General features: G+C 39.9%; 2 protein-coding genes and 1 pseudogene across 3 annotated transcripts; 1 reads left to right on the top strand and 2 right to left on the bottom strand.

The window, feature by feature from the left end:
• Window positions 1–12344: 12344 nt before the first annotated feature.
• Idi2 (isopentenyl-diphosphate delta isomerase 2) lies at window positions 12345–16659 on the top strand. The gene is made up of 4 exons (XM_076873052.1): window positions 12345–12486; window positions 13300–13392; window positions 14833–14963; window positions 16342–16659. Exons 1-4 carry the CDS (start codon window positions 12345–12347, stop codon window positions 16657–16659), a joined length of 684 nt encoding a protein of 227 aa, XP_076729167.1.
• A 5812-nt stretch (window positions 16660–22471) lies between these two features.
• LOC143379430 (ankyrin repeat domain-containing protein 34A-like) lies at window positions 22472–23999 on the bottom strand (annotated as a pseudogene).
• A 4612-nt stretch (window positions 24000–28611) lies between these two features.
• Window positions 28612–55441, bottom strand: Gtpbp4 (GTP binding protein 4). 2 transcript variants are annotated; one of them, XM_076831537.1, is made up of 17 exons: window positions 55344–55441; window positions 52820–52990; window positions 49409–49512; window positions 49188–49324; window positions 47759–47859; window positions 46346–46438; window positions 45225–45416; window positions 44742–44807; window positions 41984–42073; window positions 40700–40810; window positions 38903–38980; window positions 38459–38510; window positions 37395–37495; window positions 35676–35873; window positions 33073–33138; window positions 30484–30627; window positions 28612–29441 (listed from the first exon to the last, which is right to left on the bottom strand). In XM_076831537.1, the coding sequence occupies exons 1-17, from the start codon at window positions 55389–55391 to the stop codon at window positions 29289–29291; spliced, it is 1905 nt and encodes a 634-aa protein (XP_076687652.1). In that variant the 5' UTR covers window positions 55392–55441; the 3' UTR covers window positions 28612–29288. The 2 variants fall into 2 exon arrangements, with proteins under 2 accessions (XP_076687652.1, XP_076687653.1); XM_076831538.1 differs by lacking the exons at window positions 49409–49512; window positions 55344–55441 and having other exon boundaries at window positions 52820–52896.
• Window positions 55442–72089: the final 16648 nt, after the last annotated feature.

Here is a 72089-nt window from a genome sequence, read left to right as displayed (position 1 = left end):
ATTCATGTGATTTTAATGGTTTAATTTAGATTGGGTAAACAGCTGTTGAAAATTGTTTTAATATGTGAACAAATAAGGAGGTTAACAGATCTGTTTGTTTACTTTCACCTTTCCTTTTCATTATATTTAATAATTCTGTTCAGGATAATGTAAATTGTTCAAAAAATTGTTTTCTTAGTGCCTGTTGGAATGTTACATAATTTTTTTCTTAGCATCATTGCCAGAATTCCTATCTTCATTCAAGTGCTGGTGAAGACAAAGATAAAACCAAACTACAACTTCTTCGATAGTTATCACAACAAACTGTATAAACTGATGCATCAATGAATAATAACTCAACAAGTAATACTCAATCAAGGAGTCGATTTACTTTGGGAGGAAATGGACATATTGACAGATTCCTCTGCTTTGAACTGCTTGCAGAACTTGCCTGGACTATGTATCACTTGTATGCATTGTGAACTATCTGTTGGTGCAGTGAATTGTGGTAGTGCTGGGGTATTTTTGCTGATGGTCACCGGTGGTACAATTTTTCAAAGGAGCCCTCAATTGGCTTAGTGTCATGGCATTTTGCATCCTCCTCCCTTCTACTAGTGATGGTCTAAAATTTGGGGGCCAACAGAGGTGAGGCAAAATACCTCACCCCCCCACTGGTGCAAAGGCCTATCCACAAGTATGGCTGTATGCTGGACCAGTAGTCAGTGACAGGTATGATCCAATTGCAGTGGTACCAACCTAAGACAGGAGGCTGACGCCTAGAGGTCACTTCATCCGATGACGGGTAAGGACCATATATTGAATTGGACTACCTAACAGGCACGGTCCCTAAGCCACATTGCTTGTTGTTTAATTAAACAGAAGGGGGGAGATGCTGAGAGCCACTGCCAAGTCTGTATGGGCCCTGGCATTTTGCCAACAGTATTGATTGACAGGCGAGGCATTACTATCCGCCTCTATCACTACTTTTGAGTTCTCGCATTATTTTGGAGTTCTCATGGGGATTTCCGGGATTCCCCAAGAGTTCCCATTGGTTGGGGAAGTGCAGGAGGAGGGATTTCCGGGAGAGATATATCCGGCTGGGGGTTCCTGGATGAGCCTCGTGGCATTCAGGAGAATTCCCCAGGAGCGTGTGTGAAGTTTTTTCTTGCAGTTCAAAAATAAAGTTTGTTCCTGCTTCAGTGGCTCGTGATTTGTGCCCAGCCAGACTGCGGCACCTTCCTTCATCATCTTTTTTTGTATTGCCCATCTCCCAATAGTATATGCAAAAAGAAGAAAACTGGATATAAAGAAAATTATAGCCGGACACAGTGTAATAATAATTATATATAGGAATCCCAGTGAGTGGGGAAACTGAGGCAAGAGGTTTGCAGGTTCAAAGCCAAACTTCAAAATTTAGTAAGACCCTGTCTCAAAATAAAAATTAGAAAGGCTGGGGATGTAGCTCAGTGGGAAAGCACCCCTGGGTTCCAACCCTTGTACCAATAGATAAATAAATATTACGAAAATTGCACTTAATAGCTTTGGAATAAAAAAAAGAGAAAACTATAGTGACAACAAATTTCAAGACACCAAAAACAAAGTGACAGTCTTTTAACAACTGCAGCTCTGTCACTAAATCAGATTTCCTCAAAGCAAGTGGTCCAGAGCCTTGGGAGCCATTTCTATCACATAACCAGTCCCAACAGCTCAACTCTTCCGAGTCCCACTGGGACCATATACAAATGATCTATCTCGCTGTTATCAGTAAGCAATGCCGACAAACTGGGAGAAACCACCCCAAGATTTCTTGGATCCATGGACACAAACCAAGACTGTCAATTCACGTTATGCCTTTTACAAAGGGTCAATGACAAGTTAGAACTACAGCCAATCAGCTCAGGTGAATTCTAGGTCCGCTGGAATAAACTCTCACAGAACACATTAAAAGTAATTTTAGTGGAATGGCTGATTGAAGTGGATTTAAGAGAATATTACAGTGTTGTACTGCTGAGTTTAGTACATATACAGGCCTAATAGCAGCACAACAGAGGGGAGAGTGGGGCTGTGTTGTAGCTTAGGTCTGTATTTTGCTGGAATTAAACTAGTTTTACTCTAAAGTAGAATGTGAAAAGTTCAGATTCATGTTGTAATGCCTAAAGCACCACTAAGAAAATGTCTCATAAAATATAAACAGACGCCCGGCTCTTAGCCACGCAGCCACAGCTGCCAGGCTCTACAAGCAGCCCCCGGCGGCCCAACTCGGCGAGAAGGGTCCCTGCCCGGCCAGCAGACAGCCCCCGCCATCCCGGCTCTCCTGGCAGCCCTGCTCTCGCTCTGCGAAAGGCCACCCCGCCCGCCCGGCTCTTAGCCACGCGGGCGCTGCCTACCCGGCTTTGCAGGCGGCCCCCGGCGGCCCGGTGCAGCGAGAAGTGTCCCTGCCTGGCCCGGCAGACGGCCCGTGCCCTCCCGGCTCTGCTAACGACCCTGCCCACCCAGCAAAGGGCTCCCCCCCCCCCCCCCCCCCCGCAGACGACGTGAAGGGAATCTAACCAAGCCTTTATGAAATAGTGAACTGGGAACTAAAACCAGAGATTGTGTCAGACCAGAGACAAGCCAGTTCCACCCCTCACTTCGGACACTCCGGCAAGGAGCCAGGGGCCCGCCATAGCAGAGAGGGGAAGTCACCAAAGTTCGGCCAAAGAGATTCCTTCCCAGCGGAATCTACTTTAGCAGGTGTGTGACTCCCAACCACATCAGATACAAACAACCGGGAAACTTCAAAATCTCTCCGTGGGCGTGACCGTAAGGGCCAAAGGACTCTCGACCCCCAACTCCCCCTACTGCCAGTGACGTGGGCGTGACTGTAGGGGCAGAGGGAAGCAGAGAAGACTCCCCACCCCCAACTCCCGCAACCGCCACTGAGAGGGCTTGACCGTAGGGGCGGAGGGAAACAGAGGACACTCCAGACCCCCAACTCCTCCTACCGCCAGCGGAGTGGTCGTGATTGTAGGGGCTGAGGGAAGCAGAGGGGATCCTGGACCCCCAACTCCCATTACCACCAGCGGCGACACCAATGGTCTTAGCCGCCAGATTCCGAAGGTGTGCCCACCAAAGGGGTCCGGAAAAATTAAACTATTGATTCGCAGACCACAGCTCCACAGCACTGGGGCTTAGATGCATGACAGAGAGAGTGCTCAGTCGTTAGGGAAGTAGAGCACTCGGTGGGCTGAAAGTGTAACCAAATCCTTGGAGAACTGCCTCCAGTGAGCAGGACCTGGCTGGCTGGCAGGAGGAAGGGGAGGAGGGGCCGTAGAAGTGAAACGGCTCTGGACCAACAGGATTGAGAGACTCCCAGGAGCCGCCTTACAGGGATTGCTGTTGACACATTGAGGGCAAATCTCAGCTGGGAGGGCACAGCTTTGCCTACGGGAAGAGAAGAAAATGGATCTCTAAGACCTAATTTCATTTCTTCTCTCATTTTATTTTTTCTCTCCATTTTTCCTCTTTCTCTCCCCTTCCAAGTTTTATTGTTCCTTCCATTCTCCTCTATGCTAACTATCTCCCTCTCCTTCTTTCTTTACAAGAGCACCTTCCTTCCCCTTCCCCCCAACTTTCATCCCAAGCATTACGTCCTCCATTTCGTGTAACTGTCTAAATGCAAATAGGTGAATGTTTCGAGGACGTCTATAGTGCTCCTAAATACCTAGCTACTACCAACACCCTGATCCAATCGACGGTTAGTATCCCCCTTCAGTAGAGCAATCTTCTAAAGTAGCCTAGACATACTAATCCTTATACCTGCATAGCACCTAACCTAAAGTCCTAAGAACAAAAAACAAACCACTATATGCATACAAAATCCGGAAGCCCTTTATAAATTGAATGAATCAGCTCTAAAGAACAATAAAGCCCAACATCTATAGGCATAATCTCCCACCACAAAGGACAGACAACAGAGATAAACAAAGCCAAAACAAATGTATAGGAGAAAGCAGTTACAAAGCAGTCAAACAGAGCTGTAAACTAACGTGAACAACATGAAAAAACAAGGGAAAAAAGGATTACAGATAATGCAGGACACTTTAAATCTACAGGAGGACCTAGAAGCATCAGAAACATGAACAGGGAAAGAAATCAAGGCATACCTAACTCAGATGGAACGGAATTTTAGAGAAGACATGAGACAGCAAGTCCAAGAATTGAAAGTATATTTCGAAAACGAACTAAACAAACAAATTCAAACTGCAAAGGATGAGCTTTACCAGGAGATAGAGATCTTAAAAAAAAACAAACAGTAATTTTAGAAATGCAAGAAACCATAAACCAGATTAAAAATGCTAACGAGAATATTACAAATAGACTAGATCAAGTAGAAGTCAGAACATCAGATAATGAAGACAAAGTCTATCAACTTGAAAAGAGTATAGTCAACACTGAAAAGATGCTTAAATCTCATGAGCAATCTATCCAAGAGATATGGGATCTCATCAAAAAACCAAATTTGAGAGTCATTGGGATAGAAGAAGGCACAGAGGTTCAAACAAAAGGAATGGACAATCTATTAAATGAAATAATCCTAGAAAACTTCCCAGAGATGAAAGATGGAATGGATTGCCAAATCCTGGAAGCCTATAGGACCCCATATATCCAAAACTGTAATAGACCAACTCCAAGACATATAATTATGAAGATAGCTAACATACAGAACAAGGAGAGAATATTAAAAGCTACGAGGGAAAGGAAGTAGATTACATTCAGGGGTAAACCATTTAGGTTAGCGGCTGATTTTTCATCACAGACTTTGAAAGCAAGAAGATCCTGGAACGATGTATTTCAAACACTGAAAAATAATGGTCTACAACCAAGAATACTGTATCCAGCAAAATTAAGCTTCAGATTTGACAATGAAATTAAAATCTTTCACGATAAACAAAAGCTAAAAGAATTCGCTGTCAGAAAACCAGAACTGCAAAGCATTTTGGGCAAAATTCTACAAGAAGAGGAATGGAAAAATAGTGCCCAAAACCAACAGCGGGAGGTATCTCAGTAAAGGGGGAGGAAAACAACCAAAAAGTAAAAACTAGCCAAACTAAAATAAATAAATAAATAAATAAACATGACTGGAAGTACAAATCATATTTCAATTGTAACCTTAAATGTTAATGAACTAAACTCACCAATCAAGAGACACAGGCTAGTAACCTGGATCAAAAAAACAAACCCAACAATATGCTGCCTTCAGGAGACTCATATGATAGGAAAAGACATACACAGGCTGAAGGTGAAAGGTTGGGAGAAATCATACCACTCACATGGCCTTCGGAAGCAAGCAGGAGTGGCCTTACTCATATCAAATAAAATCAACTTCAAACCTAAGTTAATCAAAAGGGATAAAGAAGGACATTATGTCCTGTTAAAAGGAACTATCTACCAACAAGACATAACAATTATCAACTTATCAGCAACGTTCATAAAACAAACTCTCCTCAAGTTCAAGAGTCAAATTGACCACAACACAATAATTATGGGTGACTTCAACACACCACTCTCACCATTAGACAGATCCTCCAGACAAAAGCTGAATAAAGAAATTATAGAACTCAATGACACAATCAATAACCTAGACTTAACTGACATATATAGAATATATCAACCATCATCAAGTGGATACACGTTCTTCTCAGCAGCACATGGATCTTACTCAAAGATAGATCATATATTATGCCATAGGGCAACTCTTAGTAAATATAAAGGTGTGGAGATAATACCATGCACCATATCTGATCATAATGGAATGAAACTGGAAATAATTGATAAAAGAAGGAAGGAAAAATCCTGCATCACATGGAAAATAAACAATATGCTACTGAATGATCAATGGGTTACAGAAGACATAAAGGAGGAAATCAAAAAATTCTTAGAGATAAACGACAATACAGACACAACATACTGGAATCTATGGGACACAATGAAAGCAGTTTTAAGAGGGAAATTCATTTCCTGGAGTTCATTCCTCAAAAAAAGAAAAAACCAACAAATAAACGAACTCACACTACATCTCAAAACCCTAGAAAAGGAAGAGCAAAACAACAGCAAATATAGCAGAAGACAAGAAATAATTAAAATCAGAGCGGAAATCAACGAAATTGAAACAAAAAAAAACCATTGAAAAAATTGATAAAACTAAAAGTTGGTTCTTTGAAAGAATAAATAAGATCGACAGACCCTTAGCCATGCTAACAAAGAGAAGAAGAGAGAAAACTCAAATTACTAACATACGGGATGAAAAAGGCAATATCACAACAGACACTACAGAAATACAGAAGATAATTAGAAAGTATTTTGAAACCCTATATTCTAATAAAATAGAAGACAGTGAAGACATCGATAAATTTCTTAAGTCAGATGAGCTGCCCAGATTAAGTCAGGAAGACACACACAATCTAAACAGACCAATAACAAAGGAAGAAATAGAAGAAGCCATCAAAAGACTACCAACCAAGAAAAGCCCTGGACTGGATGGGTATACAGTGGAGTTTTACAAAACCTTCAAAGAAGAAAATACCAATACTTTTCAAGCTATTTCAAGAAATAGAAAAAGAAGGAGCTCTTCCAAATTCATTCTATGAGGCCAACATCACCCTGATCCCAAAACCAGACAAAGACACTTCAAAGAAAGAAAACTACAGACCAATATCTCTAATGAACATAGATACAAAAATCCTCAATAAAATCCTGGTGAATCGAATACAAAAGCATATCAAAAAAAATTGTGCACCATGATCAAGTAGGATTCATCCCTGGGATGCAAGGTTGGTTCAATATACGGAAATCAATAAATATTATTCACCACATCAATAGACTTAAAGTTAAGAACCATATGATCGTCTCGATAGATGCAGAAAAAGCATTTGACAAAGTACAGCATCCTTTTATGTTCAAAAAACTAGAAAAACTGGGGATAACAGGAACTTACCTCAGCATTGTAAAAGCTATATATGCTAAGCCTCAGGCTAGCATCATTCTAAATGGAGAAAAACTGAAGGCATTCTCGCTAAAATCTGGAACAAGACAGGGACGCCCTCTCTCACCACTTCTATTTAATTTAGTCCTTGAAATACTAGCCAGAGCAATTAGACAGACAAAAGAAATTAAATGCATAAAAATAGGAAAAGAAGAACTTAAAATATCACTATTTGTGGACGATATGATCCTATACCTAGAAGACCCAAAAGGGTCTACAAAGAAACTACTAGAACTAATAAATGAATTCAGCAAAGTGGCAGGATATAAAATCAACATGCATAAATCAAAGGCATTCCTGTATATCAACAACAAAACTTCTGAAATGGAAATGAGGAAAACCACCCCATTCACAATATCCTCAAAAAAAATAAAATACTTGGGAATCAACCTAACAAAAGAGGTAAAATATTTATACAATGAAAACTACAGAACCCTAAAGAGAGAGATAGAAGAAGATCTTAGAAGATGGAAAAATGTACCCTGTTCATGGATAGGCAGAACCAACATCATCAAAATGGCAATATTACCCAAAGTTTTCTACAGGTTCAATGCAATGCCAATCAAAATCCCAACGGCATTTCTTGTCGAAATAGATAAAGCTATCATGAAATTCATATGGAAAAACAAAAGACCCAGAATAGCAAAAGCAATTCTCAGCAGGAAGTGTGAACCAGGCGGTATAGCGATACCATATTTCAAACTATATTACAGAGCAATAGTAACAAAAACAGCATGGTACTGGTACCAAAACAGGCAGGTGGATCAATGGTACAGAATAAAGGACACAGAGACCAATCCACAAAATTACAACTTTCTTATATTTGATAAAGGCGCTAAAAGCATGCAATGGAGAAAGGATAGCATCTTCAACAAATGGTGCTGGGAAAACTGGAAATCCATATGCAACAAAATGAAGCTGAACCCCTTTCTCCCGCCATGCACAAAAGTTAATTCAAAATGGATCAGGGAGCTAGATATCAAATCAGAGACTCTGCGCCTGATAGAAGAAAAAGTTGGCTCCGATCTACATATTGTGGGGTCAGGCTCCAAATTCCTTAATAGGACGCCCATAGCCCAAGAGTTAAATACAAGAATAAACAAATGGGACTTACTTAAACTAAAAAGTTTTTTCTCAGCAAGAGAAACAATAAGAGAGGTAAACAGGGAACCTACATCCTGGGAACAAATTTTTACTCCTCACACTTCAGATAGAGCCCTAATATCCAGAATATACAAAGAACTCAAAAAATTAAACAATAAGATAACAAACAACCCTATCAACAAATGGGCCAAGGACCTGAACAGACACTTCTCAGAGGAGGACATACAATCAATCAATAAGTATATGAAAAAATGCTCACCATCTCTAGCAGTCAGAGAAATGCAAATCAAAACCACCCTAAGATACCATCTCACTCCAGTAAGATTGGCAGCCATTAAGAAGTCAAGTAACAATAAGTGCTGGCGAGGATGTGGGGAAAAGGGTATACTTGTACATTGCTGGTGGGACTGCAAATTGGTGCGGCCAATATGGAAAGCAGTATGGAGATTCCTAGGAAAGCTGGGAATGGAACCACCATTTGACCCATCTATCGCCCTTCTTGGTCTATTCCCTGAGGACCTTAAAAGAGCATACTATAGGGATACCGCCACATCAATGATCATAGCAGCACAATTCACAATAGCTAGACTTTGGAATCAACCTAGATGCCCTTCAATAGATGAATGGATTAAAAAACTGTGGCATTTATACACAATGGAGTATTACACAGCACTAAAAAACGACAAAATCATGGATTTTGCAGGGAAATGGATGGCATTAGAGCAGATAATGCTAAGTGAAGCTAGCCAATCCTTAAAAAAAATGCCAAATGTCTTCTTTGATATAAAGAGAGCAACTAAGATCAGAAGGAAGAAGAGCATGAGGAAAAGATTAACATTAAACAGAGACAAGTGGGGTGGGAGAGAGGGAGAGAGAAGGGAAACTGTATGGAAATGAAAGGAGATCCTCATTGTTACACAAAATTACATATAAGAGTTTGTGAGGGGAAAGGGGAAAAAAACAAAGGAGAGAATTAAACAACAGCAGATGGGTTAGAGAGGGAAGATGAGAGGGAAGGGGAGGGGGGACAGTAGGGGATAGGAAAGGTAGCAGAATACAACAGTCATTAATATGGTATTATGTAAAAATGTGGATGTGTAACCGATGTGATTCTGCAACTTGTATTTGTGTATTTGGGGTAAAAATGGGAGTTCATAACCCACTTGAATCAAATGTATGAAAGATGATATGTCATGAGCTTTGTAATGTTTTGAACAACCAATATATATATATATATATACAGAAGAAGAAAATGATACAGCAGAAAATACATACTTACTATAAAGGAGGCAGTAAAGGGAGATAAATGGATCAAAAATAAAACTTACAGACAAAAAAAACACAAATTAAAAAATTGCAGGTGTGGGCTAGGATTGTGGCTCAGTGGCATAGCACTTGCCTCGCGTATATGAGGCCCTGGGTTCAATCCTCAGCACCACATAAAACTAAATAAATAAAATAAAGGTATTGTGTCCATCTACAAATAAAGAAAAAAAATTTTAAAGGCAGGTATAAATTCATCTAGTTCAATAATGACATTATGGTGAATTAGTAAAACATGCTAATATGAAAAAAGAATAATGATATTCAGTATGAATGGATTAAATATTCAAATCAAGTCAGAAATTGTCATTAGAAACTGGATTAAAAATACAATTATATTCTCTCTACAAGAAACACACCATAGTTTCAAAAACACAAATAGATTGAAAATAAAAGATTGGAAAAAGATACACCATGAGACCAGTACCCAGAAGAAAAGTAAGAGTCATATATTAATAATGAATAAAACAGACTTGGGACAAAATACATTACTAGAAGCAAAGAAAGAAATTTTATATTGAGAGAAGGGCTAATTGATCAGGAAGAATTAAGAATTCCAAGCATATACTTATGTATGAAAGAGCTCCCAAATTGTGTATAGCAAAAACTGACAGAATTGAAGGGAAAAAATATACAATTCATCAATAATAGAGACTTCAGTATCTATGATCAATAATGGGCACAATAACTAAACTGAAAATCATCAAGAATGTAGACTATGATCCACCCAGTTGGCCTGATTGACATCTATGAAGCACTCCAACCAGAGACAACAAAATACATATTCCTCTCAATCACAGATAATATACTCTCTAGGGTATAGTTGGCCATGTACAAATCTCAATAAATTTAAAAGGATCTAAGCCATACAAAATATATTCTCTACCTGCAGTGAAATTAAATTAGAAATCAACAAAAGAAGGACATTTGGAAAACCCAGGAATATTTGAAAATTAAATGCACACTACCAAATAATTCACAATTCAAAGAAAATCACAAAGTAAATCAACCAAATATTTATTTGTTCATTTATTTAGTGCTGGGGATCTAACCTAGGACCTCACACATGCTATGCAAGCACTTTGTCACTGACCTGTATCCCCAGCCCTTAACCAAGCAGGAAGAAAAATGTCCACAACATATATCTGGTACATGGTGTTTAGGAGAAAGTTATAGCTACAAATGCCTATATCAAAAAAAGAAAGAAAGGAAGGAAGGAAGAAGTCAAATCAATAACAAAAAAATGTACACATTAAGAAACTAGAAAAAGAAGAGCAAACTAAGCACACATTTTAAATTCATATGGATATATCTAATATGACATTAGAATAAGAATGTAACTTTATTCCTTTAAGAAAGAAAGCCAGATATCCCATCAATACTCAAATAATTACCTTTTCCATATCTATTTGAAATGCCATCTTACACAAACATCAACATACCATGCAACAGAACATAATTTCTCCTAAATTTAAAAACCAAATGCAATGGGCTAGAGTTGTGGTTCAGTGGCAGAGCGCTTGCCTAGCATGTGTGAGGCACTGGGTTTGATTCTCAGGACCACATACAAATCAGTAAAATAAAGGTCTATCGACAACTAAAAAGATTTTTTTAAAAAAATTTTAAAAAGGTGAAGTTGAATCAAAATGATTTTCTATGATCATCCAATTCACAAAGCAAGTCATTGAACAATGGAAATGGTTTGTTCATTCCAAGGCACTGGAGATGGTGTGATCTGGTCTGTTAGACAAATGAGTGACACCTGGAACATTGGTTTACAGGTTGAATAAAAATTTTCAAAAGAAGGTGTGTACCATGCAGAAGCAGAGGTCTGATGGACAGACAGAAGCAGAGAAAGGTCAGGGTGTGGTTTCATGTTTAGAACACAAATCTTTGAGAACATCTTCATGGCATCTTTCCACACACCTCAAAGGTATAAAAGACCCTGGTTCAACCTGAGTGCTCAGCTCCACACCTGACACCCAGGAGTCTCAAACTTCCACGAAGGGTTAGTGCGTATTCTTTTTCTCGTGGGGATTCTTTTGCCTATTGATCAAATTTTGTACCTATTCAGCACTTGTTCTCTCTGTATTTGTGTTCTGTCCCCAGTCCACACATCTAGTCAAGCGGCCTCTTTACTGAGAGGATGAACGGATTGCTGAAAATAATAATAGAATAATGACAAGGGACAGAGGCAAATGCAATTCACTAAAAAGTAGGAAGGGATAATGAAAAGATTTTGGTGAAAATAAATGGTACTGAAAATATGATCTGGGGAAGTTGTTATGTGGGGATCTATCTGACTCTGAAGAGGATGCATGAGACTCAGGTCAATGCAGCTTTTCTAAAAGGTGGCGAAATCGCCACATCTGTTCCAATCCTGATTCCTTTTCTCCAAAACACTACAAATAATGTTATCTGAACTTGCACTTGTTTCTTTTGTGGGGGTTTGTTTGTTGTTTGAATCTTCATTGAGGGACCCCTAGGGAATATTATATATATATATATATATATATACACACACACACACACACACACACACATATCATACATATATATATTATATATACATAATAATCGCACATATATTATATATGCATGATATATATCATTTATATATCATATATGATATGTATACATGACAAATATATATAATGTATATCATATATAACATGTTACAGATCTATACGTACGATATTTGTATATATCTCTCTCTCCAAGATTTCCTATTCAGAAAGACACTAAATTATAAACACCATACCCCTCTTATATCTACTTCTACTTCAATACTTCTACTTCAATACTATATGATAAATCCTGAGGTGCTTGGTAACAAATAGCAAAAATTAGATATGATCCTCTGCACAAGAGGAAATTTCATGCACCCATTTCAGACTGGCTCCAGCGCGCAGCTATGTCTGAAGTCCATCCCGACTGGCTCAGTGAACACCAACTACGACGCCTAAAGGAAATGCTCGTTGTGGTTGATGAAGATGACACGGTCCTTGGGGAGGACACCAAGGGGAACTGCCATCTGAACGAGAACATCGAGAAAGGTGGCACCGCATGTTTCTTTGTTAATTTTGCAAGATTTTCTCATTTTTCCCACCTGAGGGAGATGGAGACGCAGGAGAGTCTGGGCTTTTTGCATAAGGAGGCCATACGGGCACCTTGTCCTTTCACCGCTTCTCTCTGTGGGAGAAGATTCTGAGGCACCCCCCTTGACAAAGAGTCTCTGCTCAGCCTAAGTGTCAGCAGAGTCCTGAGCCTCCCAGACAACTGTGCGCTCCCTGTAAAACCCAGCTCAGGCAAGAATCCTGCTAACTTGGTTCAGAGAGACTCCCGCCCTCCGTATCTGCTCAGGTCCTCATGCCACACCATCCTCAGGTGATGTCCGATCACCCAAGCCCGTCTGGAGAAAGAACCATATTAATCCTGTAGACCTAATTGGAATGCCTCTTGCCCCAGACATACCCTCCTAGAAATTTTCCTTCAGCCTTCCTCCATTCTGCTCCTTAGGGACAAATTCCCTCCTGCCAGTGCTGATTTCAGAGTTGATACCAGAGCTACTCTAAGGTCTCTTTTCCCCTACTGTAATAGTTGTGAATAAAATCTGGTTTTCCTGATTGAACTACCATCCAGCTCTGGTCTTCTCTGACAAGCCTAAACTTTTACTTTGAGTTTCACTTTGTCAAACAAGTTTAATTACCTAGAGGTTTCAAAATGTCAATTTAGACAACTGCATGTCCCTTGCCCTACTCAAGGGTCACATACAGATTTTTTCAGATAAGACAAAGACTGAGGACAGAACCGACGACTATTGCAGGGACTCCCTGTGTTCACTCACAGTCTTGGGCTTGTTCTCCCAGGGCTGCTGCACAGAGCCTTCAGTGTGGTTTTGTTCAATACAGAGAAGAAAGTCCTGATCCAGAAGCGATCAGACGTCAAGCTGACTTTTCCTGGTAAGTCCATTCAGTTGAACCTATGACTTAACAGAAACTTTCCATGTAATCTGACCTGGCGGATTCCGAGACATGAATTATCTGCACAGCCAGATGTCATTTTAGGAGGAAACTGCAGACCCATACTTACCAGTCTGATATTTCTTCAGTGGCCTGGGTTTTTTCTAGTTGGGATTTTTTTATGGCAGTATAAAGCTATTTAAATCCAGAAGAACTTATCCATCTAAGGTATTGGGGAACTAAAATAAATAATATTTAAACATAAAATTAAGAAGATAATGAGGGCTGGGGATATGGCTCAAGTGGTAGCACACTTGCCTGGCATGTGTGAGGCACTGGGTTTGATCCTCAGCACCCCATAAAAATAAAATAAAGATATTGTGACCACCTAAAGCTAAAAAACAAATATTAAAAAAAGAAGATAATGATAGAAAGTATCATCCTACCATCCAAGTCTTAAGACTGAATTTTTCTATACTTCCTAAGATCATGACAAATGTAAGAATATCCCTTTAGAAGTGAGGATAGCAGATGACGACATTCATAAAATATCCTGAACTACAGAAAAGAATAGGGGCAGGAACTTCTGGAGGGAAGTGGGACAAGTTATGGAAGAGTAAAGGAAGAAATAATACGGGGAATAAAGATTGCCTTGTGATGCAAATATAAAAGCTTCCCAGGTAATAGGAGATCTCAAGGAGGAACTGTCAGAATAGGTGCCACCTGTGAAAAAGCTGTCTGGGTGGGAGCCCCTCCAATTTCTGCTGGTGGATCTTTGCCGGGCATCTTACTGACTTCCCGGGGAGAAGATGTATAATGTTGTTTTCATTTTCTCTGGTCAGATAGGGCAAGTTCAGAGCAAGCCCCTTCCTCCACTTGCTCTTTTCCAGGTTTACTCAGTTTGGAGTCCAAAGCAGCAATTTTGGTGTGGCATTTCCCAATCTCCTATTCCTGCCATCATATTTCGAGGTGGTGTGTCCCAAGCCCAACACTCCCACATATGCCCTTTACTTTCCCAGCGAGACTCTAAATCCACCGATGCCATACACACATGCGCTCATCTCTTCTTCTCTCAAATGGGATTTCAGATCCATTGTGGGACATAAATCTGCCCAAGAGGTGCTTCTGGTCCTGAGACTGACCTGGAGAGTGCAACAGGGCATATGGGTGAGCACCTGCAGCAGGCAGCCAAGGCTGAGTCTTAGGAACAGCTCCGCAAGTAGCCACCCAGAGGCACCTCACCCAAACCCTCACCCCATGGCAGCAGGGACACAGGCTCTGCCCTGAGCACCACAGCAAACCTGCACTTCCCACCTGCCAGGCTGATGATGACAGATAATGACGATTTTTACCCAAAGAGTCTGTATTTGTATTTAATATATTCAAATAAAGTAAGAGGAATAAAGTAAGAGGGATGTTTCCCTTGTATGTTCTTTCCAGGGCATTTTACTGACTCCTGTTGTAGTCACCCGTTATACAACCCTGCAGAACTGGAAGAAAAGGACGCCTTGGGAGTGAAGAGGGCAGCCCTGAGACGCCTGCAGGCTGAGCTGGGAATTCCCCAGGAGCAGGTACGAACATCTGCCCAGTAACAGCTGTGCTGTCCTGGGAACTGGATCTATGCCCTTGGCCTGGCAATGGTGCTGTTGCAGAGGACAGGGTCATTGCACATTGGTTTGTTCTGGGCAGGGTTGGGATGGTTCAGGAATCTGGTTTTCTATAAAAAAATTGAAGAACAAATTGCAGTGTATGCTCAAAGGAATGTCCAGGAACAGCCGTGACTGTCCATTACCCATTTGTTAACTTTATCTGTAAAGCCAGTAGGTGAGAGGGGATGGTCAGTTTTCATTGGATTTTCTGTTGTTGCGGGTGGAGGAGTTGGTCCTTCAAAATAGGACAGAGATACATTTGTTACACCAAGGAAACCAAAGTCAGATTATTATTCAGATTTGAGTCTACAAAACTTTAATTAGTTCTCTCTGCTCCCTGGCTACCACAGAGTGAGCAGCTTTCCTTCGCCATGCTTTTAGCCATGATGCTACAGCTCATCTTGGCCAGAGCAATAGAGTTGGCTGACCATGGACTGAACCTCTGAAGTTCATTATCAGTGTAGACCACTAGCAGTCTTTGCACTTGTGGTACTGTGCTAACATGGTAGATACAAGGACTATTGCTCCTTAGGAACAGTTTCCAAGTGAATACACAGGGAGTCTTAGGCCCCTGGACTTAGACATTCCCATCACAGATGACATAGTTTCAAATGAGAAGGGCATATCTCATGACAGCAGGGGACAGGAATAGGCCTGAGCAACAGCTCTCCAGCTGTTCCAGAGCAATGAAACCAATGTCTACTGAGATGACCAATGGTTAAAAACAAGACCACACCTGTAGAGTGTTCACCAGAAATCCTTGACATACCAAAGTGCCACTGATTACATCATCATCATTTTTTGGAAGGAAAGAATATTCATGCCATATATGTCCCAAATATGGACCTGGTATTTGTCCATCGTCATGACATTAAGGAAAAAACCTGAGAAAGATCACATCTGCTAAGGCTAACTGACTTTTCAGGGAGTCTACAAGCTTTTCCCATCTGTGTCAGCTGTTTTATAGCCATTCCTAGGTCTCCAAGGCAATTTTAAAAGGTAGCATGCATCCATAAATCTGAATAAAAATGCATAATGCATATATCTGCATAAAAAATGTGCATTGTCAAAGTGATCTGCCATTTCTTGAATCAATTTTATTTTTGTGTTAGTGCCAATAAAGTTTGCAATCTCCCCTTAAAGAAAAAAAATCACTTAAAATTAAGGTTTGGATAATAATCAATTACCAACAGAATTTGTTTATCTCCTCTGAGGTAAACAAATGTGTTCATTTTCTCCTTTTTCCTGTACACTGTGTTTTATGCTAATGTTATTAATGTTGCATCAATTTCTGCCACAGCTTTCTACAGATGACATAGTGTTTATGACAAGATATCATTACAAAGCAAAATCAGATCAAATTTGGGGAGAACATGAGATCTGCTACCTTCTCTTAGTGAAGAAGAATGTGACCATCCACCCAGATCCCAGTGAAGTTGACAGCTGCTGCTACCTGGCTCAGGAGGAATTGGAAGAGCTCCTGGAAAAGGCAGCCAGGGGTGAAGTGAAGGTCACACCCTGGCTGAGAATCATTGCAGAGAGGTTTCTGTATAAGTGGTGGCCTCACTTGGATGAAGTGACCCAGTTTGTGGAGCTTCATAAGATACACAGAATGTGAAAAACAGGGAGGAAAATGTCGCCAGGAAGGGCCAGATAGCAAAGGCTATGCTTGCAAGTGGGAGACTCTGGTTTAAATGGGATTACACACCTCAATCAAAAAAGGGAAAAAAGGGGACTCGATTGCTAATCATCTATAAATCACTACTTTTGATCATTTAATCTGCTTTGTCATGTTGTCTTCATTTCCCCCTTTTGCTTTATTTCTGTCTTTCATCTGTCTAATTGCAGGGAGGGAATTTATTGTTTTCCCCAGATGCAATTTCTAAAAAAATTTAAAGTTCATTTTTAAAATGGAGGAAAAAAGAAGAGAAAATCCCACAAGTAGAGATCTGAAATCAGCATTGCAGTAGCTAAATGTCACATAACCATCTTTGGACAGCCCTTGGATGGGTCTCCAGGCCTCTTATTGAAAGAAGCACAGGAAGCCAAATCCAGCTATTAAGAGTCAAGCATAAAATTTGGCAAGAACTGGAATGCCTAAATTACACTTAAGCTGTCCTGTTTTAACTTGCAAGAACTAGATTAACTGTCTTCTAAGAACTACCGTATTCACTTACCCACATTAAGTATTTCTACGTAATGCACAGTGGTCATAGTACATATTCATCAAATGAATGAATTAGGGATCCTTCAGACAAGCGTGAAATAATGTGTTAAAGTAGTTTCCTTTCTTGGAGTAACTTAGAATTTTCACTGACTTGAAACATACTCAAAAGGCCTGCCTGCTGTTAGCTGTCACACTTTACTTGTGGAGGGAAGCCAGAGCACCATTCTTGGAAAAACTATCATTCTCACATTTTATTAAATTTATCCCTGTGTTTGGAAAGCAGTGGTCTATTTTTTTTTTTTTTTGGTACCCGGGATTGAACCCAGGAGTGCTTAACCACTGAGTCACATCCCAACCCCTTTGTGTACTTTATTTAGATACAGGGTCTCACTGAGTTGCTTAGGGCCTTACTAAGTTGCTTAGGGCCTCACTAAGTTGCTGAGGCTGAATTTTAACTTATAATTCTCCTGCCTCAGCCTCCCAAGTGGCTGGGATTGCAAGCATGCACCACCACACCCAGCAGCACTGGTCTATTTTTAAAGTCTGTTCCCTTTGGGGGTGGTGGTACACCTATGATCACAGCCTGTTGGGCAGCTGAGGAAGGAGGAGGGCAAGTTCAAGGCCAACCTGCACAATTTAGCAAGACCCTATCTCAAAACAAATATAAAAAGGACTGGGGATGTAGTTCAATGGTAGAGCACCTCTGGGCTTCAATCACCAATACTAAGGGGAAAAAGTCTATTTCCACAGTCACAGGTTCTGGCCAACATCTTAACACTTTTAAAATTTTTGTTTTTGATTTAGCCCCCTTAATGGGTAGAGGTAGTAGTATCTCACCAGTTTTTTTTTAATTTGCATTTCCCCAAGACTAGGTGATGCTGAACATATTTTCATATACTTATTTGACAATTTGTGGATTTTTTTTTGAGAAATGTCTGTTCAAGTCCTTTGTCTATACTTGGTTTGTTGTTGTTGAATCTTAGTTCTTTATGTATTATGGATATAAATCCCTTATCATATGTGGGTTTTGCAAATATTTTCTCCCATTCTGTAGTGTCTTTTCACTCTGTTCATAATGTCCTTTAGTACAAAAATTTTAAATATTGATGTAGTCCTATTTGTCTAATTTGCTTTAGTTGGCGTTGCTTTTGGTATCATATTCAATAAATCCTTGCCAAATCCAATGTAATGAAGAATTCCACCCATGTGTTCTCCTAGAAATTTTAAGTCTTACATTTAAGTCTTTAACCCTTTTAGAGTGGTTTTTTCTTCCCTATACCCTCATGGTACTGGGGATTGAACACTGGGCCTCTACCACTGAGGTGCATACCCAGACCTTTTTATTTTATTTTGAAACAAATTCTCCCTAAATTGCTTGGGCTGGTTTCAAACTTGCCATCCTCCAGCTCAGCGTCCTGAGTAGCTGACATTATAGGAATGCATCACTATGCCCAACTGTTTTTTATATTTTATTAATGCAGGACTTCACTAAATTGCCCAAGCTGGCCTTGGAACTGCTATCCTCCTGCCTTAATCCCCCAAATAGCTGGGATTACAGGTGTGTACCACCACACTCAGCTTCAGTTGTATTTTTGTGTTGTCCTATGAGGAAGAGTCCAACTTCATTCTTCTGCCTGTACATATCAGGTTTTTCCAAAACTTGGAGAGACTGTCCATCTCCTGTCTATTCTTGGTCTCCTTGTTGAGGTCATCTGTCTGTGTGTGGAAGGTTTTATTTTGGGGTTCTATATTTTGTTCCCTTGGTCTATACATCTGCCTGTAGGATAGTACCACAATGTCTATTACCATTGCTTTGTAGTATTTTTTAAGAATCAGAACATGTGAGTTCTCCAACACTGTTCTTCTGTTTCAAGATTGTTTTGTCTGGGGTTCCCATGAGATACCATATAAATTTCAGGATTTTTTTTTTCATATTTGTGCAATAAAAGAAAAAAAGATCTCATGGGATTTTGATAGAGGTTGCACTGAATCTGTAGATCTCCCCAGGTTTACAGACTTCCAATCTGGGAACACTGGATGGCTTCCCTCCTCCCTGCCTCTCTTGCCTCCTGTTTCTTTATTTGATTTATTTTTATTCATGTTTTGTAGTTCTCAGTATTTTTCCTTCTTGGATTATTCCTAAGTATACATTCTTTTTGATGCTAATATAAATAGGATTATTGGGCTGGGGATGTGGCTCAAGCAGTAGCGCGCTCGCCTGGAATGCGTGCGGCCCGGGTTCGATCCTCAGCACCACATACAAACAAAGATGTTGTGCCCGCCGAAAAAACTAAAAAATAAATGTTAAAAATTCTCTCTCTCTCTCTACCTCTCTCTGCCTCTCTCTCTCTTTAAAAACAAGAACAACAACAAAAAAAAACTAATTGGGTCAAATTAACCCAAAAAGTATAGAAAATGAACTGCATGGGAATTGCCTGATGGGATATTAAACTGTACAATAAAACCGTTATAATAAAAACAATGTAAAAATGATATAAGAATTAGCATAAGAACTTGGATGCCTCTAATCCCAGCTAGTGGGGAGGCTGAGGCAGGAAAATCATAAGTTTGTGGCCAGTAACTTAGTGAGACTCTGTCTCAAACAAAAGAAAAGGAAAGGGAAAACAAAACAAAACAAAACAAAACAAAGATTTAGCATTTGGATCAAAGAAATAGACTTGCCCAGGGGCTGGGGTTGTGGCTCAGCGGTAGAGCGCTTGCCTAGCATGTGTGCGGCCCTGGATCCTCAATACCACATATAAATAAATAAATAAAATAAAGTTATAAATAAATAAATAAATAAATAAATAAATAGGATTATTTTCTTAATTTCCTTTTTGGATTGGTCATTATTAGTATATAAAAATAATGCTGAATTTCTCATATTAAGTTTGTATCCTACAACTTTGCAGAAATCATTAGTTAACTCTGTGTGTGCGTGTGTGTGTATGTGTGTGTGTGATCTTTAGGATCTATGAAAAGAGATTTTACTTCATCCTCCCACTTTTGATCTCTATTTGCATTTTGTCTAATTGCTCTGCCTATGTCTCCATTAGCATATTAAACCAGAAAGGGAGGAGTGGGCTTTCTTACCTTTCTTCTGATCTTAAATGTAAAATTTTCCATCTATCAACATTACGATTTAGCTGGGGATTTTCCCATATCTGACCTTTATTAAGTTGAGGTAGTTCCTCAGTTTTTAAAATGTTGGGATTACTGATTAAATCTCCTGGTTAATTACAGGTTTATTAAAATTTACTATTTCCTAATGATTGTCTTCAGTTTTGCATTTCTAAAAATTTTTTCGTTTCATCTGTTAACCAACTTGTTGGATACACTTGTTTATAGTATTCCATTATACTCATTTTTATTTCTATAGAACAGAAGCGATGTTCCCATCTTCATTTGATTTTAATAATCTAAGTCTTTCTCAATGTAGCTAAATGTACTTTTCATTAACCTCTTCAAAGAACCAACTGGTTTCATTCATTTTACTGAGGATTGAATCCAGGGTTTTGTGTATACTAGGTAAGCACTCCACCACTGAGCTACATCCCCAGTCCTTCTTATTTTCTTTTTTATTGGCTCGTTTTAGTTATACATAATATTAGGGTTCATCATGACATAATTACACAAGAACAGAATAAAATTTACTCCAATTCAGTCCCTACTACTTTTCCTTTCCCTTCTCTCTTCCCTCCTCCTGTTCCCTTTCCTTTCTTCTAATGATCTTTCTTTTATTTTTTTTTTTTGATTAGTGCATTATAAATAAACATAAAGGTGAAATTCACTGTGATATATTCTTTTTTAAATATTTATTATTTTAGTTGTATTTGAACACAATACCTTTATTTATTTTTAAAATATTTATTTATTTAGTTGTAGTTGGAAACAATACCTTTATTTCACTTATTTATTTTTTTATGTGGTGCTGAGGATCGAACGCAGGGTCTCCCACGTGCGAGGCAAGCGCTCTACTGCTGAGCCACAACCCCAGCCCCCCTTTATTTTTATGTGGTGCTGAAGATTGAACCCAGGGCCTTGCACATGCTAGGCAAGCACTCCACAATCCCAGCCCCTACTGTGATATATTCTTGAGATGGGTGTCACCAAGTTGCCCAGAGGGCATCCCTGTCTAGTTCCAGTTTTTAGAGGGAATGCTTTCAATTTTTCTCCATTTAGAGTGATGTTGGCCTGGGGCTTAGCATAGATAGCCTTTAAGATGTTGAGATATGTTCCTGTTATCCATAGTTTTTCTAGCATTTTGAACATGAAGGAATGCTGTATTTTATCAAATGCTGTCTCGGCATCTATTGAGATGATCATATGATTTTTATCTTTGGGTGTATTGATGTGATGAATTACATTTATTGATTTATGTATGTTGAACCAACCTTGCATCCCTGGGATAACCCCACTTTGTCGTGGTGTACTTTTTTTTTTTTTTTTTTTTGACTTCTGAACACATTTATTTGATATGTCAAGTGGAGTGAGGAGTGATTTAGAACTACTCCCCACTTCTACTTGTGGGAGTGTTCATAAGCTCAGACAGACAGTAGAGCAGCTTAGAGCCCATGACCCACCCCTTGGGAAAATGAGACAACCTGTTGTAGTGTTTGAGAGAACAGGGTGGGAATAAAAAGTAGGAAGTTGAGAGCAGGAAAGAGCAGCACTGAGACTGGGAGTTGCTGCAGCAACCCCAAGAAGTGAAGAGATATCCTGAAAAGTGTTTGGGGTTGGAAGCAGGGTGTGAACAAGGAGCCAGGCCTGGAGAGAGAAACAAAACCTGCAAAATGGAGTGGAAAATTCATGAGAAAGTAGAGTGTGCAAAATCATGATAGGCTGTGTTGCAGGGCATACATGGAAAGCAAGGGATTGCTTCTGCAGGAGGGCAAAGATATAGGAGAATACCCATAAGTAGAGGTCCTTACTGCTTCTGAACAAATGCAAGTGAGTTCGGACCCTAGCACAAGTGGTCCTCTGTGTTTATTGGTGTGCTGTGCCTGTGGGTATTCAAGTAATCCCACATGCTTGTGAAATGACCAGGGCATGAATTCTTATGTCTGTAATCCAGTTAATGGAGTACTTATCCTTCCTTGCTAATAAGTTTGCTGTGCTTGTGGACACGTTTACCCATGTGTACGTGCATCGTGCCATAAGCACACGCAAGAGATCCCTGTGTCCAAGGTATGCGTAAGAGCTGGTTCTCCAATCTGTCCCATCAATGTCTGATCCCCGCCCTCCTTGGCTCCTCCCACTTATCTCAACGCCCGGATTCCCCTGGCCCGCCTAGGCTTTGGAAGCCCCCTAGCAGGCGGATCTGCTCTCACCAACTTGCGCTTGGTCCTGGGAGAGCCGGGCCCCCGGGGTGGGGAGGGGCAGGCAGTGAAGGCGCCCGACCTCCGGGTTGGGGGCGAATGTCGGGGATGGGGGGTGGGGGGTGGGGACCCGGCCGCGTTTGGGAGATGTGGTCCGGGAGCAGCGTCCCAGAGCCCCTCCGTTACAGCAGCCCGGGACTCCGCCTCCGCCCGCTCAACGGAGATACAGCCCCGGGCGACTTTCCTGGGACTGACGCGGGGAGGGAACCGAGCCGGCTGGAGGGAGGGTCAGCGGGGAGGCGCTGTATCGGCGACGTTCGAGGGACAGTCGACTGGACTCAGGCGAATCAGGGCAAAGATGTCCAGGGGTGTCGAGCTCCACCGGCTCCATGCGGCTCAGTTTTGGGCGTAGCCCTGAAGGGGGACCAGACTCTTGAGCCTCGGGCGCCGTGTTTCGGCGAGACAGAGGACCTCCGCCAGTCACTTTTTCTGCCCAAGGGGGAGGATCCTCTGGGCCTCCCGTGCTGTGACGTCGGGAAAGACTGGGTCGACCCGTCAGAGTCAGACCATTGAATTCCGCGGTCAGGCGCTCGATCCCGGGTCTTCCTTCGGCAGGAGGGACAGGTTGAGGCGGAGCCACTAGGCCCCAGGGCTCGGAGTTATGCCTTTTGAGTGGTTTAGGGGGAGGTCGAGGCGGTTGGGGGAGCGGCTCAGAAGGGGAGGGGTCATCAGGGGGCTTAGGTAGAGGGAATTCAAATACGTCCCGCTTCTCCTCTTCTTCCTGGGCGCGAGGGGATAATAATCCTCGTCCTCCTACAGTTTGCAATTGGATTTCCGAAGGCGACGTGCAGACCCCAGGGCTAGCAGGAGCGGGAGCAGGGTCCTCCACCCCGGGGGACTGTGGGGAATTGAGATACTGCCGGGTCTTCTTGGTGCCCGAGGGCGAGGTATCCGTGGTTATAATGATGACCTCCGTGCCCTTGGCCTTGCAGGCGTCCAGGAGTGTGGCAAGGGTCTCGCGGTCTCCGCTGTCCAGGGCATGGACAAGCGCCGAGGCGCCTGCGTGATCTCGGACTGAGGGATCTGCGCCGTGGGCAAGGAGCAACGAGGCCACTGCGGCACCCCCACCCCCGGCGCAAGCGTGCGTGAGTGCGGTGCGCCCTAGGCGGTCTGCGATGTTGGGGTCTGCGCCTTGCTCCAAGAGGTAGCGTACCATGCGCGCCTTATTCTGGGGGCGTCGTAGCGGGCCGACAGGCCACCATTAGCGCAGTCTCCCCCTGGGCATCACCCTCATTCACGTATGCTCCTCCCTCCAGAAGCAAACGGGCCAAGCGTAGCTTACCCTGACCCTCCGCCCGAAGAAGAGCGTGTCCTTCAGTGTGCAGCATAGCTGCGGCTGTGCGAAAGCACCGATAGAACGGGGACTGGGACCTGCGGAGGACGGCTAGGGATCTGGGGCTTGTGGCTGGCAGAGGCCTGAGGTCTCAGTGGTGAAGCCTATCCCTGAATGTCCGCAGAATTTCTGCCAGGCCAGGATTGGAGACTTGGCCAGTGAGCAGCTGGAATGCAGGAGCCGAGTTCCAGGGGGCTCATATGGCGTGGTGGTGGTGGTGGTGGGGGCGGTGGGGGTGCCTGGATTCCCCTGGTGTCAGTATCTGCGCCCCAGCGCCGGATCCTGGTCCCTCCTCCCGGTGCGTGGTGTACTCTTTTTTTAAATATGTTTTGTATTCGATTTACCAGAATTTTATTGAGAATTTTTGCATCTATATTCATTAGAGATATTGGTCTGAAGTTTTCTTTCTTTGATGTATCCTTGTCTGGTTTTGGAGTCAGGGTGATATTGGCCTCATAGAATGTGTTTGGAAGTATTCCCTCTTTTTCTATCTCATGAAATAGCTTGAGAAGTACTGGTGTTAGTTCTTTGAAGATCTTGTAGAACTCAGTTGTGTATCCATCTGGTTCTGGGCTTTTCTTGGTTGATAGGCTTCTGATGGCATCCTCTATTTCCTTGCTTGATATTGATCTGTTTAAATCATGTATATCATCCTGATTTGGGCATATCATATGCCTCTAGAAATTTGTCAATGCCTTCAATATTTTCTATTTTATTGGAGTACAAATTTTCAAAATAATTTCTAATTATCTTCTGTATTTCTGTAGTATCCATCGTAATATTTCCTTTTTCTTCAAGAAAATTAGTAATCTGAGTTTTCTCTCTCCTTCTCTTTGTTAGCATGGCTAATGGTTTATCAATTTTATTTATGTTTTCAAAGAACCAACTTTTTTATCAATTTTTGCAATTGCTTCTTTTGTTTCAATTTCATTGATTTCAGCTCCGATTTAAATTATTCCCTGTCCCCTACTGCTTTTGGGGTTGATTTGTTCTTTTTCTAGGGCTTTGAGATGTAATATTAGGTCATTTATTTGTTGATTTTTCCTTCTTTGAAGGAATGAACTGCATGCAATGAACTTTCCTCTTAGAACTGCCTTCATAGAGTCCCAGAGATTTCAATGTTATATCAGTGTTCTCATTTACCTCGAAGAATTTTTTTAATATTTATTTATTAGTTGTAGATGGACAGCATGCCTTTATTTCACTTATTTATTTTTTTATGTGGTGCTGAGGATAAAACCCAGTGCCTCACGCTACCACTTGAGCCACATCCCCAGCCCTCTAAAAATCTTTTAATTTCCTCCTTGATGTCTTTTGCAACCCATTGTTCATCCAATAGCATATTATTTAGTCTCCAGGTGTTGGAATGGATTTTATTTCTTATTTTATCATTGATTTCTAATTTCATTCCATTGTGGCCTGACAGAATGTAGGGTAATATCTCAACTTTTTTGTATTTACTAAGATTTGCTTTATGGCATAATATATGGTCTATTTTAGAGAAGGATCCATGTGCTGCTAAGAAAGTGTATTTGCTCATTGATGGATAATATATTCTATATATGTCAGTTAAGTCTAAGTTATTGATTGTATTATTGAGTTCTATAGTTTCTTTGTTAAGCTTTTGTTTGGAAGATCTATCTAGTGGTGAAAGAGGTCTGTTAAAGTCACCCAGAATTATTGTGGTCTATCTGACTCTTGAACTTGAGAAGAGTTTGACTGATGAACATAGATGCTCCATTGTTTGGGGCATATATATTTATAACTGTTCTGTCTTTTTGATGTATGGTTCCCTTAAGCAGTATGAACTATCTGTTTTTATCCCTTTTGATTCACTTTGGCTTGAAGTTTACTTTATTTGATATGAAAATGGAAACCCCTGCTTGCTTATATAGACCATGTGAATGTTATAAACAAACAAATAAATAGATATATAAATTCCAACCTTTCACCTTCAGTCTGTGGGCATCTTTTCCTATGAATCTCTTGAAGGCAGCATATTGTTGGGTCTTTTTTAAAAATCCAATCTACCAGCCTATGTCTTTTGGTTGGTAAGTTTAGGCCACTAACATTTAGGGTTATTACTGAGACAAGATTTGTATTACCGGTCACTTTTGTTTATTTTTGGTATTTAGCTTGACTTGGTTTCTCATTTGGTTGGCTTTTCCTTTATTGTAGTTCTTCCCTTTGCAGAATTTCATTGTTGTTTTTCATTTCCTCCTTGTGGAATAGTTTGTCAAAAATGTTCTGTAGTGCAGGCTTTCTTGCTATAAATTCTTTTAGCTTTTGTTTATCATGGAAGGTATTTATTTCATCATCAAATTTGAAGCTTAATTCTGCTGGATATAAGATTCTTGGTTGGCATCCATTTTCTTTAAGAGTTTGGTATATGTTGTTCCAGGATCTCCTGGCTTTGAGAGCCTGGGTTGAAAAATCTGCTGAGATCTAAATTAGTCTTCCCTTTTACATAATCTGATTTTTATCTCTTACGGCCTTTAAAATTCTATCCTTATTCTGTATGCTAGGCATTTTCATTATAATATGTCTTGGTGTAAATCTGTTATAATCATAGGCCTCTTGTATTTAATTTTCCAATTCATTCTTCATGCTTGGAAAATTTTCTGATATTATTTCATTGAAGAGATTATGCATTCCCTTGGTTTAAATTTCTGAATCTTCCTCTATCCCAATAAATCTTAAATTTGGTCTTTTGATGGTATCCCATAATTCTTGGATGTTCTGTTCATGGTTTCTTACCATCTTCACTGTGAGATCAACTTTATTTTCAAGATTGTATATTTTGTCTTGTCTGAGGTCCCGTCTTCTAAGTGACCTACTCTGTTGGTGATGCTATCATTTTGTTGAGGATTGAACCCAGCACCTCACAAGTGCTAGATGAGCACTCTACTGCTGAGCCATAAACCCCAGCCTCTAATGAGTTTTTTAATTGGCTTATTATTTTTTTGTTTTGAGGGTTTCTGGGGGTTTTTTCCCCCCAGAATCTCTTTCTTGAAGCAATCTCTTGCAACTTGTATTTGCTCTCTTACCTCTGTGTGATTGATGGTGACCTGAATTTGTTCTCTTATCTCTTTGTTGAAGTGCCTGTATCTGCTCAGATTGTTCTTTAATTCCCCAATCATTTTAATTTTGTTTATTCTGAACTCCTTCTCTGACATTTCACCTACTTTGCTATCTATGGATTCTCTTGTTGTAGAATCTTGCTTCATTTGGGGCACTTTCCTCCCTTGTTTTCTCATGATGTCCATGTGTGTCTGCCTCTCTTAACAGTGTAGATCTGAGGTATTACAGCTTCTGCCCTATTGTCTTACAGTGTCCCTACAGGTTACCAATAACCCACTTTTAAGGGAGACATCAATATTACAGCACTGAATGTACCCAATGTGCAGCCATATATCAGTTAGCTTCTAATTTTACATTTAGTTTTGTCAGTATAATCAGAAATGATGAGTTCAGTTATCTTCTATCATATAGTCAATAGGTTTGCATATTCTGATGGGTGGGGGGTTGGCTGAGATGCTTTTAAGGTAGAATGTGAGGATATGGAGGTATTGGATTATATGACTAGTGAGAGGGTAATCCTAAGAAGGTGGCTGTTAATAGGAGAAACAAGAGATAGGCAACCCAAGTAAGACTCTCTGTTACCTCACTAAGAGGATAACTATTAGCAACCCTAGTAGAGAAACCTTTTGGTGCAGCCAGGCCCACAGGGACCTTGATGACATCTTACCAGGTCATTACTGTTGTCCCTAGATATAAGTGGCACTATCCCAGTTTGGTGGCCGTGGCAGCCTCAAGCCTATATATACCCTAATATTGGGCTGTAGAGCCATGCTTTGGTGAATAAGGAACCCCAGGGGTGGTAGCTCTCCTGGAACTCCAGGCTGCAGTGGATGGCGTGGGCCGAGCAGTTCCACGCAGTTGCTTTTGAAATTCCTTATCCTTAGCTTCTGAAAGTACTAATCCTTAGATGTCTGGTCCCAAATGGGGAAAAAACAAGTAAAGAAAGCAATGGCCCTTTAATTTCCTTATAGTTTAGCTAATGGGGGTTTACAATAATGGCAACTCATCCATTCATCATCAGAAGCAGCTACTGGCAATCAGAACATAGATGTCACTTGAATCTGATTATTTCTTAATATAACCTTTCCTAGCAGTTATCATTATGCTTCCAACATATAATACAACAATATAAACATAAATATGCAGAAAAATCTGAATTATATTACAAAAAAAAAAAAACATAGAAGATACACAGGGGTACTTGAAAGGGTACTAGGAGCAATGACTTGCTGAGCCAGGCAGCATCTGTTCCTTAACCACATACAAAGTCAGTGGTAATGATAATAGTGTTTTGTAGCCAAAACGTGGTATTTTTCCCTTTAATATTCCAGCATGCTTGTTACATTTTACAGTTTAGAGGGTTTTGAGCTTACATATACCTCTCTATTTTCCCCATTTAATATTAAGTGAAAATAGGGTCCAAAGAGGTAGCTTGGTGATGGTATGGTGGCATTTTTGTTATTTTCTTGAACATGTCACACTGGATTGCTATAACCTTAGGCACTTTACTCCTCAAAATGTATTTTTGCTTTAAAAACAGAAAAGGTCATACCTTTTTTCCTTTGACCAAATCTACAGTGACTTGCAACAAATAGCAAAGTAAATCAAAACTATTTTCTTCTGAAGGTTTATTTTGGATAAAATAGTTGAAGACAGATTACAATGATATATTGTACAAAAAAACTAGAAAATAATTTAAGAGAGAATTTTAAACATAGGGTTCTAACACTCATAAGTGGATATGCCTTCTATCCTGCAGGGGAGGGCTGGCAGCCTCCGTGTACGTCCAACAAATTGAGTGCTTCTTCACAAAAAGGGTTCTTTAGGTGTGATGATCCAAATCTCCCTCTTGCAAAAGTGTTTTCTCCATCAAAACAACCAAGTAACACCAATACTTCTACTTCTGCAAATCTTCCCTAGCAGTTTATTGAAAGTCTATTTCTATTAAGTCAGCTACAAGGGATGGCTTTATCAAGTTTTTACTTTATTAGGCCATACTTTGTTTTTTTGTGATTTTGTTGTTGAAAACTTGACATCTGAAGCTTATATGGTGACTCTGAAGCAAACACTCCGTTAAATGCAGAAACACCATCTACTCAAAATTATAGTATCATGAAGTGATTAAAATTTCCCACACCTATATATGGTTATCCAGTTTTCAGGAAAGAAAGAACTTTAGTTACTTCCACTGTCTTTTCAGTTACTAGATCATGATTCCAATTTCATGAAACCAAACCAAGAATTAAACAGTTAACACTCTAGACAAACCATGTCAACTGAAAAGGATGCTATCTCCTGTCCTTTTTACCAGCTTTCCTCTTTCCAGAGAGTAAGTGCTTGGGCTTCATATCAAACACATGTCTATCTGCCTCCCCTTTCTTCCCCAAGCGATTCATCTTCTTCTGAGCATTCTTCATCATAGTCTTGGCTTTCTTCACCATCTATAGAGATGAAGACAAAAAAGTTAATTAATCAAACCCAAATAAGTCTCCACCAGGTGCTAAAATAAGAAACAGGTTTTCTCTATAAAGAGATCCTAATAAGTCGAATCCACTCAGGTTCACCACAGTATCTGTAGCAACTCAATAAATGAAAACCATATCTAGTATAAGTTTTGTATCTGGAAGAACTGGGGCATAAGGTATATCTGTTCTAAGTCCTTATAAACAACACTGAAAGTGGGGCTCAGGAGAATGTACTACTCACATCTGACTGACAAGGGGGCTATGCCAATATTAACACCCAAATTTCCAGATGGAAACAGCACGATGGAATGAAAAATTCAGGCTTCCCTAATGTAAGTTGCTTGCCAGTATACATATAGACTTTATCCTGTATCTGAATTCTCAAGATATGAAACAAAACATTTTTGTGTTTTTCAAAAAGACATTTCATCAAGGAGATTGTGGACATTCAATATGCCTTTGTCAAGAAACTAGAAATGATGATAGTGACCCAAGTTATCAATTTGAACAGAAAACATTCCCATAATAAAATGAAAAGAAACATGATCATCTCATGATCATCCAAAACAGTTCCCTCCAGGTTGGTTCCTCATGTGGGCTTGTTGGGATTGAGGCCCCTGATGCTAATTTCCCAGCACTGCTCTGAATAGCTGGGACCTAAGCCTGGACTGCTGGTGTATTATGAGATCATGCTTCTGAAGGAAAGGAAAAGGAAAGGGAAGGAGGGGAAAGGAAAAGGAAAAGGGAAAGGCAAGGAAAGAATTAAAGAATGGTCCACTAAGGCCGACTGCCAGGGGCATTCAATTGTTTGTTCCATGGCTTAAGCTCATCTAAAAAGGATGTCAATAAACTAAGGAATGGAGTGCAAAGCTAAATTCCTGCCTGTAACTCCTGCTCCTCCAAATAACTGTTGGTGTTTTCCCTGAGCCCTCAAGTAACACACATTCTTATTTTTTTTTTTTTTACTATTACATATGAGGCTCTCATTTTCTCATTATTACATATCACAGAGACTAACCTTGACATCCCGAAGACCAGAAACATCACGTGGAGGTCGAGAGCAGCTCCTACTCCGGGCTACAGAAGAGGGAGGAACAGATTCTTCCCGCTTTCTCTTCCTAGTGACACTCCGAGATTTTCTTGCCTGGACTGCATAGTGGGCCTGAAATGCACAGAAAACAAACTTTGGTGCTCTAGATCCCAGCCTTGCTTTCAGGGCCAGTGATAATCAAAATTAGTCTAACAAAAGGAATGGACAGGAAGGAGTTTTAAGCTAAAGATCTTTTAAGATATACATAATTAATTTCACATAATTACTGGTGAAATATTCTTAATATAAGCTGCTTGATGCTACAAAGCTGATTTTAGTTCCATTTAAAAAGTTAACTCAGAACCTCCCCTTCAAAACGGAACCTCAGATTTAGCATCATAACTGATTATTTCATACATTAAAAAATTATCTCTCCCTTACCCCACCATTCTGGGGTTATCCATCTGAACACAAACTGACAACCAACACACGGAATGTTCAACCCTGAGGTTCAAGCAAAGGCATAGTCTGCCTAAGAGGATGTGTTCTGCAGTCAGACCTTAGTCAAGTCACGGCTCTGCCTCATGCTGGGCATGGGACTTTAAACAAGTTCCTTAACCTTATTCACCTACAATTACCTGGTCTATAAGATAAGGATAATGAAACTACCTGGAAAGGCATGTAAGCATTAAGCCTGGCACTGAAGAAGCAACCAAATGTCAGAAGCTATAGACAAATATTAGAAAAATTCTCCAAGCAAGCACATGTGAAGCTAATAGCACTCACACACTGGTGATTGAATCTAAATTATTCTACTAATTTTAGAAAAAACAGAACACAATGTTCTCTTTTGAGTTTGGTGATTCCACTTCTTGGATCATTTTTGAGAAAACAATCTAAGAACATGAAAAGGATCTTTTATATGAAGATGTATAAACTCCAGCATAATTCATCACAGCAAAAAAAAAAAAAAAAATCAGAATTATTAACAGATATGTAAGATGCTTTCTAGTCTTTGAGATCCCAGGAAGATAAATTCTGAGGTGACAACAAATGAATTTTTGAACTCAAAACAATCCAAAAGAGCTAAAATAAAAATACATTGTTACTCAACTTAAAATGTGAGAAACTGACTCTAAAATGGGGGGGGGGGGGGGATACCACAGCGAGATGTAGAATATGTGGACTGCAATCATAAATATATATTTTAAAAAGAAAGACTGAAAAACCCTCCACTGAAGCCTACTTTATGAGGCTGGGGCTCAGTGCCTGATGCACTGAGTTCGATCCCCAGCACCACATTAAAAAAAAAAAACAAAAGTAAACAAAATAAAGGTATATTAAAAAAAGAAAACCTACTTTATTTTTGTATAACTACTAAGTAAGGACTGTTTTTCTTTTTAGTTTAATATTCTCCAAATTTCCCATCAACATGAAAGAGGTAGATAAGCAGAGGCACTGGGTTCATCTGACTTACCTGATGTTAATTAAAACTGAATTTTATGTAACACACAGGCAAACCTTACCCATCCTCAAGGATGAGTTTTAATTAAGGACAAGGGAACATGTGAGATCTTAAATTCTACTTGAATTGTTAGCGCTAAGAGCCGAGTTCTGAGAATGTCATCTTTCTGTACCACTAACACGAACAATGAAATAAGTCCCAAAGAATTCCCCAAGAGGGAACTGGAACAGTGTGGCTATCTCTTTAATTGCTAATCCATCACCTCAAACCAGACCCTACAGCAATAAATCTGCTCACCAGAAACACAGAATGTTCCTATTTCTTCTCCCTGTAATTCTAGCATCAACTTTGTGTTTCAAAAGTTTCCAAGATCTTGGTTTTCTTTATATAAACAAAGTTGAAGCTAGCCCCATGAATACAGTCACATGCAACATAACAACACTTTAGTCAATGATGGATCACATAAAAGAGTGGTCCCACAAATTATAATGGAAGCCAGGTGTGGTGGCACATGCCTATAATCCAGGGAGCTGTGAGGCTAAGGCAGGAGGATTGCAATTTTGAGGGCAGACTCAGTAGGTAAGTGAGTCCCTAAGCAACTTAGTGAGACTGTCTCAAAAGAATGGGGATGTTGCTTAGTGATAACACAGTTGCCACAATGTCATACCACTACATGTTACTTAGATTTGTAGTCATGCTGGTGTAAACAACCTATTATGCTGCCAGTCACATAAGTGTAGCACATACAATTATATACAGTACATAACACTTGAAAATAATAAAAGACATGTTACTGGCTTTCGTATTTTACTATTTTTATCATTTTTTTAGAGGGCACTCCTACTTATTAAAAAAAGTTTGCTGTGGAATGCCATGCTGCTATGCTGGCAGCAGCCTCACACAGCTCATGTGTACTGCATATCTTTATCACATCATTTTCTCTTGTGCTTGACTTAATTTTGTTCACTGGACCTAGAAGCAACAGGCTACAACCTCTATATATAGACACACTGATGCAGTGCTGACCAATCACATAATGACGGATTTATTGGAACTCATCCAAGTGATTAAGCAGGGCAAGACTACACATAAAACCATCCCTGCACACTTACATTGTCTTTATCATCCATGTCAACACCAAGACTACGCATCTCATTTTCCAAAACTGTCCGCTGAACCTGTTAAAAAAAAAAAAAATTTTTAAGTAAAACTGGTCTGATGAAATGTTTAAAAAGAAATTAAAAAAAAAAAAAGGAAAACACACATCTACTACTATGGTACACATTACTGGTTCATAATTCCTACACTCCTTGTTATTCCTAAACGACTAGAACAGTAAGATGAAGCAGCTATAGAGCAACAGAGATGAAGGACAGTCTTTGCTATAACTAGGGTATTTCAGGTCTCAGGAAGCAAACTGTCTGATCTTTTGCCCTCCTTTCTCTGGTTCCTTTTTCCTCTGAAGGAAACTATTTCTCTTTCTCAAGGCAGGTCAAACTAAAAATAAACTCCAGTCTTCCCCTGCCTTTCTGTCTTGAAGTTAGTCATCAAGAAATCATGCACCTCAGCCAGGTGTGGTAGCACATATCTATAATCCCAGTGGTTTAGGAGGCTAAGGCAGGAGGATTGGAGTTCAAAACCAACCTCAGCAACTTAGTGAGGCCCCATGCAACTCAACAAGACCCTGTCTCTAAATAAAATATAAGGTCTGAGGAAGTGGCTCAAGAGCATGCCTGAGTTCAACCCCCAATTCCAAACAAAATTTAAAAAAAGAAAAAAGAAAAATTATCTACCTCATTTGAAAGATGATCATAAAGATCCCTGGGAAGAAGGAATGCTACAACACAAGACAAGAAGAATCTAAAAAGTAGCCTTGCTGGGCTTCCCTGTTCAGTCTACCCCATGAAAATCCAGAAGGCCAGGGTTTGAAAACCTTCTAGAAGGTTGAACATGTGGAAGCCTGCAGTAGTGTGGACAAGAACCCATTCAAGTGCAGGGGAGGATGGTACAGCCCAACAACAAGGAGACTCCTGTGCTTGGGACATTTCCAGATCTCATCCTACTTATCTCTTCATCTCTGTCCTTTAAAATGTACTTTATAATAAGTAGGTCCATGTGTGTACTTGGTAAGTGTAGTGTTTTCCTGAGTTCAGTGATGCACATTACAAATTAACCAAAGACAGAATCTTGGGAACCCCAATTTACAGCTGCCAAGTCAAAAGTTGCAGAGGCCTGGACTTGAACTAGTGTCTAAAGCAGGGGCAATCCATGAGACTGAGTCTTCAACATATGGGTTCTGATGCTATCTCCAAGTAGACAGTATCACAAGTGACTTCAATTAGAGCATGCCCCGCTGCTATATGATGCAGAATTGACTGCTTGCTTGTTGACTGAATGGAACCTCTCCCTCACCACCCCCCACCCCCCCACACATATTCTGGGAATCACATAAGTGATCTATGTTGTGGGTGTACAATCGGATCAGACAAACTGAGCTTGTTTTTTCTCTATATCTACAGATCATACCTTTTACAATGATCTGTAACATTTCTGTTAGAAGGTGTATTTTTTACTCAGGATTACTTGCATGTTTTTGGATACTTCAATTAAATCCCATGAAAACTAACATTTACTGAGCTATTTCTCTGTTAAGATACAAGGCATACTGTCCTTTCATTCTTCATAAAAACCCAGGGGAGGGCTGGGGCTGTAGCTCAGCGGTAGAGCGCTCTCATTGCACTGTGTGAGATCCTGGTTTCGATCCTCAGCACCACATAAAAATAAACAAATGAAATAAAGGTGTTGTGTCCAGCTACAACTAAAACATAAAATATTTAAGAAAAAAAAAAAAAAAAAAACCCAGGGGATAAGAGAAGGACTGTCATGGTATAGATGAGATAGTGAAGTGGATGGTAGTAATACACACTGAGACAGATTCAGTGTGCCAACATCTTTCCTCCCAGAGATCAATGAGTACCACCAGGAAAAATTAAAATATCCTAGTTAGGTCAAGAACCATTCATTTATCACATTTTAAAGCATGAATATCTTCTGAGAAGTTTTTATAATGTCAAATTGTTTTCCTTCCTCTCCTATTATATTTTAGCTGCCTGCCAGTTGTCTTCTTTCTTTGGGAGTTGGTGCTCCCTTACCTCATTTCCTATGGTCCAGGAGGGTTATTATAGAACCCTGCCATGGCCATAATGCTTGGGTGTGCCCACGGCCTGGGAGGCCAGAGGCAAAGCTGAGAAATGGGAAGGATTTTGACATTGCCTGACCCATTCATGTCTAAAGTACAACTCTGCCCACCCTAACCAGTTACAGGAGCCAGAAATCACCTTTTGAGTTTAAGTAAGATTTGAGTTAGGTTTCTGTAAGTTGTAAAAGGTAATAAGAATCCTTGCAAATACAGAAAATTTTTTAAAAAAATGTTAATTGATGGCTTTAAAACTGTAAGTTACAATTTTAACTTGGTACAACTACTACAAAATGACTGTATTTACAATTGTGCTGAATTTAAAAATGAAAGGGCACTGTAATCAAAATATACTAGATCAAGACAAACCACCTTGCAAGTCAATATACACCAACACATCAAAGTATGTGTAACTTTATGGTCACAAATGAGTTGAAACCTTGTCTTTAGTAATGACTTACACAAGAATCCAATACACAAAAAATAGGTTGTCCCTTTTAGGAATGACACAAAACTTGCCTTCTTAGCAGTTCGAGGCATCCTGGGTCCCTGTGTATCCTTTTCCTTTGATTGTAGGATTTTCAACTTCTTTTTTTCTCTAATTTGTTTTGCTAGCTGTCTGATTTCCATCATTTCCTCATCTTCACTTTCAGATTCACTATCATACTCCCCCGCAGCTGTTCTTAGCTCTTCTTCTTTTTCTAACTCTTCCAATTTCTTCAAAAATAGAGTAGTCACAATTAAACAAAATCAACAACAAAAAACTCCTAAGTAGATGTGGTAACATGATCCAGTCACAGTTGATCTCACAGAAAACAGGTTCTGTGAACAAAATGGAGACTACATGGACACTTAGGGTTCACGTCCAGTACTGTTCTACGCCACTGCCCTTTCTCCAAGACAACTTCAAGTCTAAAAATGTGCAGAGACCACTTCCCTCATTCCCCAACATTCCCAGCAAAGACAGGTAACAGATTTGTATAATATCCAATTTATCCATTCTAATATCATTCTAAATATAATCTATGAAGTTGTTAAGAAAAAATAAAAATTTTAAAAATACATGCATGTATATTTTACTCTAACAAACAAATCTGAACAGAAGCTTAACAGGGGAAAAGGAAAGAGGCTGGGAAAGGATGGGACAGGCCAGATTGGCCAATCTGTCTTGGAAACTGGAAATGAAACAAGAGAAGATGAACACACAAGACACAGAGGGAAAACTTAAGGGCATCACATGATTGCTCATATATGGGAATGAGAACATAGCATGGAAAGGGGAAGAGGTTGGAAAAACAGGGAGATAATGGAAGAGGAAGAAAGGATGAAAATTAGATGATAGAAGACAAGGGTAACAAGTAAGTGAACAGTAGGAATGGAGTGAAGGAGGCTGACATTCAGGCTCATTCTTTGGACACTCTAACCAGCTCAACTTCTATAGTGGACATGAGTTTGAGATGGAGAATATGAAGAGCTTACAGAAAATGAAACTGAACAAATAAATAAAAAAAGGAATTGAGTAGTAGAAAAATACAGAAAGCGAAGATTTTGCAAAGTATTTTTCCCAAAGAGTCTGAGAAAAACAAGATATGAACTAAAGGAGGACATAAGGATAAACAAAGCTTTTGTTTTTCAAAAAGACAAGAAAATTGTGGACATTTATGTGCTAAGAAAAAGCAAGTAGAGAGGAGATACTTAGAAGAAAGATGCTGGTTATGGAGCAAAACTCTAAAGAACCACAGATCAAGAAGAGGCTGAGTATTCTCCAGAGTTAAATCAGAGTCTCTCAGATTAGAAGGATAGCTGAGACAGGGACAGAAAACAGGAGATAAGAATTCACACCCCATGGAATTGCGATTTTCTTAATAATGTGACGCCACCTGCTGGACAGAAAGAAATACAGGCAAGAGAAATACAGCCCCAAAGCCTGACAGTTCTGCAGGTCAGTAACAGGATTCACAGTGCTGCAGTGCTGCACCAATGTTAGCCAGACTGACAGCCCCTTACAGCACAGGGGGAAGAGCTCAGGACTTCTCCAGGACCAGGGAGGGCAGAGGAGGCAATGCCATTAGGGATGGAGGCGTGGAGATGCCTTAGAGAGAAAGAGGGGGTGGTGAAGGACAGAGGCAAAGGGATATACATGAAGAGAACAAAAGGAACAAAAATCAGCAAAATGTGCTTGTATCTTCCAACAGTCACACTAAAAAGGAAATATCAATAATTTTAAAAGTGACAGACCTTCATGATGGCAGGATCAATATAATCAGCTACATTATGGCCTTCCCAGATCTCTGGTATCTTATCATATTTTTCAGATGAATTCATTAAATCCCAGTATTCTAAAGTTAAAAAAAAAAGTTAAGTTTATGATAGTTTCTAATATCTTAAAGTACATTATGCCCCAAACGAGTTATAACTTATACCAAGTCTCATCACTTCATAAATATAACAGAACATTTGTTGAATACTATGTAAGTCACTACTAACAAGATCAACCCTGACCGGGCTGGGGATGTGGCTCAAGCAGTAGCACGCTTGCCTGGCATGTGTGGGGTGCTGGGTTCAATCCTCAGCACCGTGTAAAAAAAAAACAAAATAAAGATGTTCTGTCCACCGAAAACTAAAAAATATTTATTTTTTTAAAAATAATTCTCTCTCTTAAAAAAAAAAAAAAAAAAAGATCAACCCTGACCAACAATTGTTCAAGCTAGAAAAATACTGTCTCATCTGAAAACAGAACATGACCTGGAAAGAAATCTCAGAGCCCTGTAAGTATATAATTTAGTTTTCTTTTTCTTTTTTTTTTTTTAATTAATTTTTATTGTAGGTTGTTCAAAACATTACATAGTTCTTGATATATCATATTTCACACTTTGATTCAAGTGGGATATGAGCTCCCATTTTTACCCCATATACAGATTGCAGAATCACATCAGTTGCACAACCATTGATTTACATATTGCCATTCTGGTGACTGTTGTATTCTGCTGCCTTTCCTATCCTCTACTATCCCCCCTCCCCTCTCCCCTCCCCTCTTCTCTCTCTACCCCCTCTACTGTAATTCATTCTCCCCCTTATATTTTTCCTCCTTTCCCCTATAATTTAGTTTTCAATAAATTAAATTGAAAAATAAAAAGGAAAAAAAACCTGACAAATATGCTTGGCGACTTCCACTCTTTTAAGTCTTGTCTTTTTTTCCTCAAATACCTCATACATAATCAGCATTTAAAATAACTATTAGCATATAAAATAACTATTATTAAAATAACTATTAGCATATAAAATAACACTGTAGCCCTTACTTTGAAGATCCAAAATATAATCATCTCCCATTTCCAGCTCAAGATCCCGTTCCTGCAATGGGGGAAAAAAAAAAAAATTTACCTAGAAAGCCCAAAATCACCTTGTTGCAATGTCCTCTACATCTTTCAGTACCTCTGGGGTTCAACTTCTATTTCAGGTAGGAAACCTACAGCTGGACACTATGATGATTACATATCTTATATAGTTTGTTTGCTGCAATCTACCATCAACTAAAGAGCTCCAAGAGAGCAGAGATTTTTGTTCAAAATTCACTGCTGTGTCCTGGAATCTAATAGGGTGGGGACCTGGGTGTGCTCAGCTTGTGTCCCATTCTCCAAGCCTCCTTCAAGACTTTAATATTCCACATGTTCAAGGCCACAAGCCTATCACTGTGCATATTCTGCTCCCTCTCCATAAAACTAGCCCGAGTTATAGCAACATACCCTTTTCTTCTTGGTCTCCACAATTTCCATTCTCCTCTTGCGTGCCACTACTCCTTCTGGGATGAAAGGGGGTCTCTCCTGAGAAGACATTATTGAAAATATTTATGTGAAGCATCTTGCTGAATGAGAAAGAAACCTTAAAAAAAAGAAAAACAAGGAGCGAATTCTCTGACTGCAGAGAAACTATAAAAACCATACCCATATCAATTCAAATAAACCATAAAGGTAGAGAAGGAGGGGGCTAAGCACTAGGGAGTAATACTGGCCAAATTATATTGTTACATTGTGTGCATATACTAAAACGTAACAACAAATCCCACCATTATGTACAACTATAATGTACCAATAAAAAATTTGGAGAAAAAACATTCAAGGAGCGGGGCATGGGTTTCAAGGTCAGTTTGAGCAAGGAGGCCAGGAGGACTCCACAAACTGGTCCTAATGTTTATTTAGGGAAAAAAAATCAAAGTTATTAAGAAAAATTATGTAAGAAAGTAAAGCAGAAGAAATAACATATGAATTAATGAATAAGAAACTTAACACATAAATCCAAGTATGTGTTAGGAATTCAACAGAAAAATATCAATAATCAGTTCTGAGGTAAATGACTATCAACTGAAAAGAGAGCTAGCTAGGTAAGTAGTACTTGCACCCCCCTTGGAACAAAAAAATCCAAGACAGTGAAGAAATGTAGCCAAAAAAGAGGTGAATTAAACAAACAAACAAACATGGGAATATGGAAGAAAAAGAGTTTTTTAGATGGCAGGCCTTCCTATGTATGACAGAAAATGCAGCAGCCATAAGGGAAACATTATACGTTAATAGTTGAAAAACACGTAATTCCCTGAGGTTAAAAAAGAAAAACACCAAAACATGAAAAGTGTGTAACAGAAAGGAAAAAATATTCATAGAACTTATGAGAAGAATTGGATTTTTTAAAAAAAATCACCATGAAGATGATTACAAATCAACCTGAAGATGATAACCTGAGGCAGTCAATAAGGAAAACAAAAAGAAAAAAAGCTCAACTGCATTCATCATTGAAGAAACATTTAACAATAAGAAAATCATCTTTATATTCTTAAGATATAACCAATTAATACCCAACATGATATCCCAACTGTTAGTGCGATATAAACTAGACAAGCATTTTTGATGGTAGCATTTTCAATTTCACACCTTGAAATTAACAGATTTCCAAAACACTCTAATTCTACGTATAAAGGTGTGCAGTGCTTATAGTGGCAAGAAAGTGAAAGTTTTAAAAGAAAACATGTTCAACTGCTTAAAATTTTTAAAAGAAAATATCCTCTATCAAAAACATTCTTGAGCCAGGCGCAGTGGCACACACCTGTAATCCCAGTGGTTCAGGAGACTGACACAGGAGGATCAAGAGTTCAAAGTCAGCCTCAGCAAAAGCAAGGCACAAAGCAACTCAGTGAGTCTCTGTCTCTAAATAAAATACAAAATAGGGCTGAGGATGTGGCTCAGTGGTCAAGAGCCCCTGAGTTCACTCCCTGGTACCAAAACAAACAAAACCACATTCCTAGAAGGATAAACAAGACTGATAAGTTAAAAGTAACTGCATCTGAAAAGCTGGTTTTACATGGCGCTTTACCTTCTTTGCCTCCCCAATTCTTTACCATGTATATGAGTAACTTCATTATGAATGAGAAACAAGCTTAATCATGAAGTCCATTTGTGCTTGTGTGTAACTAGATCAGCCACCTTGGGGAAAGGCTGTGGCCAGCACCAACATCACAATATCTCAAAGGTTCCCTCAAAAGGCCACCTTACCTTATCATCTCTCTTGTTAGGCACAGCTAAATGCAACCTGTTCAGCACATCATTCACTTTGTTTCCTTTCATTTTTGTTTCCACTCGGTGTGCCAAAAGCCTGTCACAAGCCTAACAAAGTACGAAAACAAAGCAGAGTCACAAAGACATATGAGCCCTATGCCTTACATTGAAGGAAGAATTAAGAATCAACCCCCCCACCGCCCCGATAGATTAGATTGGAACTTCTAAGCATTTTCTCTCAATAGTTAACTATGCTGGTGCAGGTCACTCTCTACAAAGAAGAGAGCCAACCTGAGCCAGAATCCTGAAGAAGCCCTCCCATGTCCCATTCAAGGCCTCACTTCCACCATGAGCAATCCTGTGTAGATGAGTGCCCGCTATCTGCCTCACCTAGATGCAAGGCTCTTGCCCAGGACTCAACCAACTAATCCCTTCCAAGTAAAATATAACATGCTAATGTAGAAAATAAGATAGCATGTGAAACTGAACAGAAGACTGCCTCTCCCAAGATGTTCTTGCTTTTAAGACTACTTCTTTCATTCTATGACTAAAAATGTTCTATAAAGGACTTTTTACTATGGCCACAGAGGAAGGTCAAAAGATAGAGCAGTCATTTTAATACCTCTTATAGTGGGAACTGTAAAGTACATGACCCTCCATATACAGTTTCCACAACTACCAAATCAACCAACTATAGAGCAAAAGCATTTGAAGAAAAACTTGCTCTGAACTAAACATGTACAAACTGGTTTTTCTTCATCATTATTCTCTAATATAATATAGCAAATACTTACATATCATTTACAATGTACTATGTATTGTAAGTAATCTAAAAATAATTTAAAGTACATGGGTGGATGTACTTAAGTGATATGAAAATACCATACCACTTCATACTGAGGGGCAACTGTTATCTCTTCAAATCCCATCATTCACCTGAATGGGGAACGGCATGACTGTTCTGTGTCCATGTGGATGATCCATCTTATAATATACCACTCCTCAGTGTTAATAACTCCTAGAAAAATCATTCCCCACCCCATGACTTTTCATGTGTCACACACGAACACACATACGTACATACACACGCACACATATATATTTCTCGTTGTAGTTGGACACAATACCTTTATTTTATTTATTTTTATGTGGTTCTGAGGATTGAACCCAGCACCTCGCACATGCTCTACCACTGAACCACAACCCCAGCCCCCCAATGACTTTTCTAAAACAAAAGATGGGCAATAAAAAGATTGATACCTGACTTACTCAAGTACTGACCTCTGTTTTAACTTTAATAACACCTTCCTCAGTCAAGGTACTGGTCTCTATTACAGGGAATCCTTCAGCTTGCAAGTCTACAAATATTTTCTGTGAACACAAAGGAAAAATGAGACATGCAATATTGATTTTCAGTTCCCTAAGGAACAAACTGTATTGTCATGCAAATGGAGGTCTTAAATGCTAATTGCTCAATGTCTATGATATAATTTTACCCCCAAAGAACAGGCACCTAAAAATGTACATTTTGTCTAGGATTAATAACCATGGAAAATTATGGCTGAATTTTGGTGAAAATTTGTTATGGTGATATTTTAGAATTATTTCTTTAGAGAAAGTTCTTGTCACTTTGCTAATAAGTACTTACAAAAAAAAAAAAAAAAACAGGCATCTAAATGTTTTCTCCCAACACTTTTCTGTGAGGGGTTGGAGGTACATCTAAGTGTTTAGCATGCATGAGGTCCTGGATTCAATCTCTAGCAGTAAAAATAAACAAGCAAGCAACCTGGGAGAATCAAACCAAACTACAGCCAAGTGTAATCCAAAATTCTACAGAACATTCTGAAAGAAATCACTTTCCAAAACAGAAACAGGCAAAATCAGGATCGACTTTATAAAAAATGTTTTCAGTGCTATTTTTTGTGTTTTTGCAGTACTAGTGATTGAACCCAGGGGTGCTCCACTACTGAGCTATATCCCTGGCATTTTTTCATTGTCTATTTTGAGATAGAGCCTTGCTAAATTACTCAAGCTGGCCTTCAATTTGTGATCCTCCTGCAGCTTCCCAAGTAGCTAGGATTATAGATAGGCACAACAGCACCCAGCTCAATGGTATTTCTTTTTTAAAAAATCTGCTTCACAGCCCAAAGGAATTCCTTAGAAAAAAAAAAAAAAACAATAAAAAAATGTTTACAAATACATTCTTAGAGAATCATTAAGACTCTATAAGAAGGGGCTTGATTTGCACACCCTCCAGCAAATGCCACATTTACATCTAAATGAGTACATAACCACAGTTCAGAGGCAGAAGACCAACACATGACAGTGAAGCTGCTCAAGAACAGGTCTACTTCCATTAGTACAGCATCTGAGGCTGTGGTTTTAGGGAAAACAAGGATTTGAGCACCAATTCTGCCACTTGGCAACTTATGACCCTAAAAGGCTGGTCACTGAGCCTACCTATGCATGTGATAGTTGTCATATGTGTAACTATTATGTAACATCACTGTAAAATAATGTTCACTTAACCAAACAGCAATATTGTAACAGTGCCTGTTATGCATTTGCTTCCTGATTTCATGAAAACTTCTCAACAATCAATGATGTGGCATTACTTCCACTTAATAGATAAGCTAACTCCAAAATGTCATCCCACTTCTCTACCACACAGCTGATAAGTAACTGGATATTATCTTCTCTGGGCAAGCTGGGGATTGTAAAGATAACCTTACTTCCCCACCACAGTTGACAAGTAGCCAATGTCCCAGGCATTACTTCCACTCCAGGACTCAGAAGAGTGACCTCATTCCCACCCCCACCCCCCGCACAGCTGGTTAAGTAGTAAAGCTGGGGCCTGAGGTTGTCTAACCCGAAGTCTAAGCATTTGACCACAAAATACTTCTTAAACTTTTCTGATGTTACCTACTGCCCCCCAACTCTTCCTCTCCTCCAATGCCTTTAAGACTGAAAAACTAAAATCACCTAGTAGACATAAAAGTTCTTTCAAAGACAAATAATTCTCTGGCATCAGTATTCATATAATTAATAAATAATTTAAAGAAAATTCACTGCTGTGTCCTGAGAAAACCAGCATGGCTATTTAAGAAAAGCTAATCCTTATCAACTATAAGACATCCAAGTAGAAGAAGACATTGAACAGGAAACAACACACTCATCTGACCTCAGGACCTTCTTCTTCAATTTGGGTCAATGAAGCATACTCCACAGGATGTGGCCAGACAGCATTTCTCACTCATGTGCAGTGGTTCTCACAATTCTAGTGCACTCCATTCACCTGGAAGGCCTGCTGGACTCAGACTGCTGCCATACCCTAGGCTTTCTGACTCAGTAGACAGGTATATCCAGGAATCTACATTTCTGACAAGTTAGCAGGCAGAAGTGATAACAGTGCTGCTGCTCCAAGGACCAGTGTGAAAACCACTATAGTAGTACATGTATCTCAAAGCATTTGTTCATCCAAAAAGCTGCCTATTAAAAAGGGCTACAGAGTCAAATTTATTTGAAAAATCACACTTCGTTTCATTGCCTGCCTCCCAGAGAATATGTTAGCAGACACTCGCAATTCTGGAAAGCCCCACTTTATAAGAGCTTAGAGATTCTTGTTGTCCTACACTTACTCACTCCTTTCTGAAACTCATTTCACCACAGAATCCCTTCTATTAACATCTATGTATATACATCCTAATAAGAACTTTATTCTGGAAATGCTGCCCTGGTATACCTGATATTCTGAGGCCTGGAAGAGATAAACACACCTCCACAACTTACTTCTTCTAAGCCACCAATTCAAAAGAATAATCCTTTCCAAAGTAATGACATTTTTCAAAGGTTCAATGTATCAACCCATCAAACACATAGATGGTTCCATAGAACCTGTGTCTTAGGTTTTCCTAATGGTTATGCCTCTGACTACAGAGGATAGTACCTGGCCTATTAAGGCTAAATTCCTTCAAAACTTAGGCTGATAAGAGAACTCAGAATAGTGAATAAAAGTGATTAAAATATTAAGGTGATTTACCTGATCATCTTCAGAAAGTTCAGCTATTCGTTTCACATCACATTTGTTTGCTACAATTATAAGAGGCTAGAAAGCAAAAACAAAAACAAAAAATTATCTGTTTCATATTGGGGAATACTGTAGTCCCCCATCTGTAAAATACTAAAATGAAAAATTTAGAAATAAACAATTCATAATTTTATACTGTACACCATCTGAGTATACAATGAAATCTTGTACCACCCGGCTCCATCCCACCCAGAATGTAAATCATCCCTTTGATCAGTGTCTTCACTCTGTGTATGCTACCAACCAGTCAGTAACTTTTTGTAATCTCAGTTATCAGATCAATCATTGTGGCATCATGGTGCTTTTGTTCAAATAGCACACATTGTTCAGTACTATCTGTGATCTTAGGCATTGGGTGGGGGGGGGGCATCTTGCAATTCATTCCAAACATATAAGGCAGAAGTACTGTGTAAATTAAACTGTGATTGTAAATACCTTATTGATAAAGAGAGGTCTGATATTCTGGAAAAGTTCTAATTGCTCTTTCAGCCCATGTCCACACTGTTCAGACAAGTCCATCACATACAGAACAGCAGCTCGAAGGTGCGCCAGGGCCGTGATAGCCTGCATTTCGATGGTGTTCCGATCCTCCAAAGGATGATCCAAAATCCCTGGAGTATCTACAACCTAATAACCAGACTTCATTACTCCTACATACACTTACTCATAAACTTCTTGTCCAGTACAACCCAGAAGTCATTTTCACATACCTAAACTAGACCTAACAAAACAAGTAAATGATGACATAAAGCAATAAGAAAAAAACACATTCATAATACATTAAAACAAAAGAGGTGGAGACCTTGCAGAGCTAAAGAGTTAACCAAATACCTTGAGATAAACTATTCCTTTTCATTAATGACCATAATGTAAAAACTGGAATAACTAGGAAACTCTCCCAGGTTGTAAGAATTATTTTGTTATTTTTAAAGTCAAATTCAATTGTGGAAATAAATTGTTTCATGTTTTTAAATAGCTGATGCCATTTCTAGTGGCAGAGTTACAAAAAGAATTTCATTTCATTGGCAGCAATCACTAATGAAATGAAGCCGGGTGTGATGGTGCACACATGTAATCCCAGCAGCTCAGAAGGCTAAGGCAGGAGGACCCCAAGTTCAAAACCAGCCTCAGCAACTCAGTGAGATCCTGTCTCTAAATAAAATACAAAAAGGTTTGGGGATGTGGCTCAGTGGGTTAAGCATCCCTGGGTTCAATCCCTGGTACCAAATAATAATAATAATAATAATGAAATAAAATCACTAATGCAGAATCACACACTGGCAGCTAGTTGCCTCCTCTGAATTATATATAAAATATGAACTGCCCTAATACATCCCCATTTTTCATGATAAAGAAATTTCAAGTTCTTGATGACATCAGAAAAATTTATCTTTCCTAATCCTCAGAATCCTCCCTACAGGATAGTGCTCATAAAGGAGATAAATAAATAAGTGCACTATGGAATACAGACAAACACTGTAGTTCTTTAGGAACATCAACCCAAAACAATCCAAAAACGAAAAGGTCTGTTGTATATGTACAGATAAGACACTTACCTGCCAACGCAGATACTTATAATCCATGTGCCCAACAAACAGAGACTTGGTGGTAAATGCATAGGGCTGAACATCCACATCTGCTCTCGTCACCTTGAAAAAAAATAATGAAAACTTCCACAATCACACAAGTTCCATAACTCATTTCTTCTCAAATAATGTAAGCACAATACTTATACATTATTAAGACTGATTTTTAGTAGGGAAAAACCCAGAAAAACTTCACATGATTAAACTGCATAGGTCAGGAGCTATTAACTTTGGTAAATGCAATGATTCCTTATCCCTCAAACCACTGGACCTGTCTCAGGAGGCAAAGGAAGGCCCAGCCTAGGAGGAAAACACCTACTCTCACTATCCCACTACCTGTACCACCCAAGAGTGCTCTCTGTTGATAGAAACTCTCTATGCCTGCACTTTCCAAATGGGGCCCCACCAGAGTGTGGTACTAATGAACAATTAATATATGGTGCCTGTGACCGAGAAACTGAATTTTTCATTTTAATTAAGTATACAATTTAAAAGAGCCAGATGTAGCTAGCAGATGCCACACTAGCCCCCAGAGTCCTGGCTGGTCATAGAAAGGTTCAGCGCATGCTGACAAGCATTTAACACTTCAACCAAGACCATGGAGAGCTCTGCTTGTTATCATGCCAGGGCAACTTGTCAAAATAAAACCACTGATCTGCTTCAGAGCAAAAAATTATTCTTTGTACCATGTAAGCCCTAATATTTTAGCAATTTTTTTTTGATACCTCAACGGTTGCTAGTTTTAAACTAACATTTTAAATGCTGTTTCCATTCCTTTTAGGTTCCTCAAGATCAGCTAAATTGTTCTGAAGTACCAAATTACTCAATTACTTAAATATTACACTTGGATCTTAATAAATTCACTCAGGTAGAAAGACACTCAACAAGTGACCACTACAATGGACCTCATAGTTTATATAAAAGATGACACAACAATCAAAGTGACAAACCACCAACAGAGTAGCTGCAGACTAGGAGAGTCCAGCTCAGTGTCACCTGCCAGAGATACTCCTCTGGCACAATCATTCCCAGGATAAGCTGATAAAACACACCTGTGAAAAGCTTTCTAGTTGTCATCATAAAAGCACTCAAATTTCTAAAATTCCTCAGAAATTGTGAGGCACATACAAGAATTTAAAATAATGTTTTGTTTTGTTTTGTTGTAATAGCAATATAAGCATAGGTTCAGACAATGAATTAAACTTCCCTGAGGGGAACCTGGTATCAGAACCTCCTGAAGACTAGGGTAGTGTTCACGAAAGCACTAACCGGTCACCCAGAAACATTACCATGAGCATCCTAAATTCCACCAAGTGAGAATACAGTATCACTTTGTCCTAGAATAGTCAAATAATCTGCTTTATAATAAAAAAACACACCTACCTTATTAATGAAGCTGGATTTCCCAACATTTGGGTACCCACATAAAAGTAGAGTCCTTGTATTTGGGTCAATAGTTGGCAAGCGGGATAAATGCTGACGCACTATGAAAAGTTTAAATTGAAAGATTAAGAGACTCAAAATTTAAGATTTGCTTGAAATATTCTTTTCAATTTAGCTACACTATAAGCTCATAGTTATATTAATCTCACTCAATTTTTATTACCCAAACGTGATGGAAAAAATATAAGTGAATGGAAAATATGAAAAATTGCAGAGTAACAGCATATATGTGCATATATAATAGTATTTCCCAAATGTAGATGAATCAAAAATTTCTAGGCCTACCAACCTGCTATTTTGATTCAATAAGTCAAAGGTGAGGAGGCCAAAAACACATCTGGAGAAGCGTCCAAATGATTTTTGTTAAGTGAGGTTATTGGGACAGCAGCATGTTTGGAAGCACACACACTGTAACCTCCTGGCTATCCCATGAACTACTTCCATTTAATTGCCTCATCTGCAACACCACACACTTGAGTGGCACCCACTGGGGTATCCTGCAGAGCCAAAAGTCATGTAGGAAAAAATTTTCAAAGTACTCATGTATCATAAAACTGTTCAAAAATGATATATAAAATGCAATGGAAAGGAGAACAAAACCAGACAAGTCAAAATGACTGTAGTGTAAAAACACATGTGTGGGAGGTAGTAAGTAACTCTTTCCACAAAATTTTTCCAAAATTCAGAAATTGTTCTGTTAAATAAAAGCATTTTTAAAGCTAAAACTGTCAATAATAAACAAAACTGTGAGTTACTTTACTTTCATATATTCTTCAGTATTTTCCCAAGATTCACATCTATGTCTTACCTATTCAGTATTAAAAACATGTATTTTTGTTTAATAATAATTATAGTTTGTAGACATTATAATTACTATGCACTTTTTCAATAATAACTAACCTACTAGAATTTCTTATAGATTATGCTAAAAAAAAACATTTGATCCCATCATCTCTAAAACAAACACCTTAAGAATAAGTCCTCAACAAGTATCAATCACCTCAACAAAACACATTAAAAAACATTTGTGGGCTGAGGCTGTAGCTCAGTCGTAGCACACTTGCCGGGCATGTGAGGCACTGGGTTCAATTCTCAGCACCATATATAAATAAATAAAATAAAGGTCTATTAACAATTAAAAAATATATGTATGTTTTGCACCAAAACAAAAACTTTTAAAGAAAAAAAAATATGCATATTTTAAAAGAGGGGGAGGGGCTGGGGTTGTGGCTCAGCAATAGAGCTCTCGAAAGGCCCTGGGCTCAATCCTCAGCACCACATAAAAATAAATAAAATAAAGGTATTGTGTCCAACCACAACTAAAAAATAACATTAAAAAAAAAAAAATGTGCTCATGTAAAACAAGTACCTTGTTCCAGATATTCCAAACTCTGCCTCTGCCGCTTGATAATGGTGCACATTCGCCCAAGGGCAGCACGCTTCAGCTGCTTACAGCGGTAGAGAGAATCGCCGTACTTCATAAGCCGTACATAATCTTTAGCAACACTTTAAAAATAAAAAATATGTAAGCCTGTTTTTATCACTTTTGACAATAACTTAAAAGACACTATTTTAAGAAAATAACCTTACTTGTCCACTAAATTTTTGGCAATATTAATCTGTCCTAGAGCCAACTTGTAATGATCCTTGTCATACAGAATATTCATCAAATCAGCATAAAATGGATGGATATCCTAAAACAAACAAAAAAGACCAGTTGTGTTGGTTCAATAGTTTCACATCCTTACATTTAAACAACACGTGAAGAATAATTTCCTTTTCCTCTCTATTTAAACCCAAAGCTTCTCTCCAGACCCCTCTCCTAGCCAATGACCCTTTCAATTTAGTCTTCTAAGACTAGAAGAAGCTGGGCATGGTGATGTGTACCTGTACTCCCAGATACTTGGAAGGTTGAGGCAGGAAGATTATAAGTTTGAGGCCAATGTTGGCAACTTAGTGAGACCCTATCTCAAAAAAGGCTGAGGATATATAGCTCAGTGGTAGAGTGTTCACCTAGCATGTGTGAGGGGATAGGGGAGTGACCCATTCCCAGTGCCAAGGGGGAAAAAATTGGAAGCAGAAGCAATCAGAAGAGAGACAGCAACTATCTACACCCTAACCTTCCTTCTAGCCAAGGACGGCCCTCCCCATATGCACCAGATCCTACCCTCTCCTGCTACTCAGGAACTTAAGCTCCAGGAATTCTTCCCTCTACCTGACTATTTACTGGTCAGGTGTGCTGCTAGCTGCCAAATCTTTTTTTTTTTTTTTTTGGGGGGGGGGGGAGGCGGTGGAGGGCGTGCAGGGATTGAATGCAGGGTCACTTGACCACTGAGCCATATCCCCAGCCCTATTTTGTATTTTAAATACAGGCAGGGTCTCACTGAGTTGCTTAGCACCTCACTTTTGGTGAGGCTAGTTTTGAACTCAAGAACCTCCTATCTCAGCCTCCTGAGCAGCTGGGACCATATCTTTTAAAAAACTAAAAATTCCTCAATCCCACAATCCTTCTGCCTCTTGCTCCATTTTGTTGTTCCCTTCTTGGCAAATGCCGGAATGGGATGCTCAGAAAACACCCTTGGGTTCAACTCATGAGGCTGAGGCAAGAGGATACCAAGTTCGAGGCTTAGTAAGACCCTGTCTCAAAATTAAAAATATAAAAGGACTAGGGATGTACCTCAGTGGTAAAGCGCCTCTGAGTTCAATCCCCAGTACGTACCTACGTATAAATAAATCTGTTTCTACATGGCTTTGGCATTTCTACTCAGATATCTCACACACATCTCAAGATAGCATGTACAGCCTGGACCTGCTCCTCTTAGTCTTCCTCAGTGTGTTGAACAGCAAGACTTGTCATCCAAGGTGGAGAACCCTGAAGTCTTCCCAATTCTTTCTCTCAACCCTGTATCTAATCTATGAGCATATCCTTTTAGTTCTGCTTCTGAATAATCCTGAAGCCAATTACTTCTCAACTCCTTTCCACTATCCCAATTATCTAAGTTGCCATGATTTTAAAATCACACATCCTAATCACTGCACTGACCTCCTAATGGCTAGGTATCCCCAAAACCCTCTAAATTCCTCTTTAAGGATAGAATTCCTCCAAGACCTACTCACACTGCCAGGCCCCTTCCTTTCCTGTTCCAGTTCTCCCTCACAAACTCTGCCCCACCCGCTGGGTCTCCTCCACTTCACAGCCTTTGCATTTGTTGTTTCTTGGCCTACAGGGCTCACTCACTTCTGGGGACTGTTCCACCTCCCTGCAGACACTTCTCACTCCCCTGACCTGGCTACATTTCTTTTATCTGACATACTATGTACCTTTGATTTACCACTCTTTCACCGACTGAAATGAAGACAGGGACTTTATTACTGCTGTAATCCTAGTGCTCAGAACCGTACCTGACACAGTAAGTGTCCAATGAGTGACTGACTATAGTCAAGTAGACTGAGTTAGACTGTTACTAGGTAGCAGTAATACAATGTTCATGTAGATGAACTCTTCCATCTCCAATGTATAAAAAAAAGTGAAGAGGAAGATAAGAATTGTTACAAAGAATCAAATGAATGTGATGGTAATTACATTAAAATAAAAATAAATTGTTTGCTAAATCAGGTGCTTCCTAATATCAAGTTAGTTTAGAATAATTTTTTTTTTTTTTTGGATACTGGGGATTGAACCCAGGGACACTTAACCACTAAGCCACATCCCCAATTTTATTTAGAGACAGGGTCTCACTGAGTTGCTTTTAGGGCCTCGCTAAGTTGCTGAGTCTGGATTTGAATTCTCGATCCTCCTGCCTCAGCCTCCCAGGCCGCTGGGATTACAGGCAAGTGCCACTATGCCTGGTAATAATCTCATTTTTTTTTCTTCAAATTTTTTGTAGTTGTAGATGGACAACATGCCTTTATTTTATTTGTTTTTATGTGGTGCTGAGGATCGAACCCATGCCTCACATGTGCTAGGCAAGCACTCTACCTGCTGAGCTACAGCCCCAGACCCAATAATATCATTCTTAATCTCTTTTTTCATCGTTGGGTAATCTCCAGTACTTGACCTCCCCCAGTAAATCATTCACTCATTCAATATCCACTGAGCACCTGTGTCAAATTCTAGAGAGAGAAAATAAGTGCCTGTCTTTTACAGGAATTTTTTACTTTGTATTTTACACACTTTTGTATATTTATTTTTTAAATATGAAAGAAAAAAATTTCACATAAACCCACCTTTTGTCTCTGTCTCACCTATACTCCAGGACCACTTTGCAGCAATGACCAATTTAGGCTTTAAGACTGTTCTGATACCCAGATCCTTCACAACCTCAAATAATCTTACAACTCTGTGATTCTACACAGCCACTCACAAATTTTGCTATTAGGTTCTGTCAAGCAGTTTTTACTCATATTTCTATAGCTAAATATAGAAATGTACTTAGTAAACTACAATATGCTGAGGAGTAAGGCAATCACTCAGCTTCTTTAGCTTAATGCAGGAATCACAACTCCCTCTGCCATCTCTTCTTGATAGTGAAGAAAACTATCAGTGCTGAACTGACCACCATCCGCTGATAAAGTAACAAGATCACAGTGGTGGACCTCAGCCCATTGACCCTCATCGAGCCAAGAGGAAAAAGCCCCAGCCAGAGGGAGAAGACAAAGCCCAGACATGCCAGTGTGTCCTAGTGAGCCCATCAGAGAATCCTGAGCTTTAGAGTTTATAACCACAGCTTTTATCTAGTTTGGGTTGGTCCCTGCAAGCCTACAGGTTTCAAAGAAAGTCAGAGAAGATAGCTTTGGGCCTCACTGGATGGAATCTGGTTGAGGAAAAACACTAAAAATAAAAAACAAAACAAAAAACAGATCCTGTTCCCAGCTTTAATGCTAGCATATCAGTTATTTTCTGTTTCTTTTTCTGTCAAATGACTATATCAAACTGGCTAAATGGTGATTCTCTGAAGGCCCGCATTTATATGACCATACACAACTCCTAGAATCACTTACATCCAATTTGGGAAAATCTGTTACAATCTGTGAGAGTCTGTCATGGTAATTCTGCTGAGTAAATTTGACTTTTCTCATATAAAAATGTCTAATGCGATGAATTTGGTAATGTTTATGAATCACGGTTGGAGTCTTTCGTTGAGTCTTCGATAATGTCAGGTCGATAAAGTCCTGCAATTAAAGAAAATAAAGACACAATTCAACATCTACCTTTCATCCACTTGTTCAAAATCTTCTTAAAACACTAATACCTAACTTTACTACATATTTTAAATTACTAGTATTTTTTCTAACTAAATTTTTAATATACAACTTTTTTCATCTGTATGGTTCCTGGCCCTTAAGGAACACTGAATAGCTGCTGAAATAAATTTTGCCCCATACCTAAAAATATTTGAAACTATAGTCAGACAATTAAAACATAAATCTGAAAAACAAAGAAAAAAAATCTTGCAATTTCCATACGCATAGCTTTGACTTTTAAAAGGACATAAAATAGTGGGTAAATTAAACCCACTGTTTGTAATTTCCCATAAGCACGTAAGTGACCATTAGAGGATATAAAAAAAAATGTTTGCAATGCATTCCCCAGTGCAACTAGCTTCTGCTTCTCTTTAATAAGGAAATCTATCCCCCTACTTCTTCAATCATATATATATATAGCCATAAAAAAACTACTTGATTTCTCCTCAACACTTTCATTAATTCAACAACACTGATCATTTTTTATCCTGGAATGACAGAAATACTTAAGTGCTGAAGATAAAATAATGAACAAGACACTGATCCTTCCTTCTAGGAACTCAGGATCCAGTGACAGAGAAAACAAACAGTGATCGAAATACAGTCTTTCAATTTTATGAAAGGCACGAATATTCACATCTTTTGTTACTACACATGGGATCTCTATTCTTCTCCCCAAAAGAACCCATAAGGGGTTAGGAACTAAATACATGGAAGTTTCCCAACTCTCCCATTGTATGTGTTCAGTACATATGCATTTTTTTTAGCAAAGTATTTTCTATCTTCAGCTGGTTAATCCAGATGTGGAACCCACAGATAACCAAGAAGCCAACTGTATATACTATATATTTCTTTGTTATAACAATTCTGTTATTTCTAGTGTGGTTATAAGTGCTTCTTTTACACCTCTAGATAACTTCCACAATGATATCTTATGTATTTTGTACCCACAACCCCTTGCACAAACATCAGTCACTCAATAGATACTACAATGAACTATGTCCCCATACTTTCCTACTGTGATTCCTTTTTCACTTCCAATCACCAAAGGAAAATCGTTGTCATCTTTTAGACATAAGCAAATTCATCTGTTCTCTAGAAATACAGATATCACTCAAGACAATAGAAGATAGAAACTGTATGAATATATTTTAAAGTTCTCCATGAGTCTTTATATGAACAAAGTTCATATTATCTGAAGAGCTTTATTTCAGATAAAACTCTGCAAATTACTTCAACAAACTTGACAGATGGATGAGAAAATATCATAAGGGCCAAAAATACAAACAAAACATGACTCCTACAAACGATTTCTTTTTCCAGATAGTACAATCTAGAGAGAGCTGTACCAGAATGATTGTAGGGAAGAGGTAAAAATGTACTAATTCAGGCTGGGGTTGTGGCTCAGTGGTATAGTGTTTGCTCAGCGCGTGTGAGGCACTGGGTTCGACCCTCAGCAACACATAATAATAAAATCATCCTGTCCATCTACAAAAAAAAAAAAAAATTTTTTTAATGACTACTAATATTATGCTAGGAACGTAAAATACTAGCTTTTGGAGAAGCTTTCCAAGGCAATCTCATTCCACCTTTGGCGCTTGAATAAAAGGAAGAACACTGTCTATATTCACAGTGCACCACGTTCAACGAGAGCAATTCATCCTCTGCATTGGCTCTGTGCAGTGCCCCACGGATTGCCCGACAAACACGTGTTTCCTGATAAGCGCTTTCGCCATCACAACCCACATCGCAGGTCCACGGAAAAACCTGACTGAACATTCTCAATATTCAACACTTTGGGGGCTGCCTCTTGCTACCCCCGAATAACTCTATAGAAACGTTTACCCTGCTGCGACTGAAACAATTGCGTTTCCCAATCCGACGGAAGAAGAAAGACCTAAAATTAAGAAGTCGTAAACCATTGACAGCAATGAACCACGGCCTCCTGCGCTGGAGGCCCACGACTGGGGCGTCTCCCCACCGCTCGCCACCACCCAACACCCTGGGCAGTCCCTCCGGGATCACCTGCTCTCGCAGGGACCCTGGTCTCCGGGGAACCCCTGGCCTGGGGGCGTAGGGCTCGGACTCAGGCAGTGAGGCCGCTATCTGGGGGTTCCTGATGGCCAGAGGACGAGGCCTGCATGGAAGCGAGGCCCAACACCGGGGGACGACAGGGCACAACACGCCCCTCTCCAGGCCCCAGGGCTACAGGCTTGGGCGCTCCGCACGACCTATTCAAGGAAAAGGGCAAGATATGGGGAGCCTCTCCCTCGGCGCCTACCTTGGCGGACGGCACCACCGTAATCTTCTTGAAGTTGTAGTGCGCCATGCTGACCGTAGGTTGCACGAGGAGACTCCGCCAGACTGACCGGACTTCCGCTGTCAGGGGTGGGCGGGACTACTGCCAGCGGCTGTGCATTGCGTTTCCGCCGCCGGCTCAGTAGTAGCGTCACTTCCGGAGTCTCCGCCGGGCACCGCCCGCGTCCCCCACGGCACGCTCGCATCTCACAGCACCTCCTCGCGGCCCGGAGGTACGCCGCCGAGGGGTGGGGGCCAGTTGAACTGGGGCGGCGGGGGACAGCACTGTCGGGTTTGAGGGGTCAGGAAAGTTGCTCCTTGCTAGGTAAGGTGAGCCTCAACCTGAGCCCCGCTTTGGGTGCCGCAGTGGTCGGGGCTGCCTGACTCAGTGGCAGGAAGCGGCGGTGCGTGGTGTCCCGCTGTCAGCGCGTGCTACCCTCGGCCAGGTGCGCTGCAGAGGCCCTGCCCAGGCCCGGGCCAGGGGCACCAAGTACCTAACCAGTACCCGGGGCCCTCCGGGGAATGGGCGCCTGCGGCCGACTGGCCCGCCGGCCTTCTTCCTGCCATCTCGCCTGCGGGTTCAGCTCGGCCACCTGTTTTCATCCGAGCCCTGCCGTGTTGCGTCTACTCCCGGTGGAGACAGAACCGTCCACGTTCCTCTGACCCACCTGTTAGTGGCCTTTTCTCGGGCATCTCTTTCCCTTCTTTGCATCTCCTTCAAACACTCCTCTATTCCTGTGCATCTGTTATGCCCGTCTCCTCTAAGGTCTAAAACTCGGCCCCTGCTGACCACCTCCGACTGCCTCCCGCTAACGGTGGGTACTCCTCCAGCCTGTCCTCCACCCTGTCCTCCTCCCTGTCCTCCACCCTGAGCTCGTCCTCTCCAGATAGCCTCCACGCGGATGCCTCCAGGAAACGATTTTTCCAGCCTGATCCTGTCACAATTGCAGACTAATGTGTTCAATCAGTTGTGAAATTCCTACTTTTATGATTCCAAATATGTCAAAGTCAGCATATCTGAAAATCAAAACTCACCACCATCTGCTTTTTATAAATAAACCCACCCCCACCGTGCTGTTAGAGAGGGCAGCCCACAGCCAGACTTCCACTGAGACTGCACGAGATTGGGCACAAAGCCAGGAGCTGGGCAGAGCAAGGAACATCGGATAGTGGATAAGGCATGCAGGGGCAAAGGTGAGGTCAGGAAATGGAAAGAACCGGCCAAGAACAGGGAAAGAGAGAAGCTTGATACAGGGGAGGAGCAATAGTGCACAGGAGAACCAAGGGGACAGTTGAGAGACGCGGACCTCTTGAGGCCAATTGAGTAGAAATTAGATAAGGAAGGAGCACTTGGACATTTACCATGGTAATTTCCATTCATGGTAGGATGATTCCCAGGTAAGCCAGGGCTACATCCCTTAAGCAGGGCTAATCCTGAATAAAGCACTGTTCAAATCAGTTGATCCCAGATTAACTCATTTAATTCCTACAACAGCCATATGAAGTGGGTGAGCAATCCAAGACACGACAAGGCTGGTAACCAGCACATGGTTGTACAGCTAATGGGGAGTAGAGTTGGGTTTGAACCTAAGCAACTTACCTGCTTACCATACTGTTTCTCAGTCATTCCCCCTCACTTCTGGACTCTTTGAACAAGTTCTCTTGTTCTTACATGATAATGTCTCTCATAAATTCATGACATTTCAATATGGAAAATCGTCTTGAATCACAGTTTTATCATTTAATTATACTGCTCGTTTTTTGTTTTTAATAAATCCAGTGCTTTTTTTTTTTTTTTTTTTTTTTGTAGTTGTAGATGAACAGAATGCCTTTATTTTGTTTGTTTATTTTTAGGTGGTGCTGAGGATCAAACCCAGTGCCTCACGCATGCAAGGCAAGCACTCTACCACTGAGTCACAACCCCAGCCCAATATACTGCTCATTTTTGTGTCATCAGCAAGTTATATAAGCTTGCCTGGTATGTCTTTGTGGTACTTCTAAAGGAAGCCTCCAAGATAATTAAAATTCACTGACTCACTAATTAAAACAAATAAAAAAAATAAAAATAATGTTTAAAAAATTCACTGACTGGGGCTGGGGTTATGGCTCAGCAGTAGAGTGCTTGCCTAGCATGTGTGAGTCCCTGGCTTTGATCCTCAGCACCACATAAAAATGAATCAAATAAAGGTATTGTGTCCAACTACAACTAAAAAATAATAAAAATTTTTAAAAAAGAGTGGAGTCAGGATCTAAAAAAGAAAAACAATTCACTGACTACAGTCATTTTCTAAATCACTGGATAGTCCTGGCCACCATTTCTCAGATTAGCAAAACTAATTACTCATTGCTTTTTTTTTTTCCAGGTTCCCCTTGTTCCCTTCATCTTTTCCACTTTTCCTATAGCCAGCTCCTTTTTTTTTTTTTTTAATTCTGGTATTTAGATAAGACCAATCAATCCTTTAGCTCTTAACTCTAGGCAATAATTGGAAGATATCTTAGATTTGTGAGGCATGTTAATGTTTACAAAGTGCTTTACTTTTTAGTATTCCAAAAATTCTCCCAAGAGTCTTCTATGTGGTATTAAGATTAGATGTTTGCTTCTTATCCAAAGTCACACAGACTTAAGTGGCCAACAGGACTAGACCCAGCTAAGGCCCCATGTCTTTTCAGTTAAACACAAACATCTGTATAAATAGTAGGTACAGGGGACAGAAGTTTTTTCATGATAACAATATTAGATACCAATATATGTGATTTTCTTGGTTTTATGCAGTACAGTTGAAGACTACTTGTTCATATAGAAGAATCACCCCTTAAAAGAAAGTAACTAGCTGAACGTGGTGGCCAACGCCTGTAATTCCAGCAGCTAGGGTGGCTGAGATGGGAGGATCAAAAGTTCAATGCCAGCCTCAGCAATAGTGAGGCACTAAGCAACTCAGTAAGTCTCTGTCTCTAAATAAAATACAAAATAGGGCTGGGGATGTGGGTCAGTGGTCGAGTGTCCTTGAGTTCAATCCCTGGTTACCCCCCACCTCGCAAAAAAATAATAATAAATAAAGTAACTGATGAAAAGAAAGTATATTAATATTCAAGTCAGAAAATAAGTGTGAGAGGATTCTTATAAATCCTGACATTGAAAAATGAATACATATTGCTATTTTTACTATTTTCCTGAGAACTTGAAATTATCTTTCTGAACAACTTATTATTTTTAAATAGCCTAAGCTGTGGTGAAGAGTGATAGGGCCCAACTTCTGGCTGCAGCTCCAGTTTGCAAGTGGTGTGAGCTAGAACAGGTCACTTCACTCCTTAGAGTTCTGGTTTTCTCTTTCACAAAAGGCCCCTCTCCTAAGGGTTGTTTATGACAGCTGTGCAAGATAAGTATGCAAAGCACAGGCACAGAAGGAAAGGCACTCATGTGATGACTCACTAATAAAATTTAACTCAAAAACTTTATTTGGGTCAAAGTTATTAAAGGCCACATTTCTTATCAGGAATTCTTAGTTTCCACAGATGCCAAGAAATTCATTCCTTTGCATGCTTGTGAAACCCAGGGAAAAGCTGCATGAACCCTGTAGCTTTACTTGCTTTCAGTTACTTGCTTTTAGTTAACTTACAAAAAATCAGTAATCTTGGAGGTCACACAGCTGAGCAATATATCATTCATCTCCCACTAGCTTTGCTGTGGATAATACCTCTGATGTGTGGGTTATGATGATAACAGTTGCCTAGGTTACTTTTCAGGGACTTGAAGGCCACTTCTGTTGAAACTCTGACTCTGCACTAGCGCCTCTGCAAGTCTCCAGTGGATGACTTTTTGCTACCAGGAGCCTAAAATTCTACCTGAGGATCATGTAGTGTAGCCATTTTCTGAACATTCGTCCTGTGAAGAGTCACAAATATTGATTGCACGTGTGCCAGCCACCAATTCACCTTGAGTCATTTTCCCCCATGCCTAAAATTACCTTGCTTCTTTATCCCCTGAATATCCCCCAATTCTGTCCTCTGTGAGGTGGATTTGAGACTTCTTGTGCTTGGTGCCTCATGATTAAACTCTCCTTTGCAAAACTGGTCATTTCAGTGATTAGCATACTTCCCTGAAGCAAACAGGTCGAGTTTAGTAAAATTTGGCTATGCAGAACCTGTGTTATTTGTTAGCTTTTCAAGGAATAAGAATTAGCACATAAGACGAAGATACATAAAACACCTTCTTATTGCATGTCTATCCGTGTGACTAGAAAAGAGGGAATGGGAAACAAGACCATTTGTGAAGAGCTAACGGTGGTTTTCAAGTTGTTCAGCCGCAGAGGATGCCTGTGAATGCACAAACATCGCATTCGTCATGGGCCAGAGATATAATCCAATGGTGGGGTACCAAGCATCTTACATCACCTGTGTGTTAAGGAGAATCACCATTCCTCCCTGTCAGCTCGAGATTTGTCTCTCTGCCTGTGACTTCCTGAGGCAGGTGTGTGTGTGTCTCTGATTACTGAGAACAGGTTTCACCGTGAACACTGCTGGTTCTCTTCTCTAGAGAACTAAGCTATCAAGGTCCTTCGTTTGAGAAGTGTTGAAAGCCACCTTCAGCAGAAGTCCAATTGCCACAGCTGTGCCACACCATGGAGATGTGGAGGTAGCAGAACTCAGAGAGGTGCCTTGTGATGGGGGAAGGCTCAGCTATACTGAAGGACACCCTCAAGGGGACCTGCCAGGCATCTGCCTACCTAAGCACTCCCTGGTAAAAAGTCTTAATTTTATTTTTCAGACCTTATTTTGTGGGATTGATCTCCTCTGTTTTACTTTCTTGTTGCTATAATTCTGATTGATGAAAAGTACATCTTGCAGTAGACTCTGTGCCAGGGAAATGGGACTAAACTTCTTGCCTAAAAGGAACCTTTGTAGAAGGATTAGCCATAGGTAGCTGTGCTGTCGTGGAAGGTGTTAGGAGTGCTCCAGGGAGTCTGTAGGCCATTTCCCTGATCTTAGAAACTGTGTTCTGGCCAGCTGGTTCAGCACAAAGCACATGCTTCTCTGAAATATCTAGATGTTCCCCCAGGTACATCTGATTTCCAAAAGAGGGAGCCAACTCTTCAAGGGCAAGGACTGTGTGTCTTCTGCTGTACCTCACAGCAAGCAGCATTGCCCTGAGCACTCCTGGTGACTATGGGACTCCACTGATTGACAGCTAGATTGAATGAATTCCCAGTGCAGCCAGGTCTGGAACACTCGGAATCTGTGTGCTCCTCAGTCCTCTTACAGAATTCACAGTGCTGTCACACCAGCCGTGCAAAGCCCTAAATTAGGTCAGAAAAAACAGACCACAGGGAGAAAAACACACACCAGCCCTCCAACCTAAGGACAGCCAGGGACCACTCCCAGGAAGGTGCCTCAGGCCTGGGGCTCCTTGGACTTTGATCCCCAAAAGTGTTGAGAGAGGCTGAGGGCCTGGGGTTTGGAGGCTGCACACTTGAGATCTGTGAGACAGTGTCTACTCGGATGAGTCTTCACTCAGCAAGCCAACTGCCAGTCCTGCATGTTACATACTGAAGACACACTGCAGCTGAGCGGCCCTGGAGGCAGGCAGGATAACATCTCACTAACACCCATCAGTGTTGCTTCTGACGCTTGACCTGTGGCCTCCTGGCATAAATTGATGATGCCTCAAGTCCTGGATGCAGGGTCAGGGGAGCCCACACAATGTACATCTGCATGTGCAAATGACTATCTGTGTCAAAGTGATTGGTGCCAAGAGAACTCACTGAAGGATGAAGACGTCAAGGGTTTCCTCATCTCCAATCTCCTTTGATACTGAAAACTCAAGGTAAGGAAATTTCATCAGAGTGGCATTACTTAGCAAGTGGATTTTGTTCATAACAACACTAGATTTATAGTGTCTGTCAGCCCAGTTCTGAGAGACTTGTAGAATCTTAAGTGTAGCAACAGAACAGGTTTGAATTCAAAAGTCACAGGAAGTACCCTCATTTGTAGAAGGCAGTTCCACATTAGAATGACATTAGAGCCACCCTTAAAAGGAGCAACCAAACATTCTTTTCAGATTTATATAATTTAATAGTGTGGGCTTCATGTTTGGACCCCATGTGATCCTGGACAAATTTTTCATCCCACTAAACCTCTATTTCCTCACCCGTAATGCCTACAGATTAAGGCTGGTGTGAAGGGAAACTAATAAAGGTAAAGTGTTTTTCACATGCCTGGTAAATGTGCAAAAGATTACTTTTATTTATATATTATCATGTATTATCTATGTTCCTATTAAGTGCTTAGTTTCAATAATATCTCCTAAATTTCCATTTGCTCTTGAATTCTCATTGAACCTTTTTAATTGCAACACAGGGAAATCTTTCTACATGCCAGGTACTACTCACAATAGCTCAGCGAGAGAGGAATGGTCCTCTCTGTTCTGCAGGTCAGAACGACGACTTTGGAGAGGCTGAGCCGTGTGCTGAGACCACACTGGGGATTGACTGATGCTAGGCCACTGAACTCCAAAGCTGCTCTTTCTGTTTTGCTGTTTTCAAGGAGTCACTTTGTTCCTGACCTTTGATGTTATTAATTTTTGGTATTCAAATGGCAGTGCACGGTGGATTACATGTGGAATCATATCTGTTTGGTGTTTGGCTAAAGCACCATATGTATATATAGGCAGGGTTTCTTTTGTGTGAATGCTCTGTTTTCATTCTTACATCACACTCAGGTGGGACCATTGCTTCCTGGGCTGATGAACTTCTGCCCTTGCTCATGCCAGCAGTTGTTGATAGGGGGTGTTTCTATATGTTACTTATAACACCAACATATGAATTGCTCTATTATACTAACACATTGATGCCATTCTTTCCATTTTGCAATATCCTAAAGGACCTTTAAGTTTACTAAATATCTTGCAACCTCTTTCTTAGAGAAGATTTGTGATAATAAAGGTTTGGAATCTGTGTCTTCATGTTTGATTGATTGATTTCTAAATGATTCCTAACTTCTATAGGCAGAGTTTCTTTAGATTAGCATCCCCACCATCCCCAAAAGAAACTCAAGAAAAGAAAAGACAGGTTTCATGTTGCAACAGACATCGGAATTGTTGGTATTTATGGAAGTTGGGTAAGTAGCTAGTTGTGCTGTCTAACCCTCAGGGTAAAGCCTGGAACAAATTATTTGATGATGTGATAATATTGTCACAAGTTTAAAAATTGATTATGAAGATCTGTCTGAGGAAAGCATGATGTTATAGAAATTTCAGTTTCCCAGGGATAGAAGGTTTAAAGTTCTAATCCCAACCTGCCACCAACTTTTAGATTACTAGTAAGCTAAGGGCCTTCACTTCAATTGCTTTTGAATTTAAAAAATATTTATTAAAAGAATATTAATATTAAAAGAATATCAATATTCAGGATGTATCAGTCTGCATGGTTTAAGTTATGCTGTGATACAAAAAATCCTAATATAAGCATCATGTTATTTCTTTCTAAAGCTTCTTGCCCACTGCTATGGAGTGAATTGTGTCCTCCTTAAATTCACATTGAAGCCCTGTCACCCAATGTGATGACATTTGGAGATGGGGGAATCTTTGGAAGGTGATTAGGTTTGGAAGAGGTCATAAGGGTGAGACCCTCATGATGAGATTAGTGCTTTTATAAGAAGAGAACCAGAGAACTTGCTCTCCTCACTCCTCCTCATGCATGAACCAAGGGCAGGTTATGTGTGGATGCAGAGAAGGCAGCCATCTGCAAGCCAGGAAGAGATCCCTCACCAGAACTCAACTATACTAGTACCCTGACCTTAAACTACCATCTCAAAATTGTGAGAAAAACAAATCTATGTTTAAGCATCCAGCCTATGGTATTTTGTTATAGAAGCCCAGGTTGACTGAGATACCCATCTTAGGTATGCAGGGGCTCTGTTCAGGATGGTCATTGAGGAAACCAGCGAGCAATTGCCATGCTAAAGAAAAGTGAAGGAGTTTGATAATGATATGGGTCAGCTTCAATTCACTGTCCAAATTTAGCCACAGGATATACAATGAAGGGGGAAGTAATAGTTATTTTCAAACTATCTACCACATTGGCATCTAAAACAGATACTATGTAAATCTATATCAAATGGATAATTCAAAAATTGTGTAAGATAAAAAATAATATCCACAAAGGATGTGACTACTTTGTGTACAACCAGAGAAATGAAAAATTATGCTCAATATGTGTACTATGAATTGAAATGCATTCTACTATCCTGTATAACAAATTAGAATAAATAAATAAATTTTAAAAAATAATATCAAAATACTTTTTTTAAACTATAAAATTAGAACATATAACTTTTATATTAAGGGATAGGCAACAAACCCTGTTATTATTCATTCATTCCAGGTTCCCAACCATACTGGCTAATAAAGATACAAATCTTCTGTACAAATATTCACTCATTGAAAAACTTCAGAAACACATCAGTATCTCTGAAAACTGACAAAGTAAAATTTCCAAACTCTTAAGAAAACACAATGAGGGAATACTAGTGAATAATTCCTATATAGTGTTTTAGAATATCCTATTTCCTTTTTTTTTTATGTCTGTCTCTGTTGATGTAAGTCTTCAATGCTCACTTTCCATTGGGACTCATTCAAATCAGCTTTGATTTATTTTAATAAGTTTTTCTCATATTCAAAATTTTGATGGCAGAGTCCCATGCCAATATCAGTAAAAATAGTTGAAACATATTCAAAATGGAAAAGAACTGGAATGAGTGATAGGTGGAGAAAGTGGAATTGTACAAAATTTTAATAATTTTAAACAGTAAATCTAGAAAACTGACACATAACACTTGATGATTTGATATATTTAGGCAAAGATAAATTGCTACCTGCTATCCCTGGCTCCCTCAGATGGTGCTTCCAGTATTTCAGCCCCCACAACTTGCTCTTTTTCTCCCTTTTGACCCAAATTTCCATGAGCAAATATAATGGAGTCTAAATTATTTTTTTAAATAAAATATAAAAAGAGGTTGAAAAAGTAGAAGACCTAGAGTACTTTTGACTAGCACACATGCTAGGTGCAGGTTTACCATTTGGTTAAGAGATGTAGGCAATTTCACCTCTTTCCTGTGCCACACAATAGCAAATTTTAAAATGAGGAAGTTCCATTGCTTTCACAGGGCCAGCTAGAAACCCAGATCAGTCTCATGCTGAATACAATGGAAGGTGCCAAAAATATTTTTAAACACTCTCCAAAACTATCCACAGATTATTTAGGAAGGAATTTTTGGTGGACATACAGAGGGAAAACCATATGAAGAACATAGGCAGAGATAGAGACAGCCCTGTGGCTCGAGTGACAGGAACAAAACCTAAGTAATGTGAGGGATTACAGGTGGACATGAGAAACTGAAAGAGGCAGAAGGGACTGTCCTCTGGAGCCCTTGGAGAGCTGGCCCTTGATTTTAGATGCCTAGCCTCTTCAGGTGTGGACAGTGCGAATCTTCTACTCATGCCATCAGACATTTGGACTTTGTTATGGAAGCCGCAGGAACCTGATGTACAAACACATGAAAGTCTCAGGAATCATTTTAGCTTTGTTCTCAAATAGTCGGTACTGTTTATCATGGCAGTACACAAATACCATCTGTCATCAGTTAATGAACAAATCAAATAGGAAGTCCAAGTAAGATAAGCCATGCTTTAAGAGTAACTGTCATACTTAAAAAATAGTTACTCAAAGAGTAATAACACAAACAAAAACATGGCCTACACACAGGATGACATTAGGTCTTCTTTAAATATGCTGAAAGGCATTAGGGTAATTTCCCAGGATTAAAAGGAACATAATGAGATGCCACTCATTATCATTGATCATTTGACACCCACTGGCAGCTGTTGTGTACAAAACTGTATTGTATGAAATACCTTAGTGGAATATAACAGTACTTCACACCCTGTCTGTGCTCATGAAGTCTTCCTCTTAACCAGGGAGACAGGAATGGAACAGGTAACAATTTAACCAGTACCATATATATTTATAAATAACCAAAGCTCAAGTATGCCCTCCTCTCCTTACTCTACTTTTCTCCCTCCTGAACCTCCTTCTTGCCTTGATCTACTGTACCCTCCTGAATCCATCCCCTCCCTCTAGCACGATGTGCACACACTTCTCTCTTCTTGCTGCCTAGTCAATCAGACAACACAGCTCCGCGATAGTTCCCTGGAGCTGTGCCCACGTTCCACTGCTCAGAGGTGTATTTCTTTCTTTCTTTCTTTATTTCCCGAAGACTTAAGTTTATTTTATTTATTTTTTTTACTTATATATGACAGCAGAAAGAATTACAATTCTTATTACATATATAAAGCACATTTTTTCATATCTCTGATTGTATACAAAGTGTATTCACACCAATTCGTGTGTTCATACATGTACTACAGATAATAATGATCATCATGTTCCACCATCATTTCTAACCCCATGCCCCCTCCCTTCCCCTCCAACCCCTCTGCCCTATCTAGAGTTCATCTATTCCTATACACAATGGACTATTACTCAGCAATAAAAGAGAATAAAATCATGGCATTTGCAGGTAAATGGATAGAGTTAGAGAAGATAATGCTAAGTGAAGTTAGCCAATCCCAAATAACCAAATGCCTAATATTTTCTTTGATATCAGAGGTGCATTTCACACCCTAGTCCAGCAGAATATTCGTGTGTGGTATCCTGAGAACTTTGCCAATTTTGATTTAATTGCTTATGGGAAAGCACATTTTTAAGTCCCCAAAAATCAACTGAAAATTAACTTTTAAAGCTGTTATAACACAAGCCCATGAGAACTGCTCAGATTAGAAATATAGATCAGTGGTTTTAAGCTCCGTGTTATGGGCATATAATTGTCATTGTGAGACTTGTTATAAGCCATTTGTTACAAATTACAAAGTTACCAAGTTTGTCAACAAATTCATTTTTCTTTTTTTAATGAAGTAGCACAGACTGAAGACTCCCTATAATGCCATTCAAGGAGATCTCTTGACTAGAAGAAAAAAAGGCAGTGCTCTAAGAATTACTATACCCCATACATAGTTAATTTGGGCTGAAAAATATTTTTTTTCTCCAGTGCCAGGGATTGAACCCAGGGTCTTGTGCTTGCTGGACAACACTCTACAACTACACTACACTCCTAGCCTTTAAAAAAAAATTATTTTAAGACAGTATCTCACTGAATTATCCAGGCTGGCATCAAACTTGTAATCTTTCTGCCTCAACCTCCTGAGTAGCTGGGATTATGGGCATGGACTGCCACACCTGTCTACAAAACAGCATTTCTGTACACCCCCAGAAGTATGTAAATATATAGCACTTATGAATATAATCATCTCATGCACAGCAGCAAGAGAATGTTGAGAAAGGCTGATATAGGCAATCTGTCCAGCTGACAGGTAGGGGAGACTGGTAGGGGCTGTTGGAATCAAGAAGGCTTCATAGAGATGGGAGGGGAGGGGAGGGGAAGGGGGGAAAGGAAGGACAGCAGAATAAAATAGACATTATTATTGCTGTATGTATATATGTGACTGCATGTCCAATGTGATTCTGCAACCTGTACACTCAAAAAAATGAGAAATTATACCCCATCTGATTCAAATGTATGATATGTTAAGATCATTGTACTGTCATGTGCATCTAATTAAAACAAATAAAAACAAAACAAAACAAAAGAAAGCTTCATAGAGAAGGCAGGATTACATGGGCATCTTGCAATATGGTTACAATTCCAATAGGCAGAAAGGGGGCATACCGAATAAGGGGAATTATTTGTTCAATAAGAATGACAAGTCATAGGATGAGGAGTGTTAGGGAAACTGATTGGAGCCCATGGATGGTTGTGTTCCTTTAAGGTTTGTTTGTTTTTGTTTTGTTTTGTTTTCACTTTGTCAATGGGTAAAGCATTTTGATGCCCATGAGGCAGATAAGATGATCCCTTCCATGTCTTGGTTGTTTTTTGACACTGCATATAAAACATATCAGAAAAACAACAGTCCACATGTACTGAGCCCTGACCAGCAGGACGGTTCCTGTGTTGTCCATTTCATCCTCACAGTAGCTGTGGGAGGAGGGTCAATAGCCCCCAAGTGGGCACTGTTCTTATCTCTGGCTTGCAGATAAGAATGTTATGCCCAGAAACTTCCTAGTTTCCAAGCCAGACAGAGCCAAGCTCAGGATGGACTCCTGAGCTTCACTTCTACCACTACACTAGACCGAAGACCTCCTGAGACCAGGTTCTGATGCAGGCTGGGACCCCTTGAACCATCCGCTGATGAGCAAAGACCAGCCTGAGCGATGAATGTCCACTTACTCATGAAAGGCATGGGGAAAAGTGAGATATGTACTTAACAAAGTGGGCGTGAGAACACATGGCACAAACCATTTTTATTTTATTCTTCAATCAATGGCAATGTTTTGGTTCCTGCAGCTTCTGCCAACTGGGGGTTGAGAATCCATGACAGTCAGTTGGGCAATTCTTTGGAAGAATGAAGCCATACAGCCTTCATCAATACTGTCTATTTGAGTGGACATCTCCCCAAAGGAGAACCCTACCCACTGCTGGTGAAGACACAACTTGAGCACAACATAGTTCGGAGGAGGTTTCTTGGGATTCACCCAGCTCATTTTTTTCTGATCCTCAATTTTTTTTTTTTTTTGTACCAGGGATTGAACCCAGGGGTGCTTAATCATTCAACCACATGTCCAGCCCTTTTAATATTTTATTTAGAGACAGGGTCTCGCTAAGTTGCTTAGGGCTTTGCTAAGTTTCTCAGGCTGCCTGCTGGGATTGATCCTCAAATTTTTTGAAAGCATTACTCTTAAATGAAAAATGATTTGGTGGTCAGTCAGAAACTATTCTGTTTTGAACAAAGATATTTTGCTGCTGCTTCACTTTTCTCTTTTTTCTTTTTCATGGTGTTAGGGAATGAATCCAGGGCCTTGTGTGTGCTAGGCAAGTGCTCTAACACTGAGCTCCGTCCTCAACCACTGATGTTTTGCTTTCTCTAACAACTGTGCTAGGTCATGGTGTCTGTCCAGGATTTCCTTATAAGACTTAATGTTGTAAATGATATGTTCCAAATGAAAGAGCTGGACTTTGTGCTTGTCTCCTGTATCACTTTAAATCAAAACAACTATGAACTCTGAAATTAATGTGTAATAATTAGAATAGCACATTATGAATCAGATAATGTACTCTGACCTGATACTTGTATAATGCTAGTTTTGACAAAATATAGTAAGTTAAAATCATGTTGTTATTGGTCCTATTACAATAGGTCATAGAAGCCAGAACAAGGATGACAGGTAGTCCTTGCAGGGTAGAGTGAGAGTGGAGCCCAGCACCCAGTTAAAAGCGTGATTTCCCTTAGAGCTTCACCATCTGGTAAGCACTGTATCTCTGAGTATAGTCCAGCATTTATACTCGTTTATTCCAGATTGCTAAATGTATAGATGGTTGCTGAAATCTGTAGGCATGAAAAATCCATTATGTCTATATATAAATCTATCTATCCATCCACCCATCTCTTACCTATACAGAAGGCAGAGTTGAAACGGATTTTCCCCCTTTGTTCCAATTTTCCAAGGAATTATTTATGTTTATGTAAAGACTAAACATTTTCTCTTATTCCATTGGACCAAATAAAATGTCTTAATAGAAAACTATTAAACATTCTCTTTTATACGCTATTATTTATGCACATACTCTTTATTGCTTACAAAAATAACGGAAAATAGTCTGGTGAAGTGGTACACACCTGTGATTCCAGCGTCTAGGGAGGCTGCGGCAGGAGGATCACAAGTTCAAGACCAGCTTTTAGTGAGAGCCTCAGCAACTTAGTAAGACTCTATCTCAAAGTAAGTAAGTAAATAAATAAATAAATGGATTGGGGATGCAGTTTAGTAGTAAAGTGCCCCTGGGTTCAATCCCCAGTACAAAAATAAAATAGAAAGTAAATGGATTTTTTCCTTTAAAGTGGTGTCCTATCTGATCTTTATTGCCTAAATGCTGACATTTGACAACATGGAATGGAGCTTAGGGTCCCAAAAGAACCTAGGAATTTTTAAAAATGGGTTTCAATTAAAGTTATTATTTTTTATTATATCAGTAGTTAGCATCTCATCCTATAAAATGTCAGCTTAAGAATAATGATAATTATTTTAAGGAATTAAAAGTGCTGAAGACACATACAGTGCCAATAGACATGGCGGAGAAGACATGAAACTTGAACAGGCAGAACCAAGGTCCTACCTGTCATTGTAGGAAGAGGCAGCAGGTGGTGCCTTGAGGCAGGTGGTTCACCCTTGGCTGGGCCAGAAAACAAGTTCAAAACTAGTTTCCTGGTCAGCTTAGGGGTTCTAAGAGTGGAAGCACTTGTTATTTCAAAGTCTCAGGCAGAAATTCTTTACATGGAGTCCATATTTCAATTTAACAGTATCTCTTGAGTAATTGGTATTTTCCAGTCATACAGGACTTTAATCAAAAAATAAATTCAACACTATTCACATGCCCTACATTTTCCCATAGACCTAAGTTCATAAGATTGATTCTTCGATATTAAGCAGATGGCAGGAGCAGGCCACTCTCATGCATGAGAGACCTAACCTTTGAGAATCTCGTTCTGCAGATTTGAAAGTGAGTTCTGCAAATTAAATGGTGAGCCTAAATTCTCCTGACCACAGGCCACCTCTCCTGGGTTTCTGTCCATTATCTGACTTGTGTGTGATCACACTGCTCTGATTCTGGTACTTCTACCACCCCAACAGCTGTGTCTATCTGCATCCAGACTATTTGCCACCCATTGGATGTCCCTCAAAATTGTCCCTTTAAAGATAAGAAAACAGCACTTCTCTCATTTCCTCAAACCTAAAGCTTTGCATGTGAAAATCTACACAGGGCCTGTGCTTCAGTGGCTGGGAGAAAAAAAGGATGTGAAATTCTAGAATATCCTTTGTGTATTTAGTACATTATAATTTAATTCAATACATATTTATTAAATTCCAGATATGTGATAGGCACTGTTCTGAGCAATTTGAAGACATCAATAAGTAAAACAGGCCATTATTCCTGCCCTCAGAGTATACATGCTGGTGGGACACCACAGGTGCATGCTAATAACTCAATTAAGCTGGGAAGATTATATTAAACAAGCACATAAACTGGCAGCTGTTTTGTAAACCATTCCTAAGTAATAAATTTACTATTCTTTCTGATTGCTGGGAACCTATTAAAATCATGAAAATAATTTGTATGTACTTTCAGTTTAAATGTCAAAGAGTCTATGCGATGGTTTCATCTAATGTAGATATTCCTATGTACTGTATAGACCAGGTGTGGCCAAGGCCATTTACTGGATGAGAAGGGAAACTGGCCCAGAGAACCAAGAGGGTCAAGCTCACATTCCTAGTCAAAGAAAAATGCTGAATCCTGTGTCTCCGGACTCCTGGCCTTGCCCCACCTCTCATTGCTATTTTCTCATTTATTGTGACATATCATACCTGTTCCCAAACCCTTTAATGACAGGGTAAGAGAATCAAGTATTTACATGACAGCAGCAACAATACTAGCGAGCATTTGTTGACTACATGCCAAGTTGTGTTCCAAGCATTGTGTGTGCATTAACTCAATCTTCACAACAACCCCAAGGTACATATTAATATGGTATTTTATAGCTGTGGTAAATTATATCTTTTTGTACTTTTGTAAACACAGAACAGGTTACAGTTGTAACTTAATGGCTATGAGAAGTCTAACTGGTGACCTAGCAAATATTCCAATGTTCTGAGACAAGAAACATACAGATAATAGCGATTATTTATAGATAGTAGCATATGTGCTGGGCACTTTGATTCACATAAATTATTCACAGACTATTTCTTTCTTTTTTTTTTTTAAAGAGAGAGTGAGAGAGGGAGGGAGAGAAAGAGAGAGAGAGAATTTTTTTTTAATATTTATTTTTTAGTTATCGGAGACACAACATCTTTGTTTGTATGTGGTGCTGAGGATCAAACCCGGGCCACACGCATGCCAGGCAAGCGCGCTATTGCTTGAGCCACATCCCCAGCCCTCACAGACTATTTCAAGAGAGATTTTATTATTGTCAATTTATAGATAAGAAAAATGTGAACTACTTGAGGTCTCATGGGCAGTGGGAGGCTGAGATAACAGAACCCCCAGCCTCTATGAGGGCAGGTGCCATTTTAGGAAGGGAAAGAGGGAAACTGCAGAAATCAATGCAGAGCAAAACCACTTCCAGACACACTGAAGTCCTTGGAAGGGCTGTGCTTTGGGTGGGAACAGTGCTGGTTGTTACAAAGCAGAGCGCTGAGTCACGCAGCCCTCAGGGACCTTGACCAGGTTGCTCCCTCTTGTTTGCCTCTGAAGCTTTGTTTGGTGAATGAGTGGGGTGTTTGCCAAACACTGCCAAACCAGCTCTCCCAGACCCTTCTGGCAAGGTTGCTACCTCCGATTGGCCATGTGGAATCAGACTCCTTGCCTATAGTCTCACTTTTTAACTATCTTTTTTCCTTTATCCCCAGTGTCCGATCTTGGAAACATTGAGAGTTTATTGGATGTTGTTGGATGGTAGGTGCATCCTTTGGTGTTTTGAGGGCCTTTATAGCCCCAATGGCTACCAGATGCCTGGGTTTGTCCCAACAACAAAAGGAGTATTTGGAATGTTCTGCCTTGTTGAATTTGAACT

This window comes from Callospermophilus lateralis, chromosome 13 (genome assembly GCF_048772815.1).
Source record: "Callospermophilus lateralis isolate mCalLat2 chromosome 13, mCalLat2.hap1, whole genome shotgun sequence".
In the NCBI taxonomy this organism is placed as follows: domain Eukaryota; kingdom Metazoa; phylum Chordata; class Mammalia; order Rodentia; family Sciuridae; genus Callospermophilus; species Callospermophilus lateralis.
The sequence above is the reverse complement of the archived record's forward strand: the minus strand, read 5'-3'. Positions and strand labels throughout refer to the sequence as shown.

Excerpts from the sequence above, each read along its gene's own strand:
- Idi2 (XM_076873052.1), top strand. The coding sequence starts at position 12,345 with ATGTCTGAAGTCCATCCCGACTGGCTCAGTGAACACCAACTACGACGC. Across the intron at positions 12,487-13,299 it reads GAACGAGAACATCGAGAAAG|GGCTGCTGCACAGAGCCTTC; the intron begins GTGGCACCGCAT and ends TTGTTCTCCCAG. Across the intron at positions 13,393-14,832 it reads CGTCAAGCTGACTTTTCCTG|GGCATTTTACTGACTCCTGT; the intron begins GTAAGTCCATTC and ends TGTTCTTTCCAG.
- Gtpbp4 (XM_076831537.1), bottom strand. The coding sequence starts at position 55,391 with ATGGCGCACTACAACTTCAAGAAGATTACGGTGGTGCCGTCCGCCAAG. Across the intron at positions 49,325-49,408 it reads GCCAAAAATTTAGTGGACAA|TGTTGCTAAAGATTATGTAC; the intron begins GTAAGGTTATTT and ends TTATTTTTAAAG. Across the intron at positions 47,860-49,187 it reads TTTGGAATATCTGGAACAAG|TGCGTCAGCATTTATCCCGC; the intron begins GTACTTGTTTTA and ends AACTTTTCATAG.